The sequence below is a fragment of the Brachycentrus maculatus genome, unplaced genomic scaffold (assembly GCF_059751285.1).
Source record: "Brachycentrus maculatus isolate JH-2025_06_01 unplaced genomic scaffold, ASM5975128v1 h1tg000378l, whole genome shotgun sequence".
NCBI lineage: Eukaryota > Metazoa > Arthropoda > Insecta > Trichoptera > Brachycentridae > Brachycentrus > Brachycentrus maculatus.
In genome coordinates, this window is record NW_028281127.1 from 1,008,680 (window position 1) to 1,080,768 (window position 72,089).

Here is a 72,089-nt window from a genome sequence, read left to right on the forward strand (position 1 = left end):
TAATTTTTAATTCTTTATTGTTTTCCAACCGCATTAAAAAAAAGTAATGTACCTAACCCTAATGTTTGGAAATAAAGCATGAGGTTAGTAAAAGAGGGGTGTAAGAGAGGGAGAATTATGTTGAAATGCTTTTAATCAGACGAATGTGCGGTAAAACGTTATGTGAATTAAGGATAGAATGAGACTATTTTCTTTTAACTCAGCCGTTTTTGAGTACATAACGACATAAGTTGAAAATTAGTTAATCAAAGTCATTTAAAACATAATTACTTCAACACATTTTCATTCAAATTTTATTATTCAAAGTTTTATTTCGGTTATAAATCTTTCAAAAATGACTAGAAGAAAGTAAAATAAAGTTGACGATTTTATCTAATCTAATAATCTGCAGCATGTTATAGAAATCAATAATAAGAGCTTATATTAAAATCAATTGGTCTCAATTGAATAATTATATTGCGCGTATTGCTGTGCTGAATTTTCACTAATCTTATGAAAATGTTTTTTATTGTATCGAAAACAAAGATGTCATGCTGATTGCGGAATTTGTCAGTGGTAGGCGCATATGTTTCCGCGAATTTGGAACCATATTATGTAGGTAGATCGCCTTTATCAGTACCTACCTACAGAAAAAGGTGGGGTAACTCGCAATCTGGATGATTCAGCATGCGAACGGCTGCGCGAGAAACCGGCTGTGTCTCTGCGCACGATTTAAAAAAAATGTACTTGGTATTGACTTTTTTTTTAAATATATTCATATTGAAATAATATGTTGATAATTTTCAACTCCTTTTTTATCAAAACCATATATTTATATAGAAGAAAAACTTATTTTTTTCAATACGAAAACGATATATTACAAAAAAATTCAATTATGACAAATGTTACCTGAGTTAATATAAAATTAAGTTGTGATTTATTGTATACTGGATCTTAATCATTTGTCGAATGAACTGTGCAACTATAACCGATTATTATAACTAGCAAAAAATATTCCAATGGCTAACACCATTTGTTATGTCGGTAGTGTAATGGCAAACGGGTATATCTGTCAAATTTTTCATTTTCTAAGTTTGTTCCACAAAATATCTAAAATAGTGTATTCCATAATCTAGCAAAAGGATATAGCTGTAGTTGCAATACTTATTTAGTTTTATTAAGATATGTACATATGCCATCCGAACAAAATATTTGATTTCACAAGTTTGTTTTTGCTCTCCTGTAAAATTTGGTCTGAGACAGATATACCCCTTTGCCTTTACACTACCAATGTGATTCATTAAATGATTGTCAATAAAAACATTTTCCATTAATTATAGCTCTGTTTATGGGGTATTTTCACTTCGGTTGATAAGTTCATATTGGGTTCCAAACTTTGAACCGCAATACATCCAAGTTAAACGTGGACTGGTTCCTTTCTTCATAATACCAGTCAGTCGGGCATGTCACAGGACACGGGCATGGCACAGGACGTCCGGGAAGCGGTTGAGGGTAATGATTGTGACGTCTTTTGCAGGACGTTAAAAATATTCCCATTTTAAAAGCAGAAAACTTTAAGAGATCATTTATATGAAAACATTATTTTTAGTAACACCATGAACATCATAAAAATGAACTTTAAATATTCAATACTTACATTTAAAACGTTAACTCCTATTTTTGAAAATACCCTATTTCACCACATTCCTAGGACTGACAAAAAACACTTGAAGAAATTCAATGAATAAAAGTACTTTAAATGCATGATTATAAAAAAATAAACTTCTAGATATGTGCAAAGGATAATGATGCCATGAAAGGTGGGTACCTTTTCCTAGTATAGTGTAGCATATATTGTCTTCTAACCTTTTTCCACAACCAATGGTGCATGGGGCTCTACATGGTATAGACGTAATATTTCCTTGACTATGAAATATATGAAAGCATGGTGATAATTCTTGTTTTTCAGGTACCAGTCCAGATTTATATAAACCTTCAACTCTCCTCAATTTCTTATTAATTATTTTCCTCCTAGTACTAATTCCTTAATTGCTTTGCAAAATAGATTTTAAAAAAGATATTAGTTTTGTACTGGTAAATTGTAGCGCGCATAATTTTTTTTTTTAGAAATAGAGAAATATAATGTCGAGCTAAACTCGACATCAGAGTTGATATGACAAGAACAATCGACTCAAAGGGTTAAATGAATCATCAGGGTTAAATGGATATTATATGTATAGTAATAAAATGATAAAAGTATAGTAAATTTGTCCACCTCCGTTGTGTCATTACACTACGGAGGTGACAGTACGGTAGCCAAGCATGCTGACCATTGTCAGCATGCTTGGCTACCGTACTGGAGGTCCCGGGTTCGATTCTCAGGGGGGGTCAAATAAATAGAAGTGTAATATTTATTCATGTGTTAATTATCAAGATAACACTACGTTTATATGATGCAGTGTCCTATGCACCACCGGGTTCGGATATGGGTTTAAATAAAAAAAAATAAAAAAAATAATCATTCCTATGGGTAATATTTATAATACAAAACTTATCAGAAGTAAGAAAAATATTTCATGAATTTAGTATTCACATATCGCTCACTCCTTTCAAGAACGTCATAAATCAAAAATCGTGAATTTAGAGTTGGGCATGTTTTCGGAATGCCCAGAAAATGTGCTATATCCCAGCAAAAGCGGCATATTTTAAACTTAATATTTACCCGCTACAGGGCAGAAAATGATGTTTTTGCATTTTGAGGAAAAGGTATTGTTTAATTATTTTTTTAAATATACTAAATATTTTTCAAATGTAGAAAAAACCTTCAGGTTTTACCTAAAAAGATTTGTTGCGCAGTAAAAAGTTCAATAAGTGGCTTGATATTTATTTTTAATACATTGTATTATATTTTTAAACTTTAAAAACGTTCTCCTGAATAATCAAGTTTTTTGATTTATGACGTTCTTGAAAGGAGTGAGCGATATATGTACATATGTACAGTAATTTGAATAAAAATCACTATAATTGGAATTGAAATAATAACCTTTCCTGCAGTCGAAAAACACTTTTCTTCTTTACACCGCTATCATTACTTAAGTGGTGCATTGGGCATCTAAGTGAATCGACACTATAAACTCAGTTGTGATTATATGAAGGTAGGGTGATCAGCTCTGCGTTCTAGATTTATGGAATATGTTTGATGGGATACTCAGCTCAGGTTGGAAAACATCACCTATATAAGAATGGAAATGGAGATAGAAAACTATATAAGAGTTAACTTAAAATTTAAAATTAAAACCAATATTTTGTTTAAATTCTCTTATTTTAAAACATATAAGCTTTTATAGAAAAAATCACAATTATAAGAAATATCAGTAAATAAAGAAATATCATGGCATGGTTTAATGGCTCCATTAATTATTTTACACTTAAAATACGAGCCCTGTGCACAAAGTCAACATCAAGATTTGCGCAATATAACTACTACTATAAGGCCAACGTGTCACGCACAATTCCACGGCGTAATATAAAATGTTAACAACATATAATATATTATCTCCTTCTGTCATTATCACGCGCACTCCTATTGCACCCATAGGGCCTATAATGTTCTCTCGCAGCCAGTCACATACAAAAATACAGGACATTTTAATGGAAATATAAGGCAGCTTACACAAATCACGGCACACGACTCACGACACGGAGCTGATGGCATTATGCGGGGATCCCATCTGGGTGAGGACTTTATCTAGCCACTGCAGCGGCCCGTGCAAGTGTATCTCTATCCAACAGGGGGTGGACGTGACGTCCTGCCGGTGATACTCCGCCCCCCAGCCCTTCACGAAGGACATGCGGATGGTGCACATCTTGGTCAACTCGTACACCGCTTCGAAGCCGTGGTTCACACTCTGGCTGAGCAGCTGCGCAAACTCTTGATTGTTAAAAATCTTCAGGGAGCACGACGGAGGGATCTTGCACACGGTCGAAGGATGGAAGCCGTGGTGGTGATTACAGTTACGGCTCTGCACGAAGATGGCCGAATCCGAGAGGCACTCGGCGTACACCTCTCCACCTACATAATACAGGTGGACTCCTTTACCTATGTGGCGCCTCGTGTTCTCGATGGTGCTGTTGCGATTCACGTTGCTCAGCTGACCGAGGCAGAACCGATCGCTGTTGTTGGAGGGGTTGGTGAAGCCGTCCACGATGACGGAGTGAGAGGTGCAGTGGAACACCTCGCCCACCCGACAGTTGAGTTCGTAGTAGGCAATGGAGGCCCAGTAGGGCGGCTCCTGGTAGCTCACGGGGGCCACCTCGCCCGGCGCCTCCTCGGACGCGGGGCTGGCGGGGCTGTAGGCGGGTGGCGGCGTCTCCGCCAGGGTGCCGAAGGGGCTCACGGGGCCGGAGCTGCCCGGGGAGGCCCCGCCCGACAGCGAGGTCGGGGGCGAAGGCAGGTTGAAGCCGGAGCCCGAGTAGCTCACGTTGTGTGGCATGGGGGGCTCCGAGACCTGCTGGAACGGCAGCAGCGAGTGGCCGGGAGCGAACTCAGAGTGACGGGGAACCAGCACCGGCGGCAGCACGGGACTCTCCACGCGCTTGTAATGGTAAGGGTTGATGCAGACCTCCTTCTGCTTGGCGCTGAAAGGGTACTGGCACAACTCCAGGGGCTTGAGCTCGTGGTGGCTCTGCAGATCGGGCCAGCGCCACACGCGACAGTAAATGACGTGCGGAAGTCCTTTCCGATGTGAAACCTGCAATATAATACATTCGATCAAGCAACACAGAACGCGGAGGATATTCCGAAAAGAATAAATGAGAAATAATCACCTGCAATCTTCCATCTAGAGAACGAGGTATGGTCACACATTTGGAGGGAGTTCCTGGACAAGAAAGAGCGCGTTCTAGTTCTTCTATAGCCCCTTTTCTTTTCTTTAGCTTCTTTACTAGGCTATCCACAGCTTTTTCAGCCCATTTCTCTTCCTCGTCACCCTAAAACAGTTACAATACAAAAACAAAACTCGAAACACACGTTACGCTATGGCAATGTTGTAGCGCTTTTAAATGGAATTGACAAAACTAACCTGTTTCCAGCCCAACAACTTCTTCACAGCGGGACTTGTGAATGAAAATAAACTATTGAGACTCGACATAGGTCCACTGCTGGAGGATTCGACATCATCGGTCTCCATCGCGAGCAGTTATTGCGAAGATCGGCAACTGAAAAGAAGAATTATTAATCATTGGGGACGTTTATTCGAGCGCGGGTAAGTCTGGTGACTCATTTACCGAGGTACACTCGGCGCTCGTGCGGGGTAAACACTTCCGAGAAATGAGTTATCGATCCGCGACATTAATTCGGAGGGTTCCGTAACCTGCGAAAAACCAGGAAATGCTAAACGGTTGTGGTGAAATGTGTTTGAAAACTGTTCAGTTACATTAGCGTCTAAACGGAAAGAGAGGATATTTGGCGACAGAATGTCTGAAAAATAATACTCAATTTATGCCGGCACATGGCCTTAAACACACAAACTATCAAAAGGGAAGCATTTTAATATTGAATATAAAAATGAAGTCAATGAGCACGCACCAATCAGTATAATTACAAATATTTGTCACAAACTGTTTATCAGTTGATGGCTTTTTTTACGAAAGCTGTCCATCTCTGTCACGTCACAATGCTGCCATTTGGAAAATATTTATTGCTGCCAACTGCAAACACACAAAAAATATATATAAGAAGGTAATGTTCAATAACTAAAAGTAATCATTGCGGGATCATTTAAGGATCGTAAATGATCACAAATTTAAGCTTTGTCATTATATACGTAGGTACATGCAGTCGCGATTTTAAAAAAATGTTTATAACCAATTTGATCTTATATTAAAATAACAACTATGTACATTCTTTAATTTGACCAGTGACCGGGTTTCGTCGTTATCGATATCATCAGACAGGGTAATTTGATTATTTTTGGAAATTCAACATTCTTTTTTTTTGTTACTTATTTTTTAGCTTATTAGCCCATTATATTATATAAAATTCAAATAATCAGGGGTATTTCATAAAGTTCATTTCCTCACTGCTTTTATATGCAGTAAGTCCTCTACTTACGCGATTTCGACTTACGTGAATTCGTAATTACACGATTTTAAAAATAAAATATTTCTCCAGTCGTTTATTTTCACATAGTATTGTGTTGATAGGAAAGTGAGAGAGAAAAGCAGAGAAATGGCACTTGCTCATGCTTTGCACCCTATCCCTCTACCTTTACTGTCAAAACATGTGATTAACGACTAAGTCATAAGTTAGTTACGTGTGTGTTGCGATTGAGATTCTTTCCACGTTTTCATTTTCATTTGCATTTAGTTGTTTTCACATATGTACTATATCCATCAAAACTAGTGCATATTATGCATACTATATATTATTAAAAAAATCAAAAATATTTTTTTTAGACTTACACGAAAACCTTTGGGACGAATTAGTCACATATGTAGAGGACATACTGTACTTGTATCTATAAAAATAAATAAATAAAAATTGCTCATAAATTTAAATTGTTTTAAAAAATCATCCAAAGAATATTATTTTTACTCTAGAATACAAGTTAAATTATTTTTATTCTTTCTGCCAGGCATCCAGGAATTATATTGAATATATTTATATTTTTAAAGGTGTATAAATTTATTGAAATTGTATAGTTGTCATTTAAAGCTGACATTGCTTCCAATAAACTTTGTTTGAAAGTATTTTATTAAAATTCATTCACAACATAGCATTTCTTATTTTTTCCTCTTTTGGTGGGTAGGGACCTGGCACCCGATATATTTATGAATAAATCTGTTTATACAGTATGGCTGCTATGCATTAGTTGGATCCCCTCCTGATCTGATTCATCCAATCGAGCCCCATTTGACAGTCATCGATCAACGACAGGTTCATCTGAGTAATCCTGGTCGCAGTTTCTGGGAGTAAGAGATTGTTATTCTTTGGTCGAGCGGTGATAACTTGCATAGTATGAAATCTTTAAGGATGATAAAGAGCAGCGCAAGGATGTAGCCTTGCATGGCACTAGCGGAGGTACAATATTACTGTAGAGTACAAATCAATAAGAGGATTAGATAAAAATTATGGAAAAAGGGATTCTAAACATAGATTCATTACCACATTTGAAAAAATGTTTCGTAACATCAGAGTGCCACGCAGATTGGTATCTGATAAAATTAATTCAGTGTAAAAGAAAATAAAATAAAATACGAATTATTTTCACTTAATTTTATTAGCGGAATATATAGAATAATGTCACATCATATTGTAGTTCTCATATTAAATTACAAAAAGATGAAATAATGAGATGTGCTCGAGCACAATTAAAACCAAGTAAGAAAAGCATTTATAAAAAATTAAAACAAAAAATTGAGAATGTATGTGTCTAACAATAAAAATATATTTAAAGGAAAAAAATGATAGATCATTATCTAATTACATAAAATACAGGACACAAAACATATTCTATATGCATATTTGGAGTTTACTAATAAGATGATGTTTTAAGAAAATATTACATGTTCATGAATATGGAGAAGGCATACAGGATTAGTTCATTTATGCTTTCATGATCCACATAAACTACCTTGTAAAACATAAAAAATTAACACTATATTTCTTCTGCAAAAAAAGTATTTTACTTAAGGGACATTATGTCCGTCAATTAAGTAAACATGCGATGTTCCAAATTATATTTAACAATTTATAATGTAAAATAATTTTGATATTTAAGGTCTTCACAAAATAAAACTTTTCTTCCTTTTAAGATTAATCAATGAAAAAAATAAAGAACATTTCACACACTCAACATTAAAGACGATTGATTCAAAATGAGCAAATATCAAATTTCAAATATGCAGAGGCAACTCGTTTGGTGTTCTATGTATCTGTGAAAAAAGTATGCTGTTTGACAACATTCACGACACTTTTTTCATTGTAGAAGGAGTTACAAAATGGCCTTATAAGTATGTAACTCCATTTTTACAATTTTTTGGAGTATTAAGCGCACTATATGTACATTTATATAAATTGCTTAGTTTTTTTAAAAATCATATTGTCTTTAGCAGTGGTCCCCTACCCCCGGGCCGCGGGTCGGTACTGGTCCATGGATCAAATGGTACCGGGCCGCCCAAGACCGTGTAAAAAATTTTAATTACATAAAAAAAATCAAACATACCCAATAAAAAATAAACATGCTATTGACAAATAAAAAATATTCAGTTGAAAACCCCTCTTCACGCCAAGCTACCGCTGACACAATACCTTTAGAAGTTAAAACATCATTCAAAATTGGTTAACGATGAATATGGGGGTTTTGATATGTTCAACTCGACATTGTTAGCACTGAGATCATTTAACTTTGTCGGTCGATATTGATGTTGTGGTGTGTCCTTCATTTTGTACAATTTATCTTTGACGTGATCTTTGATTTTTCTCCTTTTTCTCCCTCCCAGGTATTTTTACACATGTGGAATTTTGTAATCAGAACAGTACAAGTACTTGTTCTGTAATAGGTACTCATGTGTATAACTTGATGTCACTGATCTGTTCAATTTAAAGATAACATAAAACCGTCTAAAATATAAACAATCAACGTCCCCCTTTCAGCGGGCAGCAGTAAAATCATCAAACATCGACCTGCAGCTATTAAAAGGTTGGGGGCCACTGGTCTATAGTATAAGGTCATCATCACTTCACCAGATATTTTTTTTACCACATTAATTATTAAGTTGCAAGTAATATAAAGGAATTATTGAAATAGTCTTAATTTTACTTGGTAAGTACTACTACTTATTTAAAGTGTATTGTGACATGTGTTTCGATACATTCAACGTTATAATCAAACCCAATCGTGTTTGATAATGATTTTGAATATAATATGTTATATATTACCGAAAAGTGACTGCTTAAAGGATGGAATTGCTGTTTAGTATCAGATTTTTTTTTAGTAAAACTTTTTTAGCCGGAGTAGAGAAAATTGGCCTGGATCAAATGAAAAAGTGAAACACTTCCCTTTCTCCGAATACAACAGTTAAAAGGAAAGAGTGGGAGAATAGTTTTTTCCTCTCTCCATTGCTTACTTTATAAACAGTCTATGTGAACAGCGCCGCATTTACTGTGTTAATATGTAGCATAGGAAATCAGTAGACGCTTGCTTATTATACTGCACATTAGCTGAACAGATTTTAATACTCATTAGTTAAAAATTTGCATAATGCGATAAGTGAAATAGAGAAAGAAAAAGACAAGTACAGAAAGGGTGTGAGCCTTTATGGATGCAGTACTCTCTCGTTAATTAGAACATTTGCAGTCTAAATTATTTGTTTTATACTTCAGCTACCATAAACTCATAATATCTTTCTTAGAGTATGAATTAATGAAAATTGACAAATAAAAAAATATAGGAATATTTCGTTTAATTACAAGAGATTTTCTTCAATTAAATTCTAAGCAACATATTTTTGTGTTCAATAAAACAAAACTGTTAATATCAATTGAAAAGTAAGATACACATAATATGAAAACGTATAAAAAATTATTACAAAATGTCTACAAATTAATAAATGCCAATTTGAGCGTTGAACAATGAGTGGATTGATTGATAATTGGGTTTTTTCGCCCAAATATAAATTATTCAAAGCAATGCTTTCAAAAATAAATTATGGGTAGTAAAATCACTTATACATTTTTTTTCAATAGTACAGGTAAAATTCTTAAAATTCGTAAAAACTTGTGTTGTAGAAAAAAAAAATAGGGATTGAAACAAAAAAAAAACAACTTTTTTATATTAAGATTCATTCCAATATAAAAATATATATAATCCATGTTTGCAACATTGTTTTTTGACATTGCCATTTAGGCATGGCAGTGTGGCTAAAACAAATGTAATGTTCACATTTTTGACGCCTCAACATAGATGAAGAAGAACATGGAAGTCTGGGTAGTGATCACTTTACATTGTAACATTCACCATCCCATGATTATAATATAATCTTTTGGACAAGGTTTATGAACAAGGATTTGAACACATCCAAAAATGTTGGGAAATGTAATATTTTTCAGATATTTCACCCAATATTTTTTGTTTACTTATGTGACATCTTCAATTATCAAAATTAGTCATTTGTCTTTAATGTTATCATATTCATAAATGAAATAAGCTCATCGATAGCTAATTAAGGTGAGTGCTATGTATGAAAGTAAATAAATTATACTACATAATCGCGCAGTCCTGTTGTATGAAAAGTAAATCCATAGTTTTAAAGACCCAATAGATATAAAAAATACTAAAACATACTGGGATGTAACTTAAGCAAGTAATTTATGTTTGAAGACCTCGAATTTTCATTATATAAATACATGTATGTTTTTTTAACCACAAGTTATATTTCTTATTATGTAATATACTAGCTTCAAAACTGATACGATTTGTAAACAACATCGATCAGAGGACTATTACAACAATTATACATTTAATTCAAGTAAAACATTAATACAGCTTAAGTCACAATGAATTTTGTGTTAATCAGGATCTTGCTTGACTTAGCTGTTAAGTAACAAGTACACAGGTTTACTTGTGGCAACTACTTATCGAATGGTCAATCACTCAGAAAACCCCCTGATGTATTTCAGAAAATAAGTGGTAGGCTATGATGAAATGAACATATAGAAAATAGGTTTCGCCGATCTGTGTTTTACCACCTCTAGTTAAGTTATTTGATCCTAAATATGAAGTTTTCCGAGTCATTGAATCGATAAGTCTACGATTGTAACATAATTTAATGTATAGCGATTAATCCAGACTCCAGCAGTTTCTGTATCTTAGCCGCAATGTCTGGGTTCTTGAGATGGTCATGCAAGGCTTGAGGGTCCTGCTGCATCTGGTCGAGGATCAGTCTCATGGCCGGGTCTCGGAGGATGGCCTGCACCTCCGGGTCGCCCATGGCCTTCTTGCGGACCTCCTCAGGGTTGGAGTTCAGTTGCATTGTGCAGGAACGATAGCCTTCCAAGGCTTCTGCATTGCTAGAATCCAGTTCTAGCGCTTGTTGGTACGCTGTTGAAGCCTTGGAATATTGTTGCATACCCTATAAACCAATATAATTATTGAATAAAGGAAAACTGAAAATGATACACAATAGTCTTTCAGTTTTTATAGGGGTTATGTTTCTATTATCTCTTGTGTTCGCCATTATAATAAGAATAATAAGATATAATATTAATACTACTGAACTCAATATTGATACATTAAGTTGACATTCTGTGATATTGCTTAGATTAAAACTGCCAATTGTAAAACGCATTGTCAATGATTAACCTTTTAACCGCGTTAACTTTGTTCCTAAGAGACGCCCGTGCGCGGCGGTATTTCGCCGTTTTTTAAATGATTACTTTTATCATGTATTTAGTAAAGAAACAATTTATTTTCCTAAACAAAAACGTTTAATGGGATTCATTGTGCCTTTTTGGTACTCTATAATACACTTGTGTCACATTATTCTTGAAATATATGGTAATATAAACAAATAAGATCATAACATAAATAAATCAAAGCACGCATTGTGTGTCACTCTTACCCACTGGCGATGCGTAGCGTCGAGAGTAAGACAGATATAGGGCATGATTATGGCGCGGACTAATTACCGACCGCAAGAAAAATCAGGGATCTTTTCTTTACTTTATCCTTGTGATGTTACAAATTATTAGTCAGATATCATAACAGATGTCATAAGGCCAAGGATTGACGTATTATTTTATCCTAAGTTCCACACCATGAAAAAATCCCTCCAAGTTGAACTGAGGTTCGAAACTTGGAGCAAAGTAAAAACACATACGCTTATGTCAGCCGCGTATGGGGCATGTTTTATGAAAACACATACAGTTATGCGAGCCGCGTGGATCCGGTTAATGATGGTATTGGGATCCAAATGAAATTGTCAATTTAATAGCCTGACCCATCCACAATTAGCACCTCAAGAAATAGGTTGAATTTCACCAACAATAAACATAATATTGAAAAAATATATCAGCTAATACGTATCAATAACTGCATAAAAGATATTTGAAACTTAATCCATACCAAGGATTTGGGAGTGCTTTTAAGCTACAGTTAATATTCATAAAACCATTATACTCTGAACCCACGTCCTATGAAAACAATGAGTCTTAGTGTCTGAATACTAACACTACAAACACCACAGTAAATGTTGGGCAATGGAAACTGTAATAGTTAGAATTTTGAAAGCGTACTTGTAAGATTTTTCCTTTCCGAATCCAGCCCTTGATGAACTTGCTATCGAGTTTGCAGCACATATCACAGTCCTTGAGACCCAGATCAAATGCGGCTAGCTTGGTGTAGCAGGCAGCCCTGTTACTGTACAGCTTGGGGTCATCGGGATTCCTCTTGATAGCTTCGGAGTAGTGCTTTACTGCCGAGCCATAGTCACCTATGGAAATGTCAAGATACTCGTTAGAAAATATCAATCTAGTCATCAATTATATACTAGTGAAATTACACATAATTTATTTCAGGACATTTATATTCTTAAAAAAAGGCGCAAGATATTCAAACCTTTTTTGAAAAATTCATTTCCCAATTCCTTCTCTTTCTCAGCCTTTTCAGGATCAATGTATTGTCTACGTTCATCTTCTTTGATAAATTTTTCAATGTCACTCAATAATGTTTTTATTTCTGGTGTTCTGTGCTCGGACATGGACTTCTCGTAATATGTTTTGGCTAATTTCCACTGCTCCATTTTCTTATATGCATTCCCTGTAACAATAAATAATTTTGCATACAATACGCTAATAAAGCTACATTTGGTCGATAGTTAAATCGGAAATATTCCATTTTTAACAATTAGCGTATAATTTATACTATGTTTTTACATAGTATGGCAGTACAGGCCTGTAACCTACTCTAAAATAACTAGGGTTTTTTTTTTAAATAAGCACAGAGGATTCTAATATTGACAAATTATGTTGATCTATTGTCAAATTGTATAAAATTCAAGAAAATTAGTGAACCCTATTGAATATAAGTTTCGAATAAATGGATAGCTCAGCTATTCATAAGTCTTGTTAAATACAAAGCCAATACAGTCCAGTATACTGAAACTGATAAAAAACACTAGCTTTTAGTTTGTAATGAAGATAGAGAAGATGCCCGGCAGTAAGACTCTGGTTTGCCAGTCTCCGTGACTCCCTTAAGATAAGAGCCGGACACCCGTACTTGTGGCTGTGGAGATCAAAACAGACAGACACCATTTGTATCGTGTTATATACTTAAATGAGACACAACAAAGAAAAAAGCACAACTATATTAAAAGAACTTACCGATGCGCATGAAAGCTTTCGCAATCAATTTAAAATCAGCCCTATTTTCTCTCCCTATTTCAATGGCCTTATCACATTGCTCGATGCATTTTTGGAATTCTCTCTGCTCAAAGTACACAGCGGCAATATTGTTATAGTAGGTAATATCAGTGGGATCGTGCACTAGGGCGGCATTGTAATGTTCTAGCGCTTTTTCAAATTCTTTCTTTTTATAAAACTCATTTCCTTTAACCTTCTCGGCATTTGCCAATTTCTTATGTTCTGGAATGTTGTCTTCGGGTTTGGGGGGCTGAGGTCTGGCCTTGGGAATCCTGGGGGTCTCGATAACGATGGGATCGTCAGTTTCCATAGCTTCTCGAGAGTCTAAATCCAGCAACACACTAATGGTGGTCATCAAACGGGGGTCTTGAAGGCTATTACCGTTGAATGTGCTTTGAGGGTTTGATTGCAAACTCTGAAAACAAAAATATGATACAACTCTTAATATATTCATTTTTGATACATATAAATGTATAAATAAGTAAGGTAAATGACATATAATAGACACAAGGCATTTACGAATGTCTGTATTTTTTGTGCTTTTTGAGTACAATCATATTGTGCAAGTCGGAGGTAGCTTTCATGTTTGTCGATGGGATTTATAACAACCATGAAAGCTACCTCTAAGTGAATCATTTTGAGTTCAAAATCAGTATTAGTTAATGTTAGAAATCATCAAAATAGTCAATCCTTTGAGAATATTAACAACTTTCCAGAACATCATTCAAAATTACTTCTAACATGGATTAGTTCTTGCAGTTGACCAACAGGTTAGAAGGAAAAAAGAATATTCCAAAGTTGCATTCTGAAAATAATACTTACTTTGACTAATTTCAGATAACTCGGATCATTCATCCAGTCCCGAGTTTTGGGGTGGTTTCTCAATTTCGTTAACATATCTGCTCCTGAAAATGGGTTACTTTTAGGGCGAGCTAGAAGCATCGCTTCATTCATGCCATTTATGAGCTGTTCATTAGTAGGGTCGAATTCCAAAGCCTGCTGATAAACTACAGCGGCATCTTCATATCTTTCTAAGAATATGAGGGCAGAAGCCTTCCTGGAGAAACCCTTGATCCATGTCGGATTAAGGGACACGGTTTTCTCGGCATCTTCGAGCGAGGCTTCGTAGTTGCCAGCTTTTGCGTGAGCAGCGGATCTATTGCTGTACAATACGTAATTAGAACCATCTAACTCGATAGCCTGACTGTAATAATTCACAGCTTCATCGAAATTTCCAGACGATAAAGCGGCGTTACCCCTTTCCTTCAAAGCTGTAACCTGAAAGGAAAAAAGTATATAAAATCGAAACACCGGTCGCCAGTCATATAATGAAACATGCATTTGAAATAAACAAAGACTCATATTTACCTGATCCATTTAATAAAATGTTTTCGTTCTCACAACAAAGATCAATATACCAAACTCGAAAAATTGGCGTCGAAAACTAGACCTCGCGGTCGAGAAACGAGACTTCAACGGACGTAAACCGCACACAACAAAATATGACAATTTGCCGGACCTTTCTAGAAACTTCCTGAGGACAGTTCTTGGTGTCTTCTTCTTCTTGTTTCGAATCAATATGGCAAATATTATGTACTTAGCACATGTGCGTTTTTCGGTTTCGGGAAGTGAAACGGGTCGGGTTGTGGTCCCGTAGTTAGTGTCGCGGTCAGAGTTTCTGGGTTTCGAACCCACTTTACGTTATTTTTGATAATGAGCCGCTTAGGCTTACAGAAATTGTATGAAATTGTAGTATTTAAAAAAATAATAAAACACAAACATTTCTCTCTTCTCTTAATCAATAAATGAAAAAACAAAAAAAGTGATAAAAATTCATGTTTAAATATGAGCCTTTAATATGTAGGGAATGTAAAACGTTAACAGATTATTTTTTCAATTACCGAACGTTCAAGTGACTGTGAGATCTAGTTACGGCTTATGCGACACCGCTAATATTGGAAAAGTTTTTCAAAAAGCTTGCAGTCAAGAAACAAAGGATGGATCAAGAAGATTTTACTTTGCAAGCCTCCGTATACTCCTCAAAATCTGGGTTTATTAATAAAGTGAGTATTTTTTTATTATTATGTAATAGTACTAAGTTTTATGTTACAGGACAAACTGTTTTTTTCACGTGAATTATTATGGAAAAATGCGTTTCACAGAATGCTCCTTAGAACAAATTAAGTACTAGTATTAGGTACCTATGTTATGCGAGTTTTTTTTTTAATACCTAACGTCCGAAAGACTGTAATCTAGCTACGGCTTATGCAACACCGCTTATCATGATCCTACTAAGGGTTCAACTTTTTATGTTTTATATATAGCCTATGCCTACTTGTGAGTGGATTTTCTTTTTATGTTTAAAGTAACTATAATTTCATGTAATTCATGAGTGAAAATTCTAGGCAAAAACACTGTTGTTCGAGGAGTCACTGTATTTAATTTATACCTAAATCGGTAATCTGTGGTAGCTGTGTATACACATAAATATATATATATATATACATATATATATATATATATATATATATATATATATATATATATATATATATATATATATATATATATATTTATATATATATATATATATATATATATATATATATATATATATATATATATATATATATATATATATATATATTTTTTTTTTTTATTTTTATTTTTTTTATTTTATTTATTTTTATATATATAATAATTTGCTGTCTGTGGTGTGTCTATGGTTCAAGTATGTATTTTGTTTTGCTGGTTTCTTTAGAATTTAATCTTTGGTTTCTTTGCTTTTTTGACATAAGGACAAAAGTGTGGACATAAGTATAAATTAGCAACATAAGTGTCCGAAATATTGGTAAACTTTTCCGTTTTCTCTTATTTATTATCATTAATAAAATAAATGAAATGCCGATTCAATTAAATAATAATAATATTTAGTCAAGTTATAACCAATAATAGTTTTCTTTGTATTTTATTAGACAGTCAAACTAATTTTAATTAAATAAATGTTATGATTTCAGTACAACCTGAACAATCGAGTATTTTTAAATTGCTTATCAATCGTATCAACCTACAATCCAAAAATTCAAAACCCTGTAACAGTAACACTGTTTCGTGAATTGTAAAACAGTAAACAATATTTTCTAGCAATGTCTCAAAATAACAATTCTATATTGTTAGATGTGGATCCTAGCATTATTGAAAAATATATGATGATAACAAAGGTTGGTATTTATATTATTTTTGCTTTCTCGCTTTACTGCCGTGTAAAGTTGTTTGCGGACCCAATTATTCCTTTATTTTTATTTACTTTTTGTTGTTGTTTAAATAAAGTTGTAGTCTGGCGAAAATTTTTTACTGAAATTAAGTTAGTTACAAATGTTATTACTTGACATATAATTTAGCCCGAAGTGGTTGCACAGGTTACATAATATGTCTACAACAACCAAAATATCAAAGTATTTTTTTTGAAACCTATGAAATTGCCCTACTTGTTTTTAGTTTGTGTATACTTTGAAAATATTAAATAGACTCTCAAATGTAGTATACTTTGTATAAAGCCTACCGTTGGGTGAGTCAGGAGGACTCTCAAAGCTTGGGGTTAATATTTTTTTCTTGAATGTTTTGTATTTTCCTTAAAAACTTAAAATATACACATGTATAATACTGGAAGGGGAAATTTTTATGTTAATGTTTTGGATTGCACTGTAGCAGTACTCAGCAAAATAATCCAGATTAACGCATTTGCTTCTAAAATTTATAAGACCTGTTTTCTTTGTTACCTATGAAGAAATCACTAGAGATTTTACTATTATTATCTGGTCATAGATAGGCAAAATAAGCTGGCGTATCTTTATTTTGTGCACTGTATTTTGTCAGCAACCTCCTGATTTTTAACTGGTTGACTGTAGTCGAGTTAATATTAAAAAGAGAAAAAGCTTTTATTAAAGAATTAAATTGGATTACTAGTTTAATTTGTGGGAACAACTCATGGGATATATTGATGTGGCGCCAGTGCAAGGTTAAGGCTCAGAATGCCCTGTTATCTGGGTGCTTTTTCCAATTTCTGTAAACCCTCTTGAATATTGCTTAGCAATAAACCTAATTAATTTTCGTCAATGTATTTTTTTAACTTTAAAATCAATAATATGAGATTAAATAACATTTATTATGTTATGTATAGAGAGAGGCAAGACGACCAACAATTTAAAGGATTTTAATTAGGTATTATAAAAGTGAGAATTTATATATAAGTATATGTGAATTTTAAATACTAATTGGGTAATTCATTTTCAAGCAGGAATCTAGTGTGGAAGATGATATAAAAAAATACTTAGCTCCCGAGAAACCAACTTCTTTCCTCGTCAAACCAAATCCAGGTGAATTTGAGTCTTAAAAATATTCCTTTACAAGTCACATTTCTTTTTTAGTTCTTGCTATATTTTTGAACAAATGTCTTTTATTAGCTGCAATTTAATGTTGAAAGAATTTTTCAGAATATTTGTTTTTACCATTATAAAAATATTGAATTAATAAAATATTGGCACATGACCGCTTACGAGGTTTTAGTCTATCGGTAACGAGACATACCTATCTCTTTATCAGAACATTAACTACACTAGCATGCGAACAACACTACAAACAATAACCATAGCACTGATCATATATTTACTTAGACAAAATATCACATGCATTGTAAGTCTGTAACAGACTAAAAGTGCAAGTGCTTAATATTTTGATGGTGTGGTGTGAATAGCTTACTAACAGAATATTGTGTTAACTATTTTCTAACATGATAAAGATTTTGTTAAAATGTCTGATCACATAAATTAAAGCTATAAATATTTTAAGTATCAATAATACACCACTTATTTTCATCTATTTTAATATTTTCGTCGTTTGACAGGATTCTGTGTGAAAACCTGGATTAAAAATGACAATAAAAAGGTATTTATTAACATCTGCCAAACAGATAAAATCCCACCTCCGGATGACATTACAGAAGAAGATCTGATAAAAATACTAAGTTCAGATGAACCTTCTTGTTACCGAGTTCCTATGAGCTTAGGCGACGCACACACGGAAGGTGATAATTCTGGGCAACCATCGACTGTGTATGATGTCGCTATTAATTCGGGATTCTTTCAAAAAGTTCAAAAAAGTAGAGTATTCCATAAATTTTTCCTGACAGTTATTTTTGAAGGGTTGCAAGATAAGTATCAATTTGAACTAGAAATGGAGAAATACAACATTTTGAAAAATAAAAAATCTATGGGCACTTTACAGGCACATAGAATACAGAATAGAGATGTAGAAAAAGTAATAGATAAAACCTATACTCCTCTGATTGAAGAAATTAGGACAGTGAATGAAGAAGCTTCTCAAAATAGCGCTCCTCAAATAGAAAAGAAGAAAAGTACCGAAGTTAAATATACGTTAAGAAGGGAACTCGAAAAAGGAAACATAGCATTTCTCATTGGAGAATTCAACATAGATAGAAGGGTATGCATTTGATTTTTTTTCGTGTTGAAATTTACTTCCATTTGTGATCTCATTGAAGATAGTTTTGGTGCCCAAGTCCAAACACATCTCATCACTTATGTAACATATATGTAACTCACTGTACTAATAATTTTATTTTATTAAATTAATATCTTCATTTAAAAGTTAATTTAAATCTTTCTATTTGCAACTAAGATTATACCCAGATTTAAAGCTATTTCCATTGTGTGAGTGCGGTGTATCATTGCATGATTGTCTAACGACCTATACTGTTTACTTCCGTGAAGGGATAGCAGTGCAATGATCACTTAATGACTTACTTACCGTGTTGAAAGTATCGCATACCACATTCCGTTACTGCAACTCTCCCTCGCGGATGTGACATATTTTTTGGCAAATTACTTCATTGTGTGTGAGATTGTCCCCTTGAAAAATAAACAAACTTGCTTTTTGTCAATTTTATATGAAAATTAGTCCCTTAAACAAAATGCCAAGAAATTATTTGGCACTTTCAAGTAAAATTGCTTTGTATAGAATCAAAAGCGAGTCATTTAATATAAGTCAACATCGGCTCGCTTGGATAATTGATGTATTAAAACTTACCCCAAATGATTATTTTATTATTTTGCAGGAATGTGGTGTTAAATATGTGATCTTATTTTTCCAGTTATGTTCGAATGATGTACTTGTAGATGTGGGAGAAGATAGAATTATTGTAGAAGTTCCTAAAACAAATCAAATTACAGACATCTTTGTTCCGTACACAATTAAACAAAAATCTATCACTGCTGTTTTGAATCAGAATACAGGAGTAAAGTATATTTTATTTTTACTGATTTTTAAAAATTCTTTGATTTTAGTCAAAATTAATGATTTTATACGAAAATGCTAAATCTTTTTCGAATTCAAGGTGCTGACGCAAAAATAGTAAACAAAAAAACTGTGTCAATTGGTCCTTATTTACAAAATAAAAAGATTGGAATACAATACATTCATTCTAACTTTTATACTATCACATTAGACAGCAATTTTGAATAAGAGTTTTTAAAAAATATAAATGTTTTTAGAAATACTTCTTTTTACTTTATTATATAAGTGTATAAAGTAGTATAAGAAATGTTTCTCTGATATATTTGTGTCCAGCACCTTGTATGCTTCAAGAGAGAATATTTAAAATGGCCTTTTATCTTTACAATACTTTTTAACAATTATTCATCTTACTTACCTTATGTTTTTTTTCAGATATTAACAGTAAAAATGGAAGCTTGCAATGGAGCATAAAATTATGTCTTTAAAAAAATGAGTTTTTTATTTTATGACATAAATATTTTTTCCCTAACATTTTTTTAAAAATGGATAGTCATTACTACAAAGTGACTGCCGAATCAATTAATGAAATTAATCTCAAATTGACATAAATGTTTATGCACTATAGATTTAATAACAAAAATTACAATGATCACATTTTAAATCAGTGATGAAACCTTTTCTCAGGGATGTATGGTAAATATGTACTGGTAAAAAAAAGGTTTTTTGATTTATAAAGTTTAAAATAATATATGCATATAAGCATTGTGACGATTCCTAGAACTTGAAAAAAATGTTACTAAGGGTTTTTAGTCAATATAATACAAACCAATAAATTAATATTTTATTAAAAAATTAAATTATTTTAACAGAAATTGCCTTTGGTTTACATTGTGAATAAAGTTGAGGAAAGAAGAATTATAAATGCAAGTAAAATAAAATCAGAGGTTTTTTCATTTGGTTTATTGCAAACTCAGTTATAAAATGTATTCATAATACCTATTGGATTTATTTGTCAACTTTTTATACTAGATTTCACACAACTGTAAGTCATATTATAATACTTTTTGTTTTGTTTAAACTTTTGATATTAATTTAGTAGTAGTAGTAGTAAATAATAAATAAGTACATTAAGTATTTACACAACTAAAACAGAGAATTTCTTCTCCTTCTAACCCTTATCTGCACCCAATGGTGCATAGGGCACTACATCGTATTGACTCAGTGTTATCTCGATCATTAACACATGAAGGAAAGGTGATCAGCCCTCCGCTTCAGGTACCAGCCCAGGATTATATTGAATAAATATTAGAGTGAAAAAAAATCACTTTACTATTTATTTGACCCCCAGGGGATCGAACCCGGGACCTCCAGTACGGCAGCCGAGCGTGCTGAACATTATACTACAGAGGCGAACAGAGAATAATGAATACAAACAAACAAAGTTAATGAGGATAGCTGAAAATAAAAATTGAGATCTTGATAAGTGACTTCTTGTGAACTAAACTATCAAGGAGTAAGGTTCTGGTCCTTTGATTAGTGTCGCAAGCATTGACCCAGAGGGTCTAGGTTCAACTCCCTACTTGGTGACAACTTGATTTATATTTAAAAAAAATAGCCGCTTAGGCTTACCTGAAAATATTATTGGATTGAAATATTTGTGTGTATATCAGAATACAAATATTTATTTAAAAAAAGATATGCAAATAAAAATCACAATACATATTATAGATTAACCAAATATTAATTAACACGTTGACTGCCAACTACGAGATAAATCGTAGATTGCGTTCTTTGCTAGGACGCCGACTACGAGATATCTCTTACTGTGTTTACTTGCAATATTCGTGCAGATACGATAAAATTTGCAGTATATCAGTGCTAATATCGATAGATGGCTTCTGGGAAGAGAACAAAAAATCAATGCTGGCTTCGATGAACACAAAATTTATTAATAAATGAACAGAAAATGTAATTATGTACACTTGGGTCTGTTTTTGTGCGGATCTTTTTTATGCGATTTTCAAATATAATGGAACCTATTCCTTATATTTTTATGTAGTTGGAAGTCTTTTTTTTTTGCGAATTCGCATAAAAAAATCTATAATTTAGACTAGTGCGGGTTACAACCGTTAATTGCCCTACACATACAAACATACGTGATACGCGCGGTTTTTCTTCACCATTCCGCGCTAACCCGTATGACCTACGCGCACGAAAAAAGATATCTGTTCCAAAAATATTTAATGCGTACCGGATACTCTGACAAATTTTTGTCAGGTTTTGTACCTGACAATATTTTGTGACGACAAACATAATTTTTTTGCTTGTTTATTAAAAATATGCCTGAAAATAACCAAAAGGTAGGGTGGTTAAAGTGTGATTGTGTCACTGGCACAAAGTTGAGCTCAAATCTCACATTGTATTCAAAAGACACTACTGGAAAAAACAGAAAAAAGCACTTGTAATTTAAATCGAAGATGTATCTCAAAAATGATTTCCCATATGTGGATATTTAATCAAGGTAAAAACTGTTCTGCTTTTATTTTTATGATTTTTTTATAAACTTTTTTTATGCAATATTTGGTACAATTTATCATATTGATTTGAAGTATGCGGTTTTTAAAAATAATGGAACCTATCCCCCAGTTTTGTATGTAGTTCAACTCTTTTTTTGTGTGAATTTTTTTATGCGACTTCCCGTGGGACGTATCTTTCGCATAAAAAGAGACCCAAGTGTACTATGATTAGAGTTTTTAATAATATAATATGATTAAATATTGGCTTTTTAGACCAGTATTCTGAAAATTGCCATGGCAGTCAACGTGTTAATATTGTGATGCAACCTGAGATTGGGATTAGCAATCTTTAACCATCTGAATTCCAAAACAGAGACATATGTAGGTATGTTATTAAAATTTCAATTATGTATTCAAGTTTTCATTACAGTAATTCATAATTACTGATGAAAACTACTGAATTATTTAAATACTAATTATGTATTTATAAAAAAAATAAATTGGGAAACTACACACAGGTTCATAGATCGGCTGTCCAAATTCAAAACACAGTAAGGGACATTTTTTTTGTAGTACGTTTTTTTTTGCATTTTGGACTTAAGTAGATTCTACTTAGTCCAAAAATGCAAAAAAAACATACTACAAAAAAAATGTCCCTTACTGTGTTTTAAGTTTGGACAGCCGAGATGTCACTGCAAGTTCTTTTTAATATATATTTTTTAAAATTTCTTTAAATATTTTTTATTTAAAAAAATCAGTCTTTGGGAGAAATAATACGTATCGGATAATAATTTATGAATTTATACAAGTATCAATTTTGTAAAGCAATAAAAAAGTAAATATATACTAAAATTATGAATGCAAACACAAAATATATACTATGACAAAATTATCATAGGAACTACGCAGTAATAAAAAAAATGGGAGTGATGTTTGAATACTAGTTAATATAGCATGAACTTCATGTAATTTAGAACTTTGTATGATAAATCAACAACAGATTTTCTTCACATGTTTCTTTTCATACCATAGTTTTTTTTTTTTATCATACTAGGATAAAAAAAATAAATATTTTAACTAGTGCCACATTTTAACTTTTTACATAATAAATATACATGTTAGGAAAATATTATTCTAATGACTCTTCATTCTGAGTTTAGATATAAAATTCATTACTTTTTTATAGCTGGTATAAAAAAGTTTATTTACCGTTTAACGTTAATGCATATCAAGGCTTTTTGATGGACATAATAGTCAAGAAACATAATAATTTTAATTGAATACAATTATTATTGCGAACAAACTGCTACGTTTCTACAAATCACAAAAAATATTATTTCATTTCCAGATATTTTGGACATTTCAAATGTACACAGATCTTATGCTTATCTTCTTCTTTTTAATGTGCTATAGATCCAGATCAGATCCCCCCAACATTGACTGTCACTTGAGATTATTTGTCCCTGTCTTGGGCAGCTCTAAACAGCGCCTCAACTGTTCTGTATGATATGCTTATACATTCATAAGTAAATTCCTACACTTAATATTTTTACATTGTAAAGATAATTTAATGCTTTGCATTCAAACAAGGAATCTGTATGACACTTTTGTAAATGATCTTATTAGCACTCTACTTTATATATATTAATATCAGTAATTAGCTGTTTACTGGTGGGGCTAAAATTAAATAGGAAATTGAAAAAAAAGTGTCATAAATAGATAACAATAAATCTCATCAATCAATTAGAGAAAAATAGTCATGTGTTAAAAATACGTAAACCTATGCACAACCCCCATAATACATTTAAAGTCCATTACTTAGTGCACTTATGTTGGGATATATTAAGTATGTTGGAATGCTCAAATTTAATTTGCATTTAATCAGCACACTTTTATTTGTACCAAGATAATTTTATGCATTTTATTTTATTTTTTTAAATAATAATTTATATTTATCTAATAAAGTAATTATTAATATTAAATTACATATATTAATTTTTATATGGCAAGAATTAAAAAAAACCAATAGATTTAAGATCTCGCTCGAGTACTCCCATAAGATATTTCTGTTCTATGTTCGGTTTCCATATCTCCACCATTTTCTGGGGTAGTCGCTTCTCTTCTCGATGTTAAATAAACATCTTTTAATTTTATTTCCAGATCCTTGAATGCATTTAACAGTATTATGCCTATGATAACTGTAAGAAATCCACAGCCATTTCCTAGTACATCAACCAAGGACATGTGCTCCCATTCTTTAAAAAGAATAGAGGAAGCGACAAGAACTAGAGATGTAAACATGACATAATACACCGGAGTCACCAAGCTAGTGTTAAAAATATATAAAGATTTATTTAAATAGTTCATTTGTATCATTATGCATAATACAGTTGCCAGTAAGAGTACCCATAAAACTCGATTATTAAGTTGGTTATTATCACTTGTGAATGTTTCCTTTAACGATATACCTATTCCCTTACAAAATACTACACTCAAGCTGCCAACTGCGGAGCATAGTAATAAATAAACCAAGATATTATGTCTTCCGTACTTGGGCCCAAAATAAAACTGAATAGAAAATGATACAATTAAAATTATCAAAAAGTAGATTAAAAATAATGGTTCCTGAAGTTTTATTTCTAACTCTTCTAAGGAGTAAATCTCTTCTGATTTCGGAGAATGGATAACGATGACTGTTGATCCGACAATACACAGGAAACATCCCAGCTGTAAAAAAAGTTTTTTTTAATATTAAAAAATCTTGTTTTATTATTAAAACATTGCAAAAAACAGAACTAGCTTCAGTTATTTGTTAGGATGGAAATAAACTTACAAGACAACAAAATAAATCAGAATCGTATTGAATAATTAAGATATTAATAAACATAGAATACAAGTAAAATAGTCAATAAATTCCAATTTGAATAATAAAAGGATGAGAAAAACCTCAACGAAGCAAAATATTTTTTGCCTAAAATGCTCTGAATATTTTATTAGTCTTCATATTTGGTAGCACATCATCTGCATTTCCCCTCAAAGGAGTATTGTGCGGCTCTGAAGACCCGGATCTCATTTTGAGGGATACCTCATTGTTGCAAGGCTCATTATATCTCTATCTTAATATACAAGTATGCTAAATTTTAGCAGTGATATAAAAGTTGATGATGTTTGCTGCCAAGTGCCTTTATTGGTCCAACTGAATATTTAAAGAATATATACCCCAAACCAAACGGGTTTTTTTATTGTAATAATCTCTGTCAAAACTCAAAAATATATATCGTCATTTAAAAATATATCTTCACCTGAAAGCAAATTATCGAGAGAGGCAGTTTCAGAGAGGCTTTCAAAGTGAGTTTTCTCTATGAAAGTAATACTTATGTTCTTTAGAATATTTGTAATCATAATGTTTGTTCGTCCGCCTCCGTAGTGTAATGGTCAGCACGCTCGGCTACCGTTTTGAAGGTCCCGGGTTCGATTCCCAAGGGGGGTAAAATAAATATAAGTGATTTTTTCACTATAATATTTATTCAATATTACCATGGACTGGTACCTGAAGCGGAGGGCTGATCACCCTTCCTTCATGTGTAAACGATCAAGATAACACTGCGTTTATATGATACAGTGCCCTATTGGGGTGCGGATAAGGGTTTTATTATTATTATTATTAATGTTTGAATATCTAATAATTAAGTTCAGAACTTTTTGCATAACAAAATCAGTAGCATAAATAACACAATACATTAGTAAAAATTGAGATTAACTTGTAAATGATTTGCAATATTTCTGCATTCAGGTGTCGGATGTATGGAGTTAAAACTCATTTGATGCAAGGTTTTTTTTAGTCCATAAGATTTATTTCTGAATTTACAAGTAATAATTTCAAATTGCTTTAACATATATAAACTACGTATGTCAAAAGTCAAAAGGCTTACAGTTATTAAAAGTAGGAATGTAGTAAGCATTACATTTTTTTTTTGCATAACTTACTTTTCCAATGAAGTTGAGCCTTTCCTTAAGGAGCTTAGAAGATAGGACAGCTGCTACAAGAACACTTAATGCACCCAATGGAGTTACGAGAGATGCTGGCGCAAATGCATATGCTATGAAGTTCAAAGCCTCCCCAGCGCCCACTGTAATCAATTAAAATATCTTCAATTTTTTAATTCTTAAATTTAATTGGCATATCATATCTTATACCAATTGTGAAATTATAGTGCTAATAAAATTTTTATAATTGCTATAGTTCTTGTCACTCTAACACACTAACAATTACAAAGTCATTCAAAAATTTATTTTGATATTGTATTAAAGAAAAAATATTGGTAATTTATGTTCTCCATTTTTTTTATAAATGCTCTTACGATATTATTAAGAAGCTTTTATTTATTAAAAATTAACTAGAAATGAGACATAAAAAATATATATCATTCTCAGTTGTCAGATTGGTCCTGGAGCATCCCAATATTGAATTTGTTTTATTCTGAAATCCCATAATTGTAAAACAAATTTGGGGTATATTTCCTATTTGTGAACAATTATATTATAAAAGGAAAATTTTTAATTGGATAAGTTCAATTGTCTAGACAAGGTCTCAGGACAAAGTTTATGGTGGTAGATATCTAATAAATTTTGAGGAAAATTGGGGTTTAGTATAATTTTTTTTCATTTATTGTCCGCCTCCATAGTGTAATGGTCAGCACGCTCGGCTACCATACCCAGGTTCGATTCCCAGGGGGGGTCAAATAAATATTAGTGATTTTTTCACTGTAATATTTATTCAATATAACCCTGGACTGGTACCTGAAGCGGAGGGCTGATCACCTTTCCTTCATGTGTTAAGGACCAAGATAACACTGCGTTTATATGAAGCAGTGCCCTATGCACCATAGGGTGCGGATAAGGGTTTGAATGAAATGATAATTTTTATGGTCTTCCTCAACCTGAAATTGACATCACACCTTATCAACTACTATTTGTAACTATGAAGTAATAGATATATTTTTATAACAATTTTAGTGTTAAATAAAAGTAAAATAAAAATAACCTTACTCGTGATTAAGCCGAGCCACCAGAGCCAGTCTTTTAGATATCTTAATCCAACCGTGCCAGCTCTCACATATCCATGACTTCCTAATCGTTTTAAAGCACTCTTTTTAATGATAAAACTAGACCCTATAAAAATGCTAGACAGAATAGCGAGAGTAAGACCTATCGCAAATGATGTTTGGTCATATTTGGATATATCCTCGTTTGTTAATGAATCCATTTCTAAATCGTGGGATTTTAGGTAAGATTATGTGAAAATTATTCACTACTGAATTTTGAAATAGGGTTGTATTCACACATTTTATTTTTAACTGGTCATAATATTATCTACTCTTTCTCACACACTATTCTTTGAAAGATGAATCACAACTTCTGTTAACTGATACCGACTTATTCTTCAATCAAAATAAACGTCGGAATCAAATATTATATATTATATACTAGTCGGAAATATGACATCTGACATACGATATTGACATTTGAGTAGCGTTCATGCATTCAAGTTGACTATTTTGGGTTTACTTCATTATGTGACTCGATAATAGCTATGGGCGATGTTTCAAAATACATTGCGAAGTCGAAGAATATTGTTATTTCCAGTCATCACAAAAAGATGTATAGAAAACGAAGATATAAAAGATAGGTGTCGGGTTGTGGTCCCGTGGTTACTCTTTTGACTCTTGAGTCAGAGTTTCTGGAGTCAATCCCATTCTACCACAATTCGATACTTATTTTTATAATGGCATAAAATAGTAACTAATTATACTAAAAAAATACTGAAACGATTATTTGATGCGGGTAATTTTATTTTTGAAAGGTGAGAAATGTATTTTTTTCATTAGAATTATCATATTTGTTTCATTTCTGAACAAAAAATATATTTTTTGCAAAAATACATTTAAAGTAAAACTAATAAATAAGAAAAAAAATGTTTTAGCATGTGGTTTTCATATTGAATAATACGTTTATTGCGATCCTCTAAGGAACATTGTTAACAAATGAACGGCATCTGTTTTATTCGTAGGTAGCTATAAATACACACACACATATATTTTTATATGTAATTTTTTGGATAAATTTTCATTCTATGTTTGAAAAAATCTATGGCTTTTTTGACGTTTACGCCGCGATCGTGGGGAATGTTGTACTTTTGTTAAATTTTAGGAATTTTAATTAAAGTTAATGAAATGGAATACATTTTTTGTGGTCTTATTGAGTTTTGAAAACCCCAAATTGCTGTGTGTATGGATCTTATACTATTTTCATCATTGTCCAAAAACAATAACCATGAAAAATTGATTCTAGGTTTTAAGTTTTATTTTTCTTTTTCAGGAAATGAACATTTCTAGAATAAATCAGGTTAACAAGTAATTTGTCAGGATGGAAGTACCAATACAAGTGGCGGTTCGCTTGCGACCTCCCGACATTCCAGACTCCACTCCGTGGCTTGTGACTGATCCCATTTCTCAGTCGGTGATGACCGGCAGTGGTCAGGTTTTCCGTGTGGATAATGCGTTACCAATAGAGAGCACTCAGGCTTACCTTTATTCCTCCATTGTCTCCACGCAACTGAATTGTTTCCTCGATGGTTGCGATACTTCTATCGTTATGTTTGGACAATCTAAAACTGGGAAGACATACACATTATTGGGACCAGGTATTTACATTTAACATTTTTTTTAAATACATCAAATAATTTTTATGCATTCTTAGTGAAGGCACCTAGAGATTTTTCACATTAATTTATATTTTTTACATTTAACATTTAAAAAAAAAAATACACCATATAATTTTTATGCATTCTTAGTGAAAGCACTTAGAGATTTTTCACATTAATTTATATTTTTTACATTTAACATTTAAAAAAAAAATACACCATATAATTTTTATGCATTCTTAGTGAAAGCACATAGGGATTTTTCACATTAATTTATATTTTTTACATTTAACGTTCAAACAAAAAAAAGTCATAATTTTTATGCATTCTTAGTAAAGGCGTCTAGAGATTTTTCACATTAATGTCTGTTTTACATTGCCCTTCCTACCCCTATTCTCCTCACTGCAGATAACCCCTAAAATAGAGCTCTGCGGGTGTTTTCTTAAAAATGAAGATTAAAGTATAATTTGGCAGGAAGGACAACTAGTCTAACCTTATTTTTCTAAGTGAGTCAAAGAATTATGTTATTTTTTAATATATTATAGGCGCGGACTCAATATACGGGGACCAAGACCGGGGCATCATTCCGCGTTTTATCCAAGACCTGTTCCAGAGACTGCACCAGGCATCCGAGCGGAGCTACATTATACACCTCACCTGGATGAGGGTCGTGAATGGGAGTGTGGTCGACCTGCTGGGTTGCGGATTGGTCCGCTGCAGCAGTGTGGCTGAGGCCTTCCAATATTTGAACAAAGGTTCCTTGAACGAATGCTCCGAGCCGTGCCACACTGTATTCACCGTCAGTATAGAACAAAAGTGGATCGGTGCCGGAGGGATCCTACACCACAGACTGTCCACTGCCAGTTTCTGCGAACTCTCCGCCTACCCCGAGCCCAGTCTCCATTCCTTAGAAGACATTATCAAAAACCTTCTTCAACCTGCGGAAGAAAAATCTGTCAACTATGAACAGTCCTTATTAACCGCCATGCTGAGAGACTCATTCGGTGGTCGAGCATTTACGTGGATTATTTGCTGCTTAAATTCAGATTTGAGATACTCCGAAGAGTCCGTTAAGAACTTAGAATTATGCTGGTGTTGTCGGGGTGTACTTAATTTTGTGACCGTGAATGGGTTTGCGGATAATAATACACCCACTGTACCGGAAAAGAATTTAAGCAGAACTCCGGAACAGCTGTTGGGACTCCAATTTGCGGCGCAGCAGTGGATCAAACTTGTATCCAATGCGGAAGGACTCTTTCAACAACTTGTACAGTCTAATATGGTCGGAGAGACTGAAGCGGCTCAAATTAACGAGTGGTTATTTCTAAAAGCGGAATGCGACGAATGTTTGACCCCGACTTTGGGTATGGTGGGATCGGAGGTAGATGTAGAGCATGAGAATGTGGGAGCCAACAAACAGCCTTTACCGCGTATTGCCGAAGATACGGAGCCCAGTGAATTGAGTGATTTTGATGGAGATTCCGACACTGACACTAGTGTGCAACACGATGACTTCCTGTTCAGTGACAAGTTGTGCAAGTACATGGAGCTGTTCAGAGAGAAAACCGACGAGTTGGCCGCAGACAGGTGCGAAGAATATCTCCACTGCGGGGAGTCTGATGAGAATCTCAACTCCGATACATGCTTATCCGAGAGCTCGGCACAAGTCGGGAGGAGAAAAACGATACAACCGGGAGAAAGTCTTACGGGTAGCGAATTAGAACTACTAAGGCGGGCTGCGGCCAAAGCTATTTCTCCCGAATCTCAAAAAATCATTTTGGAATCTCACAAAACCTACGCCGATCCGGAGCCGAAATTAGTTCAAAGAGAACTTCTGAAGATGATAGATTCTCCATTACCTACAGAAAGTTGCAAGAAATATAAAACTCTTTTGCAAAAGTATACTCTCAAGCAAAGCTTAGTAGCGAAGATATCTAAAGAAATAGGTGATGGAGAAAGTCAATTAAAAGAACTGTTAAGTTTATGTCTCGCTAAAGAACAACTGATTCAGGATTTATCTAAAATTGTCAAGAGACAGAATAATGCTAAGAGGTGTACTGAAAAGCAATCAAATTTAAAGGATGAATACGAGAAAGCTAAAGCCGACTTGGTAACAGCTCAAGCTAAGTATATTGTCGGAAATGGAAACCCTAAACTCAGTCAACAAGTCCGCAAATGCAAATCTATCGTAGATCATTACGAGAGAAGAGTCCACGATATGGAAGCGAATAAACGCGTGGATTGCGACAGTAGTAAAGAGATTAAAAAACACGAAAACAAATTAAAGGCATATCGGAAACAGATTGAACAGGTAAAAAAGCAAATAAAGCGAGATGAAAAACGTAAAAATACCCTGGAACTAGAGTTGGTCAAGGACAAAAGTAAGTTGGATGAGATGTATGAAAGAGATTTGTCCTATCCGGATATGGAAATGAAGAATAAAGAAAAGAAACAACCCACGCTGAAACAAGTGAGCGCAAGAATAACACACTTGGATCACATTCTGAAGGAGAAATCTTCCGACTTGCAGAAATGTGAACTTTCTGACGATAAAGAATCCATGTTGCGGCGGGAAATTAGAAATCTCCGCAGAACGAGGGAATGTCTGATAGATCAACGATGTATTTTAGGTCAGAAACGGAAAACCCATAAATCTTTGTCCGATACTGAGGTAATTTTATATTGTTAATTTATACACGCAATAATGTACATTTTATTTGGATACTTGCATAGAGTTTTACAAATTGCCTTTTTTACTTTTATTTTGAGGTGGAGACTGACCGGAGCATTTCGTCGTAACATAACGTCGTAACATCGCTCGCGGCGAGCATCACCGAGCATCCGAAACTATGGATGGAGCGCTCGGCTCGATGTACTGACTGCCTGAATGCTCGCATCGTAACGTGTTACGTTACGACAAAATGCTCCGGTCAGTCTCCGCCTTTAGTTTTTAAACCAAATAAAATCTTGTATCTTTTTTATAGGAGAGGAAAATACTGGAATGTGAAGAAGCAATAGAGGCAATAGATACAGCAATAGAATATAAGAATGAATTGATATGTGGAAGAGGACAAGTCAAAGATGTAACCTCGGTTGGGCAAAAGAGGGAGAGAGGAGAAGAGATGTTGATGGCGAGACTTAGTAAACTATCGGACAATGAAATGAGAACCTTGCTTTATAAGTATTTTCAAAAGGTGAGTTAAAAAACTGTCAGTTAAAAATATTTTTAATGTCTGTTTCTCAAAAATGTCTATGGGTCCACGCCTGCGTTTGTTGTCAAATTATCAGAATAAAGTATTCATTGTGTGTTCTAGGTGATAGATCTGCGGAGTACTTGCGTTTCTCTAGAGGCCCAAGCCGGGGCGGCGCAGCGTGAAGCGGGAGGTTGGAGGAGGAGGTGTGCAGACGCATGGGCTGCTCTGCATCATGCCAGGCTTATGCACGCCAGACGCACCACTACTCTCACTGCCAGGTATATTCTCGAGAATAGATATATCTCCGGTAGAGGTAAAAAGATAAACCAAATCTGGACGAAATTCATCAGTAAATCATCAAAATGATCTGGTCATCATTAAAGCCGAATCATTCAAACGGCGCATTTTATTCATTATTCCATCATTAATTATTTATTTAACTTGTTCACAAAGGAAACAAATATAATAATGAATCTGATATTCCAGTAAAACTATTTTCAGAAAAAGGATTACAAATGAAGAGATGTTTTATTTTCAAGCTTTCAACTGGATAAATATGCATACATACACACTTTCAGGTTTATATATACTTATTAAAATTTTTATTCTAGGCATTACCATACAATGAATCAACTGATGCGAGAAATGACTGGGGAAGCAGAGAGTGACAGCAGTGTTTACGGAAACAGCATATGTGGTCGGGTTCCACTCTCGTTAGAGTTTCCATCCGGTTGTGAATACGGTAACACAGACTCTGAGGCAGACAATGTTCTCACCCAGCACAGGAGGATAGCTGCCACGACTGCTAAGATTAAACTCACAAAACAGGAACATTCTGCAGAGGGAAATGCCCGGTTCCTAGATGGGATCCAACGTCTTGCGAGATATCATCAGGTATACAGTGTAGTTTCACTCAAAAGTGTAATTTATTTTGTGGTCGGACATTTCAACAAAATGTTAGTTACGTTAGTAAATAACACACCGACCTCTTAACAAAGACAAACCACTACACCAGCATGTAAACAACACTTCATATTCCTACACATACTCAAAATATTAAATCAAATCTGTTGTTAGACTGTCCGAAAGCAAACATGAATGTATTAAGAGGGAGGAGAGAAAGGTGTGTGATGACAAATCTTGGATCTTGACCAATTTATTTATTTATTTACTTTTGTTTTTGTTTGACCAATTATTCCACATCGAACAAGGGACTGGAAGGAATATTTATTTAGTTGTTAATTAAAAGACTTCCTCAAGGGACTTGAACAAATTAATATGAGTAAAAGTATGCAACCCTGAATGCCCTATCCATTGTTGCTATTCTTCTCTTCCTATTTACTTATCCTCTTCCATTTTCTTTCCCATATAGCAGTAACGTCCTTCACCCTAAGCTCCTTCCCATTAAATATGTTCTATTCCTATACCCAAGAATCTGGATCGCAGAACTTATCACCTTACCTTTATGAAATTGACAATAGAATTGATACCGTGTCAATAACTTATTTTTATGAGACAGTGCTCTATGCACCGTTGGGTGCAAATAGGAGTATTTTTTACAGAAATGTTTGTATATAAAAAAACAAATGTTTTCCTGTATTGCAATTTTATTTACTTGTAATAATATTTTTATGAGTTAGTTTGCATTTTTATTAATAGTCATTTCTTTATTTTCAGACTGCCATTCCAAGCCAGAATCTAAAACAGCTACAACCAGCTAGCTATGTTCCCTCTACAAAAGTAACCAGACAAAAGAATAAGCTTGTCATTGTTCAAGAGGATAAACCAAATATGTAGATTCATCTTAATGTGTCATCCATTTGCCTCTGCAGTGAATCGGTTTGCACAATTGGCTACCATGCATTAGGTTTCAGGTTCGATTCCCAGTGGGGCCATCGTTTATTTTCATACTGAGGTATTTAATATGTCACTCTGAAAGTGGCAACTGAAGTGTAAGACTAACCGCGACCCTATGCAGCATTGTGTGCAGACAAAGGCATAGTAGTAGTAACATGTATCTCGTTCAGTCTTCAAGTACCTAACTAGATCATCCATATAAAATTTGTCTCAAAAGAGCATGTACAAGATGTTGCATCCACGCTTGTAATTTGAGCAGTATGAAATTAAAAGAAAGAACTGTAGTGACATCTGTGGACATATACACTTATCTGTAGTACCACCTTGACGTTGAAATTTTTATTAAAAACGCCTGTTTGTTGTTCCAAAACCGATGGTTAAAGATTAACGAAACCCACTGTCAGTTTTATTGCGTGATTTTGTTGTGATTACATTTAAATTCGCAATATTACTCAATTTTAGGTTAATCAGCGATATTCTGAAAAAAAAAACTTAGATTCAGTTTACTTTGGAATAACTCATTAAGCTTTGTTGCTTATGTCTGAATAACTTAGGGTCAGTTTGCCTAAAAATAATTGGTTGTGAACAGTGGAACTGAGATTGTCAGTTAATAAAAAAATGAGTGATGTTCTTCAAAGACACAATTTCTGGTTTTACTAATTTTTTGTGACGGCTAGCTTGGCAATAGTATTGTAACCGTAACAATGTCATCACAAAGCAAAAAGCTGTCCAAAAAATCAGTAGTCATAAGTTTTATTATATATATGTATTAACACATTTCAGACGGGTATTTTTTACGCCTGTGGACTACTAGCAACGGGATTTGATAATTATATACATATAGTTAAGATCTTCACAAATAAATTGGTATATAATATTAATTTTAAAACATTGTATTGTTCCTTCTTTTCTACATTTGAAATGAGGCTGGCGTAGAAGGTAAAAATACCCTTCCCGTCCTTAAGCATCAATCGACCGAACGGGTAGAAATACCTTTCTCGTCCGAAGTGTGTTAATAACATATAATAGATGATACAGTTGTACAAAGTGAATGCTAATTCAATATATAAAAAATTTGGTTAGTGTACACATAATATAGTTTTTTTTTTTAACAATATCATTAAGTGAATTAAATGAAACATGAATATGTAAATAGTCAAATCTATCAAGTTAACATTTCATTTCCTTTTCACTTTTCTTTTATCTGTAGGTTACTAAATGAGATATGACAGGCTAGTTTGAAAATTCATTAAAAATTATGCATGTTATGACATTGTACAATGTTAATTGGATATGTAGAGCTAGCACAATTCACCTTTGGGTTATTATGTATTAAAAACATGTAAAAAATGACATTTTTTCTCATAAGTTTCTCAATAACAATACTTATTTACAATTTACCAGACAATTTTTTAAAACAATAGACCCATTTATGACTCTTTTTATATGTTTTGGTTTGCCGGATAATTTTTTTGTAATAATATTCTATTGAATATTTTGTATTGAATGTAATACACATATCAATCAATCAATATTATGTCAACATTTTCAGCAAATGAGGTAGCCAGCGATATGACCTCGAAATACTAAACACGATGTATGAAGTATTCGTATGAGTAGGGCGGTGGGAACAATTTGATGTTTCCATACGTTCGTATGGGTAGGGAAATAATAAACATATTGAGGTGTGTGTATTTGACTATTCATATAAAAGATCAAAGTGGTCATCTGGAACATGTAAGTATCTATGACAATATAAACTCTGAGATTTTAACTCGACTCCTTTGTTTTCATTGGCAAGTTAGAGCAGTGTGAAAAAATCATGCAACTCTCATTTTTATTTATCAAAATGATAAAAAAAAAGACTATTGCTTATGAGGGGAACATGAAAAAATTATTTATAAGTATAACTTTTTTTTAAATTCCTTCGTATGTAGTACAAGGGTAAAAATAGAGAAAAATCTAGATAATATTCTACAATATGCAAAGTTGAAATGCATAATGTCATAATAGAATTGGTTTTAACCGCGTTACCCATGGAACAAAGTTGAGTTGTACGTGTTTTTTTATTCTAGGAATAATAGTATGTCAGGCGATGGTTTCCATGGGTTGAATATTAAAGCCAATTATGGTAAGAGACTTAATATTTAGCCTTAAACATTGTCAACGGACCCACTTCCATGCTGGGACTCGGAATACACGCCTAACTCAACTTTGCTCCATGGGTGGCTTAGTTCAAACCAATTTTACTATTACCATATATTTAATTCAATCATGATTATCAATATGAATATGAAATTTACTCATTTAATGTAACGTGAATCAAAATAATAAGTTTCGAATTTAAATACTTTCTAAGTATATGTGTCGTTATTTCAATCAATAAAATATAAAAACTTATTGTAATATCATTAAATATTTATATAAATGTTAAATTAATGTCTAAGTGATATACATAAACTGAGAGTATCGATAACAAAGATGATGGTTAGTTAAATATACAAACTAAATGTAAAATAAAGATAAAATAATACCAAAATACGAACTACATGTGTATTAATTTTTTTTCAGTACTATAAAAAAATTTTCCTTTACTGTTTTACTGTGGACCATCGATATATCGACGCTTATTACAGCGAGAAAACTGCGTACCGTCGAAATATCGACTATTGCTCAGTTTGATTTTAGATATCGACCTGTGTAGACGTGTTGATGTGCGCGTGCGCAAGTCATGTTTAATTCGTCAATAATAATCATAAATAAACTTTAAAAAAGTGTATCTTGGTGAAAATAATATTTTATGAAAATGTACACAATTTTGTGTACACTTAATTGAAAGATTATTTTTTCTCTAAAATTCTCCCTGAATTTTGGCATATGTGAAAAAAGGCTCAGCAGTAAAGCGGTTAATAAGGAGTCTGCACGGTGTACAGCGTTATTTTCCTTACGGAGGTACGCTGTATACATTTTTATATGAAAATACACTAGTGTTCAGAATGTGTAAAATATCACAAATGTATCAGATTTATATAATCAGCTGTCACTAACTTCATATTTACGAATGTAGTGTTTGATTTACAAATTACACACTACATTTAATACCTTTGTGCATTGTACAATCATCACATTATTGTAACGGTATATACACGGGTCTACCAAACAATAAAATGACTCGACTGCAATCAGTGTTAAACGCAGCAGCGAGACTAATTTTTGGAATTTCTAAATTCAGTCACATCACCCCACTACTTCACAAACTCCACTGGTTACGCTTTCCCGAAAGGGTTGAGTATAAACTCTGCCTACTCATGTATAAATCAATACACAATATGGCTCCAGAGTATCTTAAGGAGCTGTGTATTCCAGATGAATTGGTTGATAGACATCTCACGCTTCGATCGGCTACAACATCTGCAATGGGCAAAGTTATCTTACCAGCTCGCAACCAACGCACTAAATTTGGCGAGCGTGCCTTTGCTGTTGCAGGACCGACGGCGTGGAATGCTCTTCCACCAATGGTTAGAAATAGTGAGAGTGAGATGATCTTTAGAAAAAGACTAAAAACACATTTGTTTGCTAAATCATTTCCACCATAATATTTTACCCAATTCATTCACAGTGAAGCGCCCTTGAGGTATTTTTTTACGAAAATGGCGCTATATAAGTTATCCAATTTTATTATTATTATTATCACGTACCTTGGTAGAGCTACAATTGGTGTACGTTGTACATTTTGCTCAGACTATATCTTTTCCCTTTGCTGATTGAGATTATTTCATATTTTGCTATTGCATAAGTCAGAGGACCCTTTAAAAAAATATTTTATGGTCTGAAGGAAGTAAATCTCTATCATTTGAATGAAACATGTATAGTAATTTGAAACAACTGAGGGAATAGAATAATACGGTTGTGTTTTTGAATGTGTAGGTTTTTTATAATAAATGAACATTTATTTTTAAATAAAATGTATAGTTGTGTATAAAAATATTACTTTTAATTAATTATTTTTGATCTCTACTAAGTTGCATTTATGTGTTCTGGTAAGATTAATAAAAAATAAAACTTTTATTGATAATTATATAACTTGCTTATTATTAAGTTTTTTATAACTTATAGACTAGAGATGAGCTTAACAAAGACTTACTTACAAGACGGAGATAAGTTACTGGTATTGCGGAGAATTGGGTCGCCAGTATAAAAATATTATTCATCTCTATCATGGACTGTAAGAATAAGTTGATTTTTTTGATTATGTACCCTAGTCTTATAAATACTCTTTTAAATAAATAATTGCCTAAATACACAATGTGTTCCATACAGTCGGAATGTAATTCAATCGTATGTATTTTTTGTTTTCTCCTAAAATGAGATACTAAGAGCGGAGAATTACAACTGGGATCATTGCAATATTTGCTGTTTTTCATGCAAGCCAGTACATTTTTAACTGCATTAAGTTTATCAAGGTACATTGAGGTAGAGACTGACCGGAGCATTTTGTCGTAACATCGCTCGCGGCGAGCATCAGCGACCATCCGAAACTATGGAGCGCTCGGCTCGGTGTACTGACTGCCTGAATGCTCTCATCGTAACGTGTTACGTTACGACGAAATGCTCCGGTCAGTCTCCTCCACCTTTAGATATTAATGAAGGTGATTTTATTTTCAACAAGTTATAAATTGTATAGCTATCGCACCTTTATGGAACTTGTAAAGAAAGTTTGTTTACTCGTATATGTATTGATAACTTAGAACTATAATCTTAGAATTTTTTTTTTTTTGTAGAGTTTATTCTATTGTGTTCTCTGCAAGATATTATTTATGAAATAAATTGCATGCATGATATAGCTATATTTTTATAAAAAAATATAAAACAAAATAATTTGATCTAAATGTAATTCAAATCACTCATTGGGAATATGCAAATAAATAACCTGTATACAATTAAGGCTTCTTTTTACAGGTTTCTTCTCAAATGTTCTTTTGATGGATATAAATATAAACATACCTACCATATATGTAAGCATGTTTCATTTAGTGAGTTATTTATTTTCATTCATTACATTCTAAAATGCCTACTGCCTAGTGAAAAAAAATATTTTAAAAACATTTTATCCTATCTCAAATGTACATACACAGGTACTTAAAAAATATCATTTATATTGTATCGTAAATGCTTAATAAGGTATATTGTTTTTAAATTGTGCCTTGATTTTAACAGTTGTCCAACGAGAGCATGCTCTTTTTCATTTAACAATAATAAATCTTTAAAACAGGAGATTACGGTTATGTAGCGCCTTTTTCAAACACTTAATCTGTTTGTTGTAATCCGAGATGACAATGGAAATTAAAATTAGGAAAGGTTCGATAATAAAAAGCTAAATATTGTTTCTAAATAAGTATTTTATTAAAGCGTATTTATTTGATTATTTCTAAACATTTTATTTTATTGACATAATGTATTGTCACAGTTTCATATGAGGTAAACATGAATGTACATAAATAACTCCAGTTTCATCTATGCTTCAAATAACACATCTTACAGTTGAATGAATAATGGTACTTTTAAGAATTTTAGTTTAGTGAGAAAATGCATTACAAGTTTTGGTATAATCATTTAAATATAATGTATATCTTCAAACTAAAAAAATAATGTCACAACAAATATGATAACATTTTATATATATATATATATATATATATATATATATATATATATATATATATATATATATATATATATATATTATATATATATATATATATATATATATATATATATATATATATATATATATATATATATATATATATATATATATATATATATATATATATATATATATATATATATATATATATATTTCTTAAAGTAGTTTGTAAGTTTATTTTTTATTCTGTGATTTTTACTATGATGTTTAAAATTTCCTCAAATTAAAATGATGTAATAATTGTAAAAAATATATATCATTAAAAACAAACACACTCTTTTCTTTTTGTCATTAGGAAATAAATTTCATTTTATATTTTTCATAAGAAAAAAACCTATCGATTCAAAATTGAAGTTTAAAAAAACAATTAAAAAAAATTATGGGAAAAAAATCAACCGCTATGAAAACACAGTCCAAGTTTATTAAACACTAACCAAACATAAAAACCTTTATCATGTTGCGGATGCATTGTAAGAACTAATTCATTTACATATTTCTTGTCTATGATCATGCACAACTGTAGAAAGGAAATGCTAAATCACATCTCGCAATTCAAGTGTAAAAAATATGCTGCACTTTGTAATATGTTAACAATGATATTTAGTTTTTATTTTCACCTGCTAACGAGTTTCCCGGTTTTTGTGCCGGTTGTGTTTTCTGGTTTTTATCATAAATAATTCTTGTTTTTTTTGTCAATTCCGCTTTTCTAGTAACAACTTGAAAAGTTTTTTATGTATGACTGGCATTTAGATGAAGAAATTTTTAAACTACGGTGTACATGCATTTTTAAACAATAATCATCTTAACACAGTTCAAATAAATCATTTTCATTATTATTTATTCACTTCAAAATTAAAAACGGTGATTGGAATTCACTGCAATAATATGTCGTTAAATAAGGCATTTTCTGACAACAACTATTACCACATTGGATGTTCTCGGAGAACTGCACTATGTGCTTTTGTATATTATAGTTTTAAAAATAAAATCAACAGTAATGTTTATAAAAAATATACATTTTTCATGAGAAAAATTTATATGAAATAATGATATTGTTTCCAATATAACATGATGTGGGTACATGAATGAGTAGGTACAAGTTTAACTAAATGAGTATGTAAAATAATAGTACCAAAAATATATTATGCTAGATAAGAATATCCATTTTAATTAGAATAGAAAACAATTTAGGTTACTAAAAATTGAGTCAAATGAAGCACTTTTGCGTAAAAGGTCATTAATTGACTATAATTGACAAACTTATCCATAGTGGGTATAATTAAAAATGGAAATTACTTCTTTTCATATACTTCTGTTTTTATCGTATGTTTAAACCCAGGGCTTTTTTTTTTCATGTGTTGCGGTGGAATGGCGTTCTGGCACCATTTTTCAAGGATAATTTTTTAAAATTTTTCATAATCAATTAGACGAAACAATGTTTGTGCTTATGTAATTACAATCTTTATTCATATAATTCGTCAAAATGATAAAATATGGTATGGTAATGAATATTTAAATGATATTTTAATGTTTTTACAGTGAGTTCCGGGACCTTTTTTGTTTAAAAAAAACCCTGGTTAAACCAAATGTAGAAATAAATGGTTATAGTAACACTGTCGCCAATTATGTAAATAAGTTGTGTAAAATTTTAAGACAAATTTTTATATTATTTGGGGTTATGTATTAGATATTAAGACAAAATCTTGAGGAAATAAGTCATATTATTTTTTGACATCTCATCAAAGGGGAAGAAGAATATGGAAGTATTTTTACAACACATTGTAATATACATATATAAAATTATGACTGCAACTTATGATATGGAATTGACTAAGTATAAATATACATAAATAGATACATTAATTAAAAGCCTCAGTTTTACTTAGCGTTGTGATTTACAATATAATTATTTTAATGCAAATAAATATCACCTGAACTCTGTTTGTCTGTTCGTCAAATCATAATTATTACCATTTCCAATCCCATGGAATACACATAACTCCATCTGATAATACAGAGTAGTAGCTAGTAATGCATAGAATCACCCCAGATACCTGAAATTTATTTTTATTAGAAACGCAAACATTTTTCCAAACAAAGATTTACATTCGAAACTTTTAATATTATGGACAAAATAATACTTATAAAGAATATATAGAATATAATAGGATATCATTTATATTTTTCATAATATTGGATTAGATACATGTAATTGTTTATTTACGATTATAGTATTACAACTCTAAATTCATAATTTTTCAGGAGACACTCTGAAACTAAGCTCAGCACTATAAGGGTTAAAAGTATTGATAACTTTGTGGTATGGTAATAAAACACTCTCCTTATCATCCATTGTTTACTTTGTGTACCTAATACCACTTTTTTATACACTTATTTGTGACTACCGGTTTCGGAAAATTATTTCATCATTATCATAAAAAAAAATATTTTAGTGACCTGATGATGGAATAATTTTCCGAAACCGGTAATGAAAAATAAGTGTTTAAAAAAGTTTTATAGGTACACAAAGCAAACAATGGATGATAAGGAGTGTTTTCTTAGCAATATTTTAATCTACAATTAGATTATGTTAATAAATATTTATGAACACTTTTATATTTAAATTTTAAATGTTAAATTTGATCAATATTTAGCAGGATTCTCACCTGCTGTAACTCATCAGCATGTTGTAACAACTGCTGACAGCATTGTATCATACGATCCGGAGTTACACAATCATCCTTTATTAGCTCTAATAATTTCAAACGGGATATGCATTCTGTGTGTAATGAACGCTCTGTATGCTTATTTCTGGAATTTATAAAACATATTTATTAAAAATAAAATAAAAACACTTATTTTTGCCTAGATAAAATTTAACTAAGTTTGACATGAAATATACAGAAAGTATGATTTATAAGTCAAAAGTAAAGTATAATATGAAGTTGTGAAAGTCAAATTACAATATGATAATATGTTCTCCATGTCAAAACGTGCAGTACAGGAAATTAAATTAATGTGTAATATCCTTACATTTTGTACCGCGTCAATCCTTCTGTTGCCTCATCGAGATTCTTTGCTATGAAACTCACAAGTTGGTCTCCGGGACATGAAGACGGTGTGATAATCTGTCCAGTTGGTGATATCATAAGTGGACCCGCTTCTCTGAAATTTAATTTGAACTGAAATTGATTTGAAATATTTTGATAATGAAGAAATAAATCCTCCTGCGATGTCGATTCCCAGCTATCGACCCATCTCTTTGGTGGTCAACCCCATGGAAGACCACTCAGGGGCAGACCACCAAAGAGATGGGTCAATAGCTGGGAATCGACATCGCAGGAGGCTAATCCCTCTTAAAAACAGGCCACAAGGCCTACACCAAGATGAAGAAAAAGAAGAAGAAGAAATAAAACAATAAAATAATTCAATAATCAGATCGACGCTTGCTTTTCAAGCACCCAGCATATATACATGTATTCATGTAAATGCAGAATTGGACATAAAGGAAGTAAAAAACAAAAACACAAAATGACATTATTGCCCGGTTAATGACACATACCACCTCTGACATGAGTTAATCATTTATGGAATTAAAGAAGCAGATTAGAGAAGAGAAAATCAACTTACGGTTCAACAACAATTTCATAAGTTTCTAGGGATTCGGGGATTGAGGAAGGGAAGCTATTTCCCTTGGTGTGAATATCTCCCAGGGAGGTGGTGAGTCTGCGGAGTTGGTTGCAATATTCAGCAGCTAGTACTTTAGGCATAAATTTTCTGGAAATATAATATTTTTTTAGCAAATTCCGTGATACCATTAAATGGTTATTAAGCATTCATGTATGTTATAAGATCATTTTACAGGAGAGAAAAAGGGACCTACTTTTGTAAAGTAAATAAATGAATGAGACACACCTGCGCTTAATATTGATATTTCGCAGAACAGTTGACAGGGTTTTTTCATAGTTGGGTATTTTAGCTAATGCTTCATCGTGAGTATTTACATTTTTTATAAGCTGGAAAAATAAAACATTAATCATAAATTTAACGCAATTTTTTTGAGGTTGCTTTATAACTTATTCAGGTTGCTTTTAACTCTTTCAGGTTACTTTATAACTTATTATTGAATATATTTTGAGAATAAGATATAATATAATATATGAATCACTTTAATTTGGATGTAAATTTATTGAGATTTTTAACGACTGTGATATTGTGATCTGTTTTGTGGCAGCCGAATAACCCCAAATGAGGTTTAAACCAGTCAATGAGTCGATTTATTTATGCACACTGAGTGATTGAAATTACAAAACATGCAAAAGGAAGCACACTCGGATATCAAATATTTGAAATTAATAAAATGTAAAATTTTATTTAGCTCAACTCTTTTAACAAATTTTTTTTTAATTTTCGAGACATCCTTTTAACGAACTGCAAATTTAGGTAAGTTGCATGGATGCAAATTAAGGTGTTACTGTACTATTAATAAAGAAGTTAAAAAGGAGAAATGATACTTACATCTAACCAATTATGCCTTACTTCAGTATTCCCTAAGAATACATCACCATCCAGACTTACTCCGGTAAACTGTCCTAACACTAATGTACGACCTTAAAATAAAAATCGTTGATAAAACAGAATTTCATAGCCCGTTTTTTGAACAGAAGATCTATGCAAAAGTTGTGGATAAAAATAAACCGTACGTTCAATAAATTCCATGCTCACCTTTAAGTGTTTTCATTTTGTCTGGATGTTGAGATGCCAAAGCCTTGAAACTCTGTAAGCCTCCTCTCACATGGCTGACATTCCAACCAGATTCCCATTTTATCTGAAAATATTTAGAGGATGTATATGATAATAGTGAAATTGTATATTATGCTAAAAGACTAATAGGTCATTAAAACTAAATGTTATAAAATTAGATTGAATTGTTTTATTTGGTACTTTTATAATGTTTTTTGCTATTATTTTAGATAATTTAATGAATTCACATTCTAAACACACAAAAAATAAGCCGATGAGTGGATATTTTTTAAAACAATGGAATATGAAAACGGATGTTATATTTGTTTTTTTTGTTTTTTTTTTTAAATTATTATTATTAATGTTTTATTAATTATTTTAAAAATATACGTGATACATGGCATATAAAATACATTTAAAAAAAAATAACCTTTTTATTATTAATTTATTTTACCATCTTGAAAAAATTTTTGAGGTGTGAGATTTTATTGTGTAGTTGTTTCAGAGCACTATAGATCCGAAAAATAAATAATCGCATTTTAATTCAAAATAATGGCTTATTGTTAAATTTATTTCATTAAGTTCGGGATATATTGCATTATCAGGTACGCAGGAACTTTATGAGATATTTTCAATGATATTAAAAAGATGTTTCCTTCTTTCCTGCGGAGCATGATGGTTAACCACATGTGTGGCCGCTTTAGAGACTGAGAAGTTCATGATGGGGATATCATGGTTTTTTTTTTAAATACGTAATGAGGTCATATTGTACTTTAAAATGTGAATAGTTTGATCTTTTATATCTCCATTATCCATTTAAAGATTTTTAATGAGAATTGTACCAAATATCTTTTTAATTTTTTTTTATATTAATTTATTTGCTAATATAGAAAAAACAAAAACACACTGCTGGGAATATCCGTATTAATACATTATAAACATAATATCATACCTCTTTCAGGTTATATGCTTGGCAAAGTTCTTTACTCAGTTCGCTAATGTGATTTCTAGTTGCTTTAGTACCTTCGTACTTTTCTTTGGCTGCAGAATAGTTATTTATAACCCACATACTAAAAACAAAAGTTATAAATAAATCAAATTAAAATGCATAATTTAAATAATTTCTCATGACGAATTATGAAGTAAATTATTGAAAAATAACAGATCATTATGCATAACTAATCATTTACATACTGAAAGGGAATTAATTCACACCGTACCTACTCACTTTAAGGAATCTAGCTGTTTGGCAGTATTTACTTGTTCCCTCATAATGAAACTTGTATACATGGCGTCATTTTCATTAAATGGACTGGTGTAACGAAATGTCCTGAAATATAACACACTCATCAGAATTGTCATGAAACCTAATCAATAAGAATTGGTATTTAATTTGAAGAATTTTGATTCCTATGAATTTATTTTATGATAACTGTTTTGCCTTGGGAGAGTATTGTCAACTGCGTTAAAAAAACTAATGGACTTATTTGTCGTAAATGTTGACTAAGAGCCATAAAATTGTTTTACTTCTTTTTTAGAATTGTGTGTGGACTTTATGGAGATGTTCCAAACATGTTACTTTAAAAATAATAACTCATTTCATCATAGGCATTGTCATTATTAAACCATATCCGCTCCCTAGGAGGAGCAAATGGAGTCCACAAACTGCCTCCAGGCTTTTCTGTCGGCTGCCAGCTCCCTTGCATCCTCCCAAGTCAGATCCGCGTCCCGAAGCTCTGACGAGAACTGCCGACGAATAGTCAGCAGTGGTCGTCCTGGGCGGTGCGAACCTGATGCCTTGTAAAAGATGCAAGCTTGACTCTCAGGAGGCATGCGGAGTACATAGGCATCATGATAACAAAATTTTGTTTTATATTAAGCCTTATAATTTATATTTAAATAGGTTCATTTGTTGTTTTCAACACAGTGTTGACAATGCTTTCACAGATGAAACAATTATTGCAAAAATAAATTCAGTAGAATCATTAATTATGTTTTAATTTAAATTAATGTTATCATTGAATCATCAAATAAAATACATATGTTAATTTAAGTAAAATATTATATATGCGCAATATGGCAGAATAATCTAAATTATTGATAATGAAATAATAAGCTCTATTATGCATACGATTTGGCAGTAAAATTAATATTCCATACAAAGCTTTATTTATTTCATAAATTGTTTTTAATTTGCACTCTTGCATTTTGAATATGATAAATGGATAACATTGTAATAAATACTTCTCAATTAATATGATTTAATTAACTCACTTAATAAATCCAGTATATTAAAAAATAAATTACTGAAAATGAACTCACCTCTCATTGAAATCTCCTTTAGGAACTTTTTTAGAAATTTTGTCAACATATTCTGTAGATATTTTACAAGCGGTCAGTATTTTAAGCACTGAATTTCTAATATCGTTTCCTGCGAGTGTTATATTAACTAACTGTAGATTTTCTAGTTAGGAGAACAAACTATTAATTACAAAGTGATAAATTGTATATCAGAAACTAAAATATTTCCCAAGTTTTATACCTTTGTTATGGTCTTTTCCACGGAGGTAAAATGAAAGCGAAGTGGAGGGCAGCCGGGTTTTGGCTTGTTGAGCTTCTAAAACAGCGCTTAGTTGTTTGAGAGAGTTTTCATTGACAGCCTGAAAAATAAATAATAGTTTGTGAAGTATACTTCTGGCGGCATACTTAAAGTGACCGTACGTCCCATTTTGAACGGGACCGTCTCGTTTTTAGATAGCCTGAACAACATATTTTTTCATATTTATATTATTTACTCATCTTATTTTCTTTATCAACATTCTTTTTCTTTTTATTAATACATAAAAACGATTAAAAAATATGTGTTTTCTTGAATATACGTACTATTACGTAAAAATTGGTAGATGTCCCATTTTGAGGACAAAAATAAATGGTCACGTTAGGCATACTATATTTTAATTTAAGAAGTGCGGCAAGAGTGTTTCACATTTTACACTCTAACTAGCGAAATCACTACCAGTTGGTGAAACCGAATGCGAGCATTTTTGTTTGATAGCCCACAGAAGTGCCATTTAAATACTTTTTTAAATATTGACAGATATATTATGTACAGCTTGTTTTTTTATGTTTAATTTAAAGGAATAATCCGCAAAGCCTCTATTAGAGGCTTGTCTGCAGGTAGGATAGTAAGGATAGGGAAGGTAAATGTGAAAAATACATCACAAACACCCAGACCAATTGAAAATAAATCTTTCTTGAATTTATATTACACTTGCCAGGAATCAAACCCAGGTTATAATCCAATATGTACCACTATCAGAATTACCAAAACGTCAATAAACAATAATGTGACAAGTCACAATTCATATCATAGTAGGCAAGATTTTTCAGGGCTTGCTGTAACACTGTATTCAAAGCAACACTTTTGCCTTACTCATTTGTTCATTAAATAACATACTCTTTGTTCGGGAAACCTTCCGAATAAATCAGGATGGACCGAAAAATAGAAAGGCCTCAAGGCTGTCGACACTTCCGCGGTGCTGAGATGTCGGCAAAAAGCACACCCGACCCTGAAAAATTAACGATGTGCGTAACGTAAATAAATTAAAAATAATATTATTTTAGGTTATGAGTTATGAAAACTTACCACCTTTTGATATTAAAATACATATTTAAGTTAAATGCGTAAATTCAACGTACATTAAAGATACGCATTAATAGGAGGTCACATAACTTACAAGCACATTGACAAGATAAAATATTTGAAGAAAAATGACATTTATGTAGAATTTGAAGTCCATTTCAAACAGCTGATTTAGGGCTAACGTGTTTACATGAAACGTCAAAATTTTACTATATGGCAACATTATATTGTGCGGTTTGTGGTTTGGCGCGTTTTTTCAAAACGATCGTACCACCATTGTTCCGCTTTCGTTTTCCAAATTACATAATGCACATATTAACTTTTTTTTAAAAATCATGTATTTAAAAAAAATAATAGTAATTACACCCATGATTGTTTTTAAATAAATTTTCATTTTTAAAAAACATAATTTCAGCATGTTAATAAATAATAGTCTGTTTTTGTTTCAACTGTTCAACTTTTCTATTTGTTGAACTTAAAATAAAACACAAAAAAGAAAAATCATGTAATTGAAATCTCAAATATCAAAACCGCAAAAATTTATAAACCTAACATAATGTAACAGTAACGATTGAAAAGATACATAATATTTATTTATTAAAATTATACAAAAATCCAAAATACGGGCGTATACTGGTAAAAACACTTATTTCAAATGAATTAAATTCAATATGAAAGTATTGCAGGTAGGTACTTAGATCTTTACAAATATTTATATTTTTAAAACGGTGAAATAATTAAGAAGCGAGTAAAACTAAATATGTAAGATAATGGTTATAATTTTTTGAAGTGTCAGAGATAAGATAACTCAATTTTATTTGAAAAAGGAATGCCGTAAAGTTATTCACATTCTTAAAACAAGTGACAAATGTTATATATTTTTTTAGAGGCGATCCGTTCCTAATCGCTCGCCCGCCACTTTGCCCGACTTTACCGAAAACTATCCCGGAGGCAATCATGTCCCATTCTTAATACATCTCCATGGACGATTGCGTCCCACCTACGTCGGTTTCCATCTCTCCCAAGGACCTAACGCCCCGAGGAATGCCAGATAGTGCGGTTGGAATGCGTTCAGAGAAAATTTTCACACAAAAGATTTGTTCACGAGAAAATGGCGTGCGCTGGTATGGGAGGACGCTAAGATCCAAGCGATAACATTTGCACCTAATAACATCCATTGAATGAATACCAGAGCTCGCAGCTGTAAAGGATCCAGCTACAAAGAGATTATCAATGACACAAAATGTCGCATGGGTATACAGAAAATATTTACCCATCAGAGAGCTCACCTTTTTTGTCAAACGGCGGCTTGAAACAAAAGAAACGATATATTTATGGTCTGTGCATGGTTTTGCACTCTACTTTATGGTATGTGGTGCTCAAAAGGTAAGGGTCGTTTTAGTTAATTCGTCCGTCCAATTATTCGGCCCGAAGCACAGAGGATAGAGCCGAAACGGAGCTCTTATCTCCAGTAAGCCTCCGAGCCTTAAATGATGCCCACATGCTGCCTTAATAATGAAACCTCACGACCGACTGTCAAAGAAACATTGACATGTAATTAAATATTTAGAATACCTGTGCATTTAAATGAAAATATTCAAATGTAAAGTACTAACGCACGATATAAGGGCTAAATTGTGCTTTAATTTTGAAATACCTAAATATTAAAAAATGTAGGTACTACATACTTATCTTGTAAGCCTACAGTGATCAGAGCCGGCGCGTTAATTTTCGAATTTTTAAGAGTTGGCACAACTTAAATAATTTTGTTTAAACCTAACTAACTAACCATCACGCCGCTTCTCCACAGGGGTAGGCAGAGAGAATTGAACGCCACACCACTCTGTCTTTGCAAACATTCTTCGCCTCTTCTACATTCGTGCATCTCCTCATACATATCCGACGATTATTACGACTCCTGACCCGGCCGCTTTCAAGTATTTGACATACCTGATTGTGCAAAGTTTTCTTCGGTCTTCCTCTGCTTCTTTTTCCAACCACATTCGCCTCATAAATTTGTTTAACCGTTCTTTCCTCACTCATACGTTCCACATGTCCAAACCATCTCAAACCACCTTTCTTAATTTTATCGATAATGCGTATTTCAGCCTTGCATTCTTTCATTATTTCATCATTCGAACATCTATCAAACATCGTTTTGCCACACATTCGTCTGAGGGATCGCATTTCGACTGCATTCAGTCTGCTTTCATCCTTCTTTTGCCAACTCCATGCTTCGCTTCCATACATACGGGTTGGAACCTTCATGTCTTATTCACACTTGTTTAAACCTACTTGTCTTATTCACACTTCTTAGCTATGTATATATATATTATTCCCTAGCCTATCAGACGATTTCTGTTAAAAATATAAAGTTTTGAAGCTAGAACTGATGGAAACAAAATCATTAATTTTAACGGCCAATACTAGCGTCAAAGTATACATTTTCTAAATGCTTACTCGTTATGAAGCGATGCCTTAAGAAATTACCAAAATATTGTTTTTCGATAAAGTAGTTTTAAAAAACAGAAATGAGTTTTTTTAATATATTATGTAAAATCCTATATATTTTATACTTATTATAATATAAATGGCACAAACAAGTCACTATAAGTGATTTAGTACCAATTCATCGGTTGGTCGTCATTTAAAAAAAGCGATATCATTTTCATTCGATTTAACCAACAAACAGAAAACAACAAATTTAAAACAAATAAAAAGATGATAGTTTTATGCATCGAAAGATCTGAACTATTTTTGCAGTATGGGTGGTACATGAATAGGAAAAATTCTAAAATTTGGTATGCTACTAGGAACACATTCCAAGTATCGAAATAACAAAGCTCAAATTCTTTTTCACAAAAGCAATTAGTAAGACGCGTACAGGGGCGGCACCAACCAAATAGGGCGCCGAAATCAAATTAGTCATTCATCAAATTGTATTATAGGCTCTTATTTTTCACTGGATTTTCTTTCATTTTATTTGTAATTCAAGGATCTCGAGATCTCGTTTCATCTTGTTCAGTTCCGAACCGCCAATTCAGTACCTAGCGAAAAAAACAATAGATTATTAAAAATCTAAGATATTAGACCATAAATAATAAAATAATAGCTACAATTTTTTCAGTATGTCCAAATCCTTGTTCACAAATCTGGGTTTCTCCACTGAGGAGTTGACATCTCAATAAAGGTAAAGAAGTATATAGAAGGTTAGGTAATGGTGAATATTATACGTGTATAAAGTGATCACGTAAACTAGCCTATGACTGATTGTAAGCCCTGTAAATACTCAGACTTCCATATTCTTCTTCATCTATGTTGAGATGTCAATATGGAAATAATAGTTTTATAACGTAATGATGACAGATTAAAAACTTAGCAGGAATTTGATTAATATATTTTTTTAATATACCCTCCGTGTAGAACAATTGAACAATTATATAAAGCTTACGAACTAACCATCATTCCGCTTTACCGCTGGGGTAGGCAGAGAAAATAAAACGCCATATCACTCTGTGTTTATTAACGCTGTACGCTTCTTCCACATTCATGCATATCTCCTTATAAATACCCACCGATTATTCCAATTATTGACCTGTCTACTTAAGTATTGAAAGTACTTGATCATACCAAATTTTCCTAGTTTTCCCATGTTTCTATTTCCAACTACATCAGTCTCATTACCGTTCTTTCCTCACTCATTTGTTTCACATGTCCAATTCATCTTAACCTACCATTCTTATTTTTTATCGATTACTGTACCCATTTATATACCTTTTTATGTACCGATTTGTGTACCTATTTTTGTATCCATTTATGTACCTATTTACAATGCTTAACAACTGAATAAGTGAAAAAACGTTTAAATTGTGGTATACTAACGCTTATTAAAATGGATGATTAATTATAGTATCAAATATAGCATATATTTGCTAATTTTTTCATTTTTATCATTTTGATTATTTGTTTTCTGTTAAAATGAAATATTTGTAGTTTATATTAGCACTATTAATCTATTTTTATTTCTGATATCTATTGCAATCTTGCCAGTGTCCTTTAATATAACCCGAAATGAAATGTATAGCCACACACAGGCCATGCCTTTGTGGGATATTTTTTGTATTATGATATATTTTTTTGTATTTGTAATAATATATTGTGAAATGCAAAAGAATTAAAAAAAAGAAAAAATACTTGTCTGAGAAATGCTAATGACGAAACAGTTATAATGGTAATTTAATGTAGATGTTTGATATATGTACAAGTAAGTAGAAAATTGAAAGGGCCCTACCGCCCGGCAGTTAAAATTGAATCTGAATAAATCATCGTTCTATTTCGGAACAATAAAGATGGTCCTACGGCTAAAATAAAATTTATTCCCAATAAAGTAAAAACAATTCGGTGATGATGCGGGTCGGCCGCTCCCTTGTTTTTGGCTGCATTCCTCGAGTTTTATTGAAATGTTGGAGTAAATAATGGCCGCTATTAGTATGCGCGTTCTCAGGGCTCACAGGTGGCTTCCCCTCCCCCTCGACCCTTCCTGCGTGGACCTATACCATTATCGGTGTTTGGTGAATCCATCACGGATTTAATGCTGATGTATGCACGTACATCACAACTTGAATGCAGTTTGCATCGAGCCCTTCACTGCAGACGGTTGCAAGCGCGATTTATACATTGGGACTTATACGAGCATAAAGTTCGCTGTACAAGTATATTATATATATATATATATATATATATATATATATATATATATATATATATATATATATATATATATATATATATATATATATATACAAATATACATGTATACATATCGTAGTCGTACAGGAGAAAGTGACCAACTACCAAAACGTAAAATGCTCAGAAGGGCCATTTAACTCACTTTTGCTTGGCAAAAAAATAAACACCAATGAAATTAATCATTTTTAACGAGTCAATATAATATACTTCCAAGTTTAAAATCCTTTCGGATTTTCTCAGGGCAATATTAAGCTAGTAAGATATCAAATAGTCAATGATCACGTTTTTGTAAAACAATGCAATTGGTCACTCCTGTATGACTACGATATATAAAATATACATGTACAATGAACACTTACTTCAACCATACCTGGCAGTGTCCCTCTTTAAGTAGCCCTAAATACCCCAACCATCTCTTATTTAAATAAAATTTCCATTAACAAGTAATGTGTCAAAAGCTAAAAGTTTTATTATTTATTTGATATGGAAGGAACACAGAATTGAGATGAACGAACACATTAATCTAAATGGAATCAGAAACAAAAAGCTACCACAAACCTATTTCGATCAATGAAACAATAAAATTGATAAGCATGATATTTTTGGCTTATTTATATTTTTTATCTTATTTATTTAAATTAACATACATAAGGTTCATATATAATATTCCCGAGGAGTAATTTCCATTACTCATTTTGGGACATGGGATTAAGGTTAACAACAAGAAAACAGAGCAAAATGTAAAACAAAGCAACAAAAAGTACAGTAAATAATACAGACATAAGGTAAGAAGCATGTTTAAAAAGGGAAAAAAGTAATATAAAATAAAGTGAATGTTCTCTAAGTTCTACAATTTAGTTAATTTTTATTGTATTTAAAATGTTCATTCGTATAAAAATAGCTGACATCTTTAATTTAAGTTTATTAACCGCATATATGTACATATATGGTGGACTTACTCCCAAGTTCCAAATTATATGTTGGGTAGCTATATGGGAAATGTTAACTTTTTTAAATTTAAGCTTTACTTGGCAAATATTACTTTTACCTGTAGTGGTTTGTACTAAGTAAATAGTGGCATTTACCTAGTAAAACTCAAATTAAAAATGGATAGATTTTATCACAAATTGACTGCCGAATTAATTAATGAAAATAAATTTTACTATTTCACTGATGCTTTATAGCACATTTGCACATCAATCAAATCTATTTGGACCAAATTGATATATCCTTATTCTGGTTAGGGGGATCAGGGCACGTTAAGGCCCAGTATTCGTTACGCCGCAACTTAATTTTCTCTAAATCCAGGTAACATTTTACGTAATTGATTTTTAAAAACACCGTTTATATATTGAAAACATAAGTTTTTCTTGGAAATAATTATGTTTATGGTTTTGAAAAGAAAAGAGAATTAAATGGAAAGGAGTTAAAAGAAATAAATAAACATATTTATCCTATATATATATTATAAAAAAAAAACAACAAAAAAAACCCATTTACATTATTCGAAAAAAAGTCGGCCGGTGATTGAATTGAATTGAATGTATTTGCGTTGTCACCGCGACCTGTATAGAACTACAGCTTCAACTGTTTATCTATCCATGAATATGTGTACTCTATATGCTGACGGTGAATGGTTAGCCATCATATGTACATTACACATCCTTTTTATAATATCATTTAGTGCGCTGAAAGAGTGATAAAATGTGTTGATATGTTTTGATTGTAATGTACCGATGTGGCGGCCCAATATGGCCAGTGGCCGATGAGCGGACTTGTCCTTAGTCATGCTCCCAAATTATATCTGACCCTGGAACATTTGTTTGTATTAGTATTGAGCAACAATCTGGCATTCCTTCCCCTGTTTCCCAACGTCATCTCATTATACGAATGGCTTATATAATGTACATTTTGATTTGATTTGTTACATAAACTTTTGTTATATTTTTTACCCATACGTGTCATTACCTACGAGCAATTAAAAAAAGTTTTAAATCAATTTTAATTTACTTGTTTGAATAAATCATCCGATAATCAAAGTTTATAGATCTTTAAATTGATTTTCGTTTCTTCCAACTAATAAAATCTGTGTTGGGAACAGGAAAGTTAAACTAGCGTGGGCAAGTCAGGAACTTCTCAGTATTTGCTCATTGCTGGGAGAAAACCACGTAAAACTCCTCAGGAGAAGCCGGACTGTTGTCTATCGTCAACAGGTCTTCCGTTCCACGATAAGAGGGTTCGGCATTTTGTGTCCTTACTTGGTTTATGGTACCACTGTCCTTCACCATTAGGATTTTACTACTGTTCGATATTAGTTATGGTAGTGGTTAAAAGCCTGTGAGATGTACCTACCTACGTTATTTCGAGAGCTTTAACTTTAAGAGCTTTTACTATAATTGAACATTAATTGAATTTATAAAAATCGTGTTCGATTTCGAGCCATCCAAGTAATAAAGCAATCAAGTCTAGCGCTTATTCCATCCCTATATTACAGTGTATCCACATTCCCTCGGCACTCGGGCTCCGTGGGTGGGCAGCCCCGCCTCCTCGTTATTTCCAATTACAGCCCCCGGCTCCGTAATCACCCCTCTATTTGTTTTCGGCACTTCTAATTGACTAAGAACCATGAGACCTGTTTACAAGTCGACAGATTGGGCCGAGATCTGATTAGGACCTAGTTTTGTCTGATTAGTTATTGGCCTGTCATGTACCTTGTAACTTTTACCCAATTATCACCCGTAGTTTAAGCTCGACTTATAGTCATAGGGTCAAAATTACGAGAAATGTACTGAGGCCATTGAAAACAGCGCTGTATTTTTCGCAAGTTTCGAAAAAGTAAATGTGAATATCAAGAGAGTATTTATAATTACGACGAAAATACAAAAATATCTTAATGCATGTTTAAATCACATCGTATATACGTACAGCTTGTATATTTTGTACGTGAAATGCAGGATTGATCACCATGATTCCACGAGATTTATCATCGAGTTGACACTACATCATATAAGGGTTAAAAAAAGAAGAAGAAAAAATAATATTAGTCCCGTTTGTGTAAACTATCGTTTGTATAATGACTTTGAAATTGACTTTTAACTCATTTTTAATTGAATTGATCTTTTTTTGTTCATATTATCACAAAAATATTTTACACTTTTATAAAATGATAATAAAAACTATATAGCTTTTTCCATATTTATTTTATTTAACTAGTTGCGTCGTTACCGACATCATCATAACTGGTAATCATATAAAATATAAGTGGAAAAAGCGTTGTTGTTTTATTATATAAAATGCAGTTCCACCTAGAAATATTAGTACAAAACTTTTACACTTATTACTGTTAAAGGGCAAAGAGGCAAATACTCCCTGCTTGTTTATCAGAAGCCTTGCTCAAACTTTGCTTTATTAATAGAACATAACAAACTTTATTAATAGTCATTACATATTTTACTTTAAACCAAGTCGGTATAATGATAATGAAGCTAGACGTTGGAGGACGTGCGTAGAAATAAACAATGTTTCTCTTCGACTAGTAAAAGCAACATTCGACATACTTATTTGACAGATTATTTACTAACAGACGCCGTGGTGATTCCTACTGGAAGTTCAATCTGTATAAGGATGATAAATCTAATAACAAAAATCAATTAAATGTTAATGATAATACATAAAAGATTATCTTGGCCCATACTCAGTGATGAATAGGGCACCACATCGTTTCAACGTTGTTTCACTTTGATTGTTAACAATATGATTAATCCTACGTTCCGGATTATTTAGCTGGAAAATATTTTAGAGAATATAAATGACGCAAATGAAGGATGCTACTGGTATAAAAAAGAAAGAGGAAGAACAGTATTTTAGGAATTCAGGGCTTGAATTCCCGTACTTGTACGAGCTTGTGTAAGCAAATGTGAGCGGTAAAACTACATACAAGGCTGAACTACATATAGATTAAGTATCTTTTATTCGGTCACGAAATAATGTCAGTTAAAATTTAGATTCTTTCCTAATACTCGGTCATCGCACAGAACGCAACCCAGCACACATCACCCACTCACAACACGCTCACGATATCCCATAATATGTATACATATTACACATATGTATATAGTATATGTGTATTCACTAACCTATAACAAATAATATCGTTGAAACAAAAAATACAGGACCCAAGGAACATCTTTGTAGATAATTTTAACATTATACAAAAATCAATATACCTGAGGCAGGGGTCCTCAACTCCACTATTCGTACAGCGCTGCTCTTAAAATTTTGAAAGTTATTCATTTTCTTTGTGGAAAATATGGCAATACTAACATATTTGACCTACGCGATAATATTATTTATTACTGTATAAATAATAAAATATATTGATACAAAAAAATTAAATATATATAATACTTACATGTTTTAACGAAGATTATCAAGATTTGAAACAATAAAAATATGAAAACAAGTTACTTTTGTGTTTGTATAATGTATTTTTTGTTTTTGTTTTTGTTGTTTTTTTTATAAATACAATGCGTATATACGAGTATATCTTTAATAAACTGAGATTTTTAAATGAAAGTCTTTAATGATTAATTACATAAAAACTATGCAAACTTTAAAAAAAAAACATACAAAATTATATATTTTTTTACAATTAAAAACTTAAATAATAATTATTGAAGATATTAATTAAATGATTGATAGAATATTCACGAAAAAAAAAAGAAAAAAAAAAACCATTCTTAGCAATAGATCTATCAATAATTCCATTATATATTGGATTTTTCCTCTTGTTGTTATTAGACCAGTGTTATAAGACAGTTATTAAACCTTCTCTTTGTTATAGACCAGTGTCATTTACGAATGTTATTTTAAAAAGCAAAGGATGAAATAACTCGTGTTATGATTCCCTTTAAGCGAGACTGAATGGAACATAAATTTTAAACTTGATGAACATTCTAGAATGAGATTCAATTTACTTTAAATATAATAAATATAGTGATGTAAATGCCAAGAATAGATATGTGATAGAGATGTAGTGCCTTCCATCTAATCGGCTTCTTGCTCGTCAAAGGGTCTACTTAGTAACTAAAAACAAAGCCAGGGATTCCGGCCGTGTTGTTTTGTATTTTTATTATTATTATTCGGTTTATTTGTTTTGTTTTCGTCTTGGAAATGCCGAAAGGTCTCCCGAGCCGATGGGCCTGGGTTTATTAATGGTGATCATCTCAAGTACCTACCTACCTCAGGATGAAGTAGGCACCTACCTACATAAGTATCTCCTTCCCTCGACGTGGTATTCGATTTTTTAAAAGTCACGCACACATAATACTGGATTATGGTAGTGTTATTTTATGATACTTCCGTTACCTACATATAACGTGAGAGGATTTTTTTAAACTGACTAACAGGGGTAGACAGAGAGAGTAGAACGCCATACCAATCTGTCCTTGCAATCTTCACTTCTTCCACATTCACGCATCATACGCGCTGATTAATCCGACTCCTGACGTGACCAATTTCAAGCATTTGAAATACTTGATCATACCAAGTTATCCTAGGTCTTCCTCTTCTAAAATTACAAACCAAATTCGACTCATAAATTAGTTTTTCTATGCTTTCTTCACTCATTCGATTCACATGCCCAAACCAGATATAACCATATACATATTAAACCCGTAAATGGAAGCATCTATGGCTTCCGAAACTAGAAGTTAAAAATAAATATAACTCAAGTGGTTGAATAGAGTGTTCTCATTTACAATTTAATCATGTCTTATCACAAAGTGAATGCCGAAACAATAGATAAAATGTTGGTCCATCTTTCTTTCCACATTTTTTGTATATTGGTTTCGTCTGCCTCCACTGTCCAAATAGGTTATTATTTATTTAAACTTTACATACAGAAAAGAAATAAGTACATTGTTGAGCTTATTGCTGAAAAGCTATATCTTCCTACCAACCAAAAACAGACTAGTGATATTAATCAAAACGTTTGATGCCATATATATGTAGCTATTTGCAATAATAGAGTGTAGATACAGTACCTACTTGAATATTAAAAAAAAACATAAATTACAAATTGATGATAATAAGGAAAGCAAAAGAAGAACGGAGTATGGGGAAGGAGGTGGAGGGAAAAACTATGGAAGGAGGTTTGATGAACAGTTAGGATTCTAATGATAAATAGTAATGTCCCAGATGTTTTTTGAAAGTTATTAGAGAAGGTGCATTGTTTACAAGGAGAGGTAATTCATTCCTTAGTCTGGCCGCTTGGACAGAGAAGGAATTACTGAAGAATGATGTGCTATGGCGAGGAATGGAAAGTGTTCTTTATTGGGAAAAACGAGGTGATGACCTGAGAGGTACATAACATTTTAAAAAGTAAGGTGAAATATGGTCATATATAATATAGTAATAATATTGAATTAAAATAACTTTTGATAAGTATACCTCACGGAATGATTCCGATTCGGCAGACAGGGCGGCTGCTTTACCCGTCCCCTCCCGCCCCCGCCGCGGCTCCCCGGGCCCGCCAGACTGCGCGCCACCCGTGAGCTCCAGGGGGGGCCAAGCGGCCGGCCAGCCCGACCCCTGCGCCCCCCGCCCGCTCGGCACCCACACAGCCCGATTGTCTTAGGGCACCGAAATATTTACTCACTTAATTGTTCCTTTATTCCCAGATCGCCGATAGCAGGACTGCGGAATTTGCGGGTCATCTCGATTGAATTATGTTCCTGGCCTTCAAACTCAGAGACATTTAAATGCGACTGATATATTCTAATCTGATGGTCATTTATTCGAACCCTAAAATGTTTGGAATTTTCCGGGTGTAGAATGTTAATTTAACTTAATTTTATTCTAATCTTCTTGTTCATATTACTTTGATTTTAATTAATTATTTAATTATATATTTAATTGTTTAATTATTTTTTCAAATGGAGAAAAAACCTTCAGGTTTTACCTAAAAAGATTTGTTACACAGTACAACGTTCAATAAGTGGCTTCATATTTATATTTATTAGATTTCATTACATTCTTAAACTTTAAAAACGATCTCCTGAAAAATCAGGTTTTTTGATATAAGTATGACGTTGTTGAAAGGAGTGAGCGATATGTATCGAAATAATGCAAATTTTAATATTTAAATGATAAGATTATTTTGTATCATAGTTCACTTATTTACATTTGGCCTAATGGCAATGGTTATTCGAAACCGGTAGTCATAAAATAGTGTTTTTAAGTGGTGTAACCACAAAGTGAACGATGAGTGATAAGGAAATTGTAATAATATATTTTTTCATCAATTATTACATCTTTCTTAAATCAAATGCAGAATGCATATAATGCATAATGCAGGAATTATTAATTGTAATTCTACAATTTTTGTGAGATATGTATGATAACAAAATTAATCTTTAGGTGGGCAATTACAAGCAATTAAGTATTTTCTTATTTCTCAAGCAAAAAATTCTGAAAAGTGGTTCAATTTAAGTACATTTTCAAAATAATTGGTTGATTTTCCTGAAAAATGGCCAGATTTGAATGAAATGGCCAGCTGATTGAAATTAGTAGGCAGACAGAGCGTGTACATTAGAAAAAATCATGAATTATACATACAATAGCTGTACTTTGATCAAATAATCATAAAAATGCATTTTTTTGCAATTGTAACATTGATGAAAATGACAAAAACAAAGGATCAGATAAGAGGCTGAGGAGATGTGGTAGAGGAGGCTACAAGGGTGATATGATGAATACTTATGGTTCCAAGGATAGATATTAATTTATTTTCATTTTAATCATCAAAACCAAAAATCTCTTTCAAAATGAAAATGTTTTTTTTTGCATTTAAGAAAGGTATTTAACATAAATAAATAAAATATTCTGGTTAATGCGTGATAAGTTTTTTTTCACTCTTTTATTTATTTAATATTACCCTGGACTAGTACCTGAAGCGGAGGGCTGATCACCTTTCCTTCATGTGTTAACGATCAAGATAACACTACGTTTATATGATACAGCACCCTATGCATCATCGGGTGCAGATGAGGGTTCGACGAAGAAGAAGAACGTGGTAAGATAGGAGGTAGGGAGGAAGTTCATTAAAAATACACTGAAAATGCACCGTCATCCCTTAGCACGAAATTAATCAAAAGCACAATCCGAATGATATTTTGTATCACATATTCCCACGCCAATTTGTGAGTTGGTAATCCCATTCTTAGGTTGGGGGGAGTGCTGGAAACCTCCTCTGGCCGTGACTCGACATCTGCAATATCAGCTTCCTCGAAGGACCAATTACCGCGGCTTTTAGAACAATGGGGGAATCGTTCCTATGCAATGTCCGCGTAATGGCGAGGCGAGGAACAACACAACATCACAGCGCGCAGCGCTGTGAATGGCCTAAAGCGCATTTTTAAACTCGCAAGCCAGTAAAAACCTTTTTTGTTTTTTAAGGTTTTTCCCTAATTTTTATTCAGGCAATTTATTTTTAATAATTTAAATTTATGAGGTATGACATTTTCAGTATGTAGATAAGTGCACAATGTGTTTTTTTCTCGTCAGAAATAAAGCTAGCTTCATCAAATATGTATAGATAAATGTAGAAATGAGTAGAAAGTTCTATACAATGTATATTACCTACTTTAAAAAAAACATGTTTCGGAATTATTCACCTAATATCTTTCAAACATGTATCATACGTTGTTTTGACGCATATTTGTTTGAGATTTCGCATTACGACTGCATTGTGTACTTTGATAATTATTTTGCAACTCCGTGCTTCATTTCCAAACATTGTCTTGTCAGTTTAGCTTCCGCTACTAGGCGATTATTTGTATTTTATTTGTATTTTTATATTTGAAATAATAAATAAGTAGAGTTGTAGTGAATTAAATTATAAATATTTAAAATGTATGCGATTCAGATTTTTACAAGCTTTGCTCATAAAAAGTATTATAAATATAAATAATTATCAAATTTATTTTGACATCTAAACATAAATAAAGAAGAATATGGAAGTCTGGGCACTTACAAGGCTTACGACCGTCATAGGCTCGCCAATTCTACACATTATTGACAACCACACTACTAAAATTCTTAGAACTTTTATTATATAATTATATTATAACTTCAATACATATTGATCAAACTCAAAACACAATTTGCGAGAGTTCACTAGAGACATCTATGGTGGGATGAAGAAAGCTTTTATTAAGCAGAAACTCTTTCATTTGTATGTGAGGTCCGAATCCAGCCTATGACGATCGTAAATCCGGAAAATGCCCAAACTTCCATATTATTCTTCATCTATGTTGAGATGACAAAAAAATGTAATAAAATATCTTCTGATTGGAGATAATCCAGATTTGTGAACAAGTATTTGGATACACTCAAAATGTTGGTAACAAATAATTCTACATTAGAGCATTGATCGGAATGATATTTTCAACGCCTACAGTTAATCATATTTTATCGCTTTTTTATATCTCCGATCAAAAATAAAGGAGCATTTGATTTCATAATGATGTTTGTTTATGATCGCCATTCTGCTCTCACAATGGTGGACGAGCTTTCAAGTGGCACCGCAACGCACCCGTGAAATATTGGATTTTAACGCCTGCCAACGTGAGGATCGAACTTGGTGTAACTTCCATTTAGGAACCTTATTATGTATTTGTAGATTTAGCGTTTAATTTGTACAAATTCATTTTAATTTAAACATTAAATGTTAAAATCAAACACTGATTTAAGAGTTTACTAAATTGTAATTTATTGTTATCAAACACAAAAATAAAATTTGTGACAGTTGTTTCACCTTGTTATGGCAAATTCAAACTTATGTTAGTTTAATCCCACATGTATGGTATAACTTAGCTTTCAGACTGATTTCAGATATCAGACAGATATTAATTTACTTACCATTATAAAAATTATAACAATAAATAAAACTTAAGAATATACTCATGAAAATCCCAATTATAGATGCTTATAATAAAGGAAAAATAATATTTAAACATTATAAAATTAAATCACTTTGTTTTAACCACTTATTTATTATTAGTACACTTCAACCTACCGATTTTGACAAGAACCTTGTCACCATCAGGGTTTATTAAATTCTAAAACATTAAAAACATTAAAATACTCATAATTAATTACATTTCCTTACCAAAAACTTCCACACACTCCGTAATTTAATTTTATAAAGTTTATAAAATGTGCCACAAAATATCTGCGAAAAACATTCAAGAAAAATAATATATTCGTTTTACAATTACATTAACTATTACAAGTTATTGATTAAATCAAATTGAGTTTAAATCTACATGTATTTTATCATACGTTAGATAAATATCTGTTCAAATGAGTTCACGACAGAAATTTTAATTCAATTCAATTTTATTCAGTAAAAAATAAACATACACATTACAAACTAAAATTTAACACAAAAATTATGAAGTAAACAATAACACTTTTGTTAAAGATGTGGAAGAATCCCGCCTCGGAATACCCTCTCAGACGCATGGAACAGATCAATATCCGGCGTGATATTATTCAGCATAGCGGTATCTCTTCCCACACGCATAACCATTGGCAGGTTGGTCCTGTATATGGGAATGTGGAACAATCTATGCCGACGCTGTCTTAGGTAACCATCGGAAACATACAGACCAATGCTCCTGATGATTTCAGGATTATCGATCATACCGAAAGTTAAAATTAACATTATTTAACTCAAAGCTTGTGATAAAAAAATGGAACAGTTTTATAATAATAAAACAAAATAGTACAAAACACAAATTAAATTTACCCTTACATTAAAATCACATAAATGTATTTGAAACGTCACAAGGATGAAGGATTTAAATAAAGAGATAATTTCTTCATAAAAAATTAGATTTTTTAGGACTTGAAATAGCATTTTTTATTAAACTCGAAAATTTTCGATTATTATAAGTTACCTACACAAATGATATAATCTATACGTTTATATTAATAAATTATTTATTATGTATGATATTTTAGAACACGTTCATCATTAAGTAAATTTTCTTTATAAATCTGCTATATAATGTTAGGTACGTCTTATCAGCAATGGAAATATATTTTGAAAACATATTGTTATCTTTACAATATTTTTCTATGAATTGATGGCTAGTTTAAACACAATTCACAAAAAATACAAATGTTTTAAATTTTCCAATTTCAGTTGCGGGCGTAAGAAAATCATGGTTGCCATGTAGGCGGCAACGGTGGGCGGGGCTTCAGAGAACAGATAACCAATCAGGAGCATCCGCCCCCGACCCCACCTTGGGGGTAATTTCCGCCCTATTACTCAATTCTTTTATCGTCTTATTATTTATCACTCTATCCAAATCAATTTACTGGTTGAGATTCATTTGAGAGGTAGGTACTTTTTATTCGATTGAAATATTTTCAGAAACCCAGGATTTACTTTGTGACAAAGAATGAACTAATTCAACTATTAAAAAAAGTACATATTTTAAAAGGTCGACCGGCACACTTTATTGTAACGTCTCTAGTATTTAAATAAATGGTAATTTAAGGTAAGTTATTCCTCGATCGGCAAGTTCTTTTAAAATGTATTTTTTAACCACTCTTCCAGAATAAAGCCTGATTTTTTTTCATCCAGGTGTTTTTTATCAAACCGTGTTTTTGATATCTCTCCAGTATATGCCGAAAGACATAAATATAATATTTAAACTCGGTGAGCGATTTTAATTTTTTTAGATGATGAAACAAACATATACTTATGTGAAAATATTTATTTGGAACTGTTCAACACGGAACCAAGAAGGTGAGAACGGATGTCAAATTTCATTTTAACATAAGTTTAATCTGACGTTGTTGCTGTATACGGAAGAAATTTTTATTTTGAAAATCCTCAACTTAGCGATGTCTTAAAAAAAAGTATAGGTACCTTCAGATAAACTTATATGGTTTAAATAACAAAAATCTTCTTCAGTAGGATATAGGTATATACGCCCTCAAACTCAAACAAAAAAACTTTAATATTCCCAAATTCCTTCTTAGTAAATACAATGATAAGTAATCGTAAATAATAAACATATGGTATAGTAATTTTCATGTATAATCATAAAAATTAAAATAGTAATTGCACATATGTTGACTCATACATGAATGACCAAAAAATACGGTCTTTTCCGTTATCAACCGTTGAAAAATAAAGAAAACCAATGTGATATATATGGCCAATATTCCTTTAAAGTCACAAATAGCAACGAACCACTAAGAAAATACATTTTGATTTCAGTATTTTTTTCCCCGATCTAAAACTCAAACTCAAAAAAAAAATTCAAACCCTTATCCACACCGCAATGGTGCATAGGGCACTGCATCATATAAACGCAGTGTTATCTTGATCGTTAACACATGAAGGAATGGTGATCAGCCCTCCGCTTCAGGTACCAGTCCACGGTAATATTGAATAAATATTAGAGCGAAAAAAAACCCTTATATTTATTTGACCAATTTCCCTGGGAATCGAATCCGAGACCTCCAGAACGGTAGCCCAGGTGCTGACGATTACATTACAGAGGCGTACAACTAAACTACTATGCGGAAAACTAAAACTACTTTGTCTTAAATATAATAACTCTCTGACCTCTATCTGTAGGTACGCAACACAGTGCATATGGAACCACATCTGCTCGACAGCGATGAGGAGAAATCCAGTTTGTTGGATCCAGGAGAGGAATAAGGTGTAGATGAAGAAAATTAAGCACTTCAGAAAAGAAATGAAAGACGAATTCTTTTAATGAAGAAGAGGAAAAGAAGTACAGCAGAAATAATCCATACTCACATTCGTGTATAACTTTATGTAAGATAGGATACTGTTAATGTATACGAGTCCTCTGATGACCATAACTGCATGTAATAAATAGTTACCGACTTTTCAAATAAAACTTTTCAAATAAAATCTGACAAACGTATCACAATGAACCTAATTAATGAGTGGTGTACAGAGGTTCAAATTTATAATTAAAATTATGATCTATCTATACGTAAACATTTAAATAATAAGGTAAGTAACCTACATATAGTAAAATTGTTATCATTTAAAGTTGAAAAGGCGGTATCTATTTTAACGCGACTTCCTACGCGCGCAATTTTAGGTTTCCATCTGAAAAAATCTACTCAATTATGTCCCATCAGGGTTTACAAAAATATCCTTACAAACATAGAGCTATTTATCAAAATGTCTCTCTTTCATCAGCGGGTATCATTGATAGATTTCATTTTTTGTACACAAAATAATTGGCGTAATTTGTTCAAGAATTTGAAACAATATAACCTTCCCGTCCTCCCCAGGTAGGGCTGTATGGCCGCGGGCGACCGCAATTCCAACGCAATAAAAATGATAAAAACGCTTTAAAGTCCTTAAATATCCTTCAAACTAGGAATGCACTTGGTACCTTGTAATTAGGTGCGTGGCAAATTACATTTTTCCTGCTTTAATACGTGGCAATGTCAAGTCATAAGTGATTGATAGTCGCACATTAATTTGGGGCAAAGCGGACCGTTTCGGGGGTAAATTGACAAACTGAGTGAACGTTGTGGTCAAAATTATTTGCCCAATTTAGAAGTGGTCGTAAACAGTTTATTTTCACTAACATGTGAATTTTTCTTTCGTATTTTTGAAAAATATGAAGTTCCCTATCTACAACTACGGCAAAGGCTTCCTTCAACAATTCCTAGATTCCTTCAACCCTAGTTCCATCAATATCATTTATAAGGTTTCACTCATATTTCTGATGCATATTGTCATATATTGTATTTTATGTATTCTGTTAAATACTGATTTATATTTAAGGACGCTTTTAGCAAAAGATTTGGGAGTTACAGCTCAGTTTATGAATCTGATATTCTGAAAAACCGTTTACGAGTATTTGAGCTGGTGATCTATTGTATATGGAATGAGATGAATGAGATGAAAATCTATACAAAAAATATACATCCAGTTAAAATCATCATATTTTTTAATAAATTATCGTCGCTCATGACCTACGTATCCAAAAACAAATATACAGTAAAAAAACTTAAAATGCAATCTAAAAATATGAAAAAGTACACATATTTCAGAAGTATTCAATAGTTGACTACTCATGGTAATCCATAACCATTAGGATTCCTACCATCAATTGATATCCATTCACAGATCCTTGTGGGTGGGTCTTCCGTCCTTTAATTCATTAATACTACGACTCCAAGCTACAGGGATAGGACTCTTACCGTCAATAATAAAAATATAAAATAATTTGAAAAAACCTAATTCACGAACCAGGATCCTTATTAAATCATTACTTGGATATTTTAACTGCCTATAAAATGACACGGCTTCTACTTGGGAGGAAATTAATGCAAAAATAAATTACCCTTAAAATGATATTAAAGAAAACAGAACAACTTTGAGAAATATTTTGTAAATTGGGGCGCATATTATATTTTCTGTTAGTCGTGTATTATTTACTGCATCCAAATGAATCGGTATGTTATTATTGGTGTAAAGATAATATGTATTATGCACTATTGAGACTGGTGCATTTTTATTAGAAGTGCATTTGAGGATATTATAAAATTTGTGATATATTTTCATAAATTTGAGTGTTCGAGATTTATTTTCTTCACCTTGGTTATTAAATAAAATACCTACAAGCAGTATTTTGATAAATAATTCATGGAATACGAGATTTTAATTGTATGTTCGTCTTCATTGCCGCTGGCGATGCATTCGACACTTTGTACCTAACAACATATTAATATTCTAGGAGGACGATTAGGATCAGAGAAGATGCACTTTTTGCAAAGATTGCGAACTAATTCTACGGATCCAATCTCAACTATGTAGAAAATGAATCGTAATTATGAGTATAAAAATATTATACACGCTCATGATATTTTTTAATCATTTTCATTTACAGATATTAATCATACAAATTTATTTATACATATTTTTGTATTTGTAAATAAATTTGTAAATGAAAACGATAAAAAAGCAGTAAAAAAGTTAATATGAAATGAGTAGAAAAAAATGTGTATTTATATATTACTATTTCTATTTAATTAATATGTATTCAAATTAAACTGATATTTCATTAAAACGTATCTCTGTTATTATTTATGCATAGATGATCCTATAAAATTGTACCTACATACCTTTATCTATACCAATGAAAAAATGAATTGTGTTCAGTTTTTTATTTACTCTTTAGACGTCATCATCGATTTGGTCCTATTAAAACACAAGTCATCGTTTGTTTAGACCCCCGTTAGAGAATCCATTATTTGTATAAACAATTACTACTTAGGAATGCGACAACACTTTGAAATGTCATGAACTAAATACTTCCTGCAGGTATAAGATCTCCGCTGAACAATGCACTTGCAAACAAAAGAAATAATCTACTCAACTCAACTATATCGACCATAACCCCAAAATATATCCTATAACTTACGTTTCAAAAATAAAGTGCTGTTGTCCAAAAGTAAAAAAAGTCACCCTTTTGGAACCTTTGTAGGGGGGGATGATCAAAATTACATTTTCATTTGCGTGCATTTCTTTGAGTGTCTATATTAACAATTTAAGGGTTAATTATTATTAAAGCATCAATCACTATAGTTTTTAATTTGAATCAGCCAACGACAGGTCGTAAATCAGACTGTCATACTCATCGCTCTAGTCAAAGGAATTACTGGTAACAACCATTATTGAAGTTTGATCTCTGTTTTATTATTATTGAAAGGACAAATACAAATTCCAAAAATATTTTCGCATAGCCGAATGAGATTTTGAATTGTATTTGCTGAGAAAATCGTCTCTGATAAGCTCTAATACTTGGAACAAAAGTGAGACATTTCGGTGTTTTCAAAAGACAATGGTTAAATAAATAAATTCTTCTCTCTGCTCTCCTGGTCTCCCGGGGTTCCGATCTGAAGGGTGGCAAAAAATGCTCAGGCAGATTCCCTTGTTATCGGCCGCGCCATAAATACCTGAGACCTGAGATAAAATCACCACCGGAGGGATGCAGATTATGAGAAATACTTGTGGTCATCCTGTCACTTGTAATATTTGAAATACCAAGCTGATATGTCCCATTGGATAGGCTCTATTAACCTAAACCCTCTGAAGGGAACAAAGTAGTGTTCTTTTCTCTTTACGTTTTAAACAAAACCATTAATGTACTAAAACTCTCGCAAATGCAAAACTAAGCAAAATGAGATATTAAAAAATATTTTCTAAAGCATAGTACATATTTATCTAAATGGAGATGAAACGTCCACCGTTTTTAAATCAATAAAGACAGTAGTCCGAGAAGTCTAGGGCTTATGACCTAGCATTTGGCTTATGTGATCGCTTTTTCACTTATGTAACGTTTACCATTCTGACCATTATTGAAGCATTAATTTTTTAAACTAGTATATATATATATGCAATGGTCTTGGATCCCTTTTACATGTGGCTAGTAATTCAATAGATTTGCAAATGTGGCTTATTGTATCAGTTGAGAAATTTGTGAAGTATATACATATACATACTCCATTTGGACATATGTGCGATTCATTCCGAAATAGTTCACAAATATTCTTGAGAAGAGAGAGTCAATAATAAAACATTCAATATTTTGATACTTTTATTTGACCAGTTGATTATTAACTATTTATTATAATTTATTTCATAGGATAATGGATTATTCACCCTGCAGATGACATTTCAATATTTTAGGTGTCTCTAAGAGTACCTACTTGAGATGAAAAAGTTTTACCTATATATTTTAAAAATAAACGACAGATGATTCATCTCAAGTTGAGAAACCTGTAAAATTGATATATCCAATAAATAATTGATATAAAATTAGTAAATCGAGTATCTGATAAATAAATGATAACAAATTGTTAAAAAATCTCTTTTACGTGTACATATTTTTTTAGTACATCATATATCTATTTTAATTTAATCAAAACACTGTAAGTATACATAATAATAATGGTTCATGATTTTTTCGCCTATTTTTCAGAAATTCTGTCTAGGTTTCAATTCGTACAGAATGATTAAAAATATCAAACAGCATATGAGTCGAGACATGATATTTTAATTGTTTAGCAGGGATGAGAAAATATATAAAATTTGACAGGTTATTTTTTTTAATAGGTGCCCAAAAAAGTGTCGTAGAAATTAAAATAGTTAGACATAAACTCAAAATATAGTACAGAAAAAATAAGATTTGTTTTTTGTTTTCACTTTGTTATAATACGTGCCTGAAAGTTACTCGAAAAGAATCATTAAAAAATTATGATATCTAAAATAAAAATAAAACATAAATATTTTCTTTTTCTTGATGACGATAGCATTATTTTCTCGGCCCGTTAGATGTTAATTCTGAAACTTCAGTCATAAAACAGCAGGACGATAATGGGAAATAATCCTCTTAAGATGCAAGAGCGATCCGCTAAAGTCGTAACAAATAAATGTGTCGTGAATCTTTGTGTAATAATAATTGGCCCATTATCTCGCTTGTGTGGTCTCCATTACAGCATTCATTGTGTTAGTGTGAGGCGCCCAATATTTGACAAGTGATAGTTAGCGTTTAATTATCTGCCGAATATGTTCTCAGAACTATGCCGGCTCTAGTCTCTAGACTCGAGGGTCTGCAGATAAAGAAACTCAGGGGCGTGTCTTTGCGAATACAACTAAACTTAAAATATGCAACGGTCATAATATTCATGCCTAAAATAAATTTCGGCACAAATTTTGGCCACACCGCCAAACTTTATTTTGCATAATGACGATAGTTACGAGAACCCTCAAAATGGTTATGAGCAATTTCCACTTACCGTATACTTTTATTCATAATTTACTGTTATACTTTGACTTGAGTTTATATTTTTAAAAAGACTACATAAACATTAAGATTTTTTATAAATAATAAAGATCATTATTTTTTTTTAATTAACACCCTACGCTCAAATATAAACCATGTATTGTATTTAATTTATGGTCTATTGTATTTAATTCCGTTTAAAACTCGTAAGTAAAATATATGTGTCAAAACCTACCGATTAAAGTATCGTATCTCAAAAACATTGTAATAATGCAATTTTTTAAAATCCTTTGATTTTGATAATCGCAACATTTAAAATACAAACTTTAAAATAGAATGGTCATCTTTAGACGATGAGTTTTAACTTTAAACCATCTATATATTCTAATACAATTTCCCCTTAATTCACAATGAAAAATCGGCAATATTAAGAAATGTGCAAAAAATACATCTTTATTTACTTCTTCAAAATTTGTAGCTAATTTCCAGTAAAAAGGATCTCGGTTACGCCCATGCTCCCGCGGTGGTCAAGATGGCTGACAGCGGCGAATCTTTGGCGGGCTTTTCTTCTCCTTACCGATTGATTAATTACATTATGCGTGCTGTGTTCTGCGCTCTTGGCCGGATGTGGTGTGACGTAATAGCCGCGCGATGTGGGAGGCTCCGACGCTTCGGGACCTGCGAGGAAAACCTAGTTATGTGCTTTTTACGGCCCTTTGTTACGGGTAGGCCGATATGCCATGGATCTATATTAACAAGCTCTCTCAATTAGCTACAACGGTGTTCGGTCTAATTTCTTAGGTGCAAAGTGATTTATAAATTAGTCTAGAGATCTGAGGATTGATCCGTGTAAAAAAATATATTTTTATGACACTTTAATTTTCATTTATCGTTCACTTTGTATAATACCACTTTAAAAAACTTAAATAAAACTGGTATTTGTTTAGATAATCTAGAAAAATTACAAATAAGTAAAGCAATTGATGATGACTTACCCATAATAAATAACCAATTAAATTGAACTACAAGTCCACTTTTAAACATACTCCCATTGTGATTCATTTGCCTTCCTTTTTTCTTTCAAAATATTATTTTTGTATAATTGTCAGACTGTAACAATTTCATTTTATCTATTTTTGACCTTATGATGGAATGATGATTCTGAAACCGGTAGTCACGAAGTAGAGTTTTTTTAAGTTTTTAAAAGTGGTATTTCACAAAGTTAGCGATGAATGATAAGAAGAATGTTATATTATCATAACACAAAGTAAATAATGCTTTTAATTTACAAAATATATATTTTTATGGTTTGTATAGAAAAGTAAGTATCAATTTAAGCCAGATTCAGATCGGTGGAACACATTATCTTTACGATATTTGTGATCACGTATTTTCTGACGTAGTG

The 72,089-nt window shown here is 32.2% G+C and overlaps 6 protein-coding genes across 11 annotated transcripts; 2 read left to right on the forward strand and 4 right to left on the reverse strand.

Moving 5' to 3' along the window:
* Nucleotides 1–3,282: 3,282 nt before the first annotated feature.
* On the reverse strand, nt 3,283–5,656 carry LOC148303238 (protein mothers against dpp). The gene is made up of 4 exons (XM_088270276.1): nt 5,567–5,656; nt 5,061–5,196; nt 4,807–4,968; nt 3,283–4,730 (listed from the first exon to the last, which is right to left on the reverse strand). Exons 2-4 carry the CDS (start codon nt 5,166–5,168, stop codon nt 3,672–3,674), a joined length of 1,329 nt encoding a protein of 442 aa, XP_088126402.1. The 5' UTR covers nt 5,169–5,196; nt 5,567–5,656; the 3' UTR covers nt 3,283–3,671.
* A 2,358-nt stretch (nt 5,657–8,014) lies between these two features.
* LOC148303239 (stress-induced-phosphoprotein 1-like) lies at nt 8,015–14,960 on the reverse strand. Its single transcript, XM_088270252.1, has 6 exons — nt 14,768–14,960; nt 14,222–14,677; nt 13,361–13,814; nt 12,597–12,797; nt 12,275–12,471; nt 8,015–11,112 (listed from the first exon to the last, which is right to left on the reverse strand). Exons 1-6 carry the CDS (start codon nt 14,774–14,776, stop codon nt 10,807–10,809), a joined length of 1,623 nt encoding a protein of 540 aa, XP_088126378.1. The 5' UTR covers nt 14,777–14,960; the 3' UTR covers nt 8,015–10,806.
* A 1,212-nt stretch (nt 14,961–16,172) lies between these two features.
* Nucleotides 16,173–20,857, forward strand: LOC148303240 (PIH1 domain-containing protein 1-like). Of its 4 annotated transcripts, none has more exons than XM_088270318.1 (6): nt 16,173–16,250; nt 16,417–16,620; nt 17,694–17,775; nt 18,303–18,898; nt 19,566–19,709; nt 20,141–20,857. In XM_088270318.1, the coding sequence occupies exons 2-6, from the start codon at nt 16,546–16,548 to the stop codon at nt 20,177–20,179; spliced, it is 936 nt and encodes a 311-aa protein (XP_088126444.1). In that variant the 5' UTR covers nt 16,173–16,250; nt 16,417–16,545; the 3' UTR covers nt 20,180–20,857. The 4 variants fall into 4 exon arrangements, with proteins under 4 accessions (XP_088126444.1, XP_088126445.1, XP_088126446.1 ...); XM_088270319.1 differs by having other exon boundaries at nt 17,697–17,775; XM_088270320.1 differs by having other exon boundaries at nt 19,566–19,714; nt 20,141–20,262.
* A 3,260-nt stretch (nt 20,858–24,117) lies between these two features.
* Nucleotides 24,118–27,896, reverse strand: LOC148303241 (magnesium transporter NIPA2-like). The gene is made up of 3 exons (XM_088270317.1): nt 27,274–27,896; nt 26,212–26,354; nt 24,118–24,951 (listed from the first exon to the last, which is right to left on the reverse strand). The coding sequence occupies exons 1-3, from the start codon at nt 27,488–27,490 to the stop codon at nt 24,256–24,258; spliced, it is 1,056 nt and encodes a 351-aa protein (XP_088126443.1). The 5' UTR covers nt 27,491–27,896; the 3' UTR covers nt 24,118–24,255.
* A 488-nt stretch (nt 27,897–28,384) lies between these two features.
* On the forward strand, nt 28,385–34,345 carry LOC148303242 (kinesin-like protein costa). Of its 2 annotated transcripts, none has more exons than XM_088270266.1 (7): nt 28,385–28,512; nt 28,603–28,927; nt 29,473–31,598; nt 31,912–32,121; nt 32,242–32,399; nt 32,733–33,015; nt 33,799–34,345. In XM_088270266.1, exons 2-7 carry the CDS (start codon nt 28,651–28,653, stop codon nt 33,916–33,918), a joined length of 3,174 nt encoding a protein of 1,057 aa, XP_088126392.1. In that variant the 5' UTR covers nt 28,385–28,512; nt 28,603–28,650; the 3' UTR covers nt 33,919–34,345. The 2 variants fall into 2 exon arrangements, with proteins under 2 accessions (XP_088126392.1, XP_088126393.1); XM_088270267.1 differs by having other exon boundaries at nt 28,385–28,508.
* LOC148303243 (T-cell activation inhibitor, mitochondrial-like) lies at nt 34,335–48,247 on the reverse strand. Of its 2 annotated transcripts, XM_088270268.1 has the most exons (14): nt 48,075–48,241; nt 47,886–47,997; nt 46,971–47,088; nt 46,751–46,892; nt 45,657–45,758; nt 45,381–45,498; nt 44,411–44,513; nt 44,204–44,295; nt 43,601–43,701; nt 43,316–43,462; nt 42,719–42,850; nt 42,352–42,496; nt 41,617–41,739; nt 34,335–34,456 (listed from the first exon to the last, which is right to left on the reverse strand). In XM_088270268.1, exons 1-13 carry the CDS (start codon nt 48,095–48,097, stop codon nt 41,653–41,655), a joined length of 1,422 nt encoding a protein of 473 aa, XP_088126394.1. In that variant the 5' UTR covers nt 48,098–48,241; the 3' UTR covers nt 34,335–34,456; nt 41,617–41,652. The 2 variants fall into 2 exon arrangements, with proteins under 2 accessions (XP_088126394.1, XP_088126395.1); XM_088270269.1 differs by lacking the exons at nt 34,335–34,456; nt 47,886–47,997 and having other exon boundaries at nt 41,028–41,739; nt 48,166–48,247.
* Nucleotides 48,248–72,089: the final 23,842 nt, after the last annotated feature.

Coding starts and splice junctions, on each gene's coding strand:
- LOC148303239 (XM_088270252.1), bottom strand. Junction 13,815..14,221: donor GTTATCTGAAATTAGTCAAA/GTAAGTATTATT, acceptor TTTTGTTTTCAG/AGTTTGCAATCAAACCCTCA. Junction 11,113..12,274: donor GGAAAGGAAAAATCTTACAA/GTACGCTTTCAA, acceptor ATTGGTTTATAG/GGTATGCAACAATATTCCAA.
- LOC148303242 (XM_088270266.1), top strand. CDS start 28,651: ATGGAAGTACCAATACAAGTGGCGGTTCGCTTGCGACCTCCCGACATT. Junction 32,122..32,241: donor TTTATAAGTATTTTCAAAAG/GTGAGTTAAAAA, acceptor TGTGTGTTCTAG/GTGATAGATCTGCGGAGTAC. Junction 33,016..33,798: donor GTCTTGCGAGATATCATCAG/GTATACAGTGTA, acceptor CTTTATTTTCAG/ACTGCCATTCCAAGCCAGAA.
- LOC148303240 (XM_088270318.1), top strand. CDS start 16,546: ATGTCTCAAAATAACAATTCTATATTGTTAGATGTGGATCCTAGCATT. Junction 18,899..19,565: donor AATTCAACATAGATAGAAGG/GTATGCATTTGA, acceptor TTATTTTTCCAG/TTATGTTCGAATGATGTACT. Junction 19,710..20,140: donor TTTTGAATCAGAATACAGGA/GTAAAGTATATT, acceptor GTTTTTTTTCAG/ATATTAACAGTAAAAATGGA.
- LOC148303243 (XM_088270268.1), bottom strand. CDS start 48,097: ATGTATTTTAATATCAAAAGGTG. Junction 44,296..44,410: donor CAAAATGAAAACACTTAAAG/GTGAGCATGGAA, acceptor TTTTATTTTAAG/GTCGTACATTAGTGTTAGGA. Junction 41,740..42,351: donor ATGCTGATGAGTTACAGCAG/GTGAGAATCCTG, acceptor AATAAATTTCAG/GTATCTGGGGTGATTCTATG.
- LOC148303238 (XM_088270276.1), bottom strand. CDS start 5,168: ATGGAGACCGATGATGTCGAATCCTCCAGCAGTGGACCTATGTCGAGT. Junction 4,969..5,060: donor AGTTGTTGGGCTGGAAACAG/GTTAGTTTTGTC, acceptor TAACTGTTTTAG/GGTGACGAGGAAGAGAAATG. Junction 4,731..4,806: donor CTCTAGATGGAAGATTGCAG/GTGATTATTTCT, acceptor ATTATATTGCAG/GTTTCACATCGGAAAGGACT.
- LOC148303241 (XM_088270317.1), bottom strand. CDS start 27,490: ATGGATTCATTAACAAACGAGGATATATCCAAATATGACCAAACATCA. Junction 26,355..27,273: donor GTGGCTCGGCTTAATCACGA/GTAAGGTTATTT, acceptor AATTGATTACAG/TGGGCGCTGGGGAGGCTTTG. Junction 24,952..26,211: donor GGCTCAACTTCATTGGAAAA/GTAAGTTATGCA, acceptor CTTTTTTTACAG/CTGGGATGTTTCCTGTGTAT.